We start from the raw sequence: 68940 nt of genomic DNA, 5'->3' as shown, positions 1-68940 counted from the left end.
TTGTTTAAAAAGAAATAAACATGTCACCTGACTTCTGCCACTATAACCCCTCTGTACATCACCTTTACAAGAAAAAAAAAAAACAAAAACAACAAACCTCTGGACAAAGCCGGGCACTGGCCGCTCACACCTCTAATCCTAGCTACTCAAGAGGCTGAGATCTGAGAATCAAGGTTTGAAGCCAGCCTGAGCAGGAAGGTCAGTGAGACTCTTAGCTCCAATTAACCACTTAACGCCCAGGAGCAGAGATGTGGCTCAAAGTGGTAGAGTGCTAGATAGCCTTGAGCAAAAAAGCTGAGGGACAGCACCTGGGCCATGAGTCCAAGACCCATGACATACACAAGCCAAAAACAACTGTGGACACTCAGAAAAAGACATAATGCATGTGCTTGTGAAGTTGTAAGAGTTGCGCATGCTTTAGGTTCTAGGCCTTTGTCAACCATATGGTTTGCAAATGTTTCTCCCGGCCTGCTGGAAGTCTTCTTATCTGTTCACCTAGCTTGCTTGCTCCTCCCACCCCCCCGCCCCTTCTCTCTTTTGTGGTACTGAGGATAGAACCCAGGGTCCTGTGCTTGCTAGGCAAGCATTCTATCACTTAAGCCATGCTTTTTTGTTTGCTTTTTTACAGTATCCAGACTTTGCCCAGGCTAGTCTTGGACTGTTATCTTCCTCTTAGCTGGCATTACAGCTATATGCTACCATACCTGGCCCTCATTCTTTTTAGAGTTCAATTGTAACTAGTTCTTTAGAGTTCAATTATAGCTAGTTATAATTAAAAATTGTAGTTTTTTTTTGCTAGGCACCTAGTGGCTCACTGTAACCCTAGCTACTCAGGAGGCTGAGATCTGAGGATCACAGTTTGAAGCCATCTGGGGCAGGAAAGTCCATGAGATTGTTATCTCCAATTAATCACAGAAAAAGCTGGAAGTGGCACTATGGCTGAAGTGCTAGAACACGAGCCTTGAGCAAAAAGGAGCTCAGGGACAGTGCTCAAGCTGAGTTCAAGCCCCAGGGCCAGCAAAAAAACACCACCGCCGCCAACATTTCATTTTTTCCAATCCATTTAAGTGTCCTTCATAGACACTTAGGTTGATTCTGGATCTGTTTTGAATGATGTCAAGGTGACCATGAGAGTGTGGGTGTATCTTCATTAAACTCATTGCATTTCCTTTCATTTATACCAGGAGTGAAATAGATGGGTCCTATGGTCGTTCTGTTTTTAATTTTTGAACATGTGGGTAAGCCTGTAAGAAATGACCTAGCAGAGCAGAAACAAACTTGATGTGGGAGGAAGGGGTGGGACAGGCGTACACCAAGACAGAGGTGGAAGAATCACAAAAGCCAGAGCAGAAAATCACTGGTGAGGGTTATCTCTAAAGCTGATTCGGTTTGCACTTTTTCTGGAATTCAGTTTATTTCTTGTGCTCAATAAACATATCACAGAGAGCAGCCCCATGCCAGCATGTGCGAGGGATACACAAGCAAGCCAAGCCCTGTGGAGAGCCTTAAGTGGGCTGGCCGTTTGGAGCTGGGATAGCGACCCAGAGCCAGTCAGGCTTTTGCTCCACCTCCTACCTTAGGAAAGCCAGTGATGATGTCCTGCGCAGCATTGGAATAGCAGCATTGGAATAGATCACTGTCCTTCCAGATCTCCAGTCTACCCTGTCCCCACCCCTTGGTCTGTATTTTCATTTTCACTAACTTATTTGTCCACATTCACTTCCAGGTTTAGATTTTAAAAAAGAATTGAAATGAATTTCACATGACACATGGTGAACCATATGAAAGTTAATAATTCATGGCATTTAGCACATTTGCAGTATTGTGTAACTATCATTTCTGGCTAGTTCCACTGCAAGAGAAAAATCTTGTACCTGCTACTTCCCCCCCTCTTCCAGCTCTGAACAATAATTAATCTGTTTTGTCTCTGAATTGGCCTATTCTGGGCACTCCATATATCATATGTAATTTAGGGTCTGGTTCACTTCACTTAGTATTATGGTTCACTTAACACTGTACAATGAAACAGCATTTCATTGATTTAGAAAACACAATTTAAAAGTCAATTACCAGTTGATGAGTATCTGGGTTGCACACACATCTAGGAGTGGATTGGCTGGGTTATGAGCCGCTTTGTTCCCTATCCAGAAATCCAATAACCATTGGCTTATAGAGGTGGCTGTACTTCACCCCATTCCTGACAAAGGCAACCCAACCAATGACAAGCTTTACACCAGCGTTCCACGAGTGGAACTTTCTGGAATGGAAACATTCGGAATCTACGTTCTCTAACATCCACTGGCTATGCATCGCCAGCGCATCTTCACATTTCTTAATTTAAAAAGCAAATGTCCCCAGTGGGTTGTGGCTGTGTGTTGACAGCTTGGCCTTGGAGGTGGAAACTGAAAGGTTCTCCTCAGTCCTCTCACACCACCTCTCCTCCACACTGCATTGGATGTTTCTTCATAGATGCGATAACCTGAAACATCGACACCCAGCCCAAGGAAAGCGCCTCAAGTCACCGAAGGGCTCGGCGATGGGGTGACCTGCCCGGGCGGGATCTGCACGCGCTTCACCGGGGCCCGCGCTCGCAGTTGTGTTTCGGTGAAGTGGCGCCACTTGTGCGCCGCACACCGTGTGCGTGCGCGCGCATGGGTGTGCGCCGCACAGGGACTCCTCCGGGTCAGTACCGCGTGGTCGGGGCACCGGGACGTTCTCCACCGCAGCAGCGTCGCTGGCTCCCGATGGCGTCTGCGGAGCTCGGGCTCGAGCATGACGTGCACCGCACAGGCCGTTGTGTAACGTGTTATGTAAGTCCCGCAGCGCCCTGCGGCCGGCCGCGCGCCCCGGCGGAGGGCTCCGGGGGCCGCAGGCGCCCGCCCGCCCCGGGGACCCGCCCGCCCGCGCAGTGTCGCTCTTTCTCGGAGGCGGTGGGTGGCTCTGAAAAGAGCCGTTGGGGGCCGCGCAGGGCCGGCGCGGGGACTCACTTGCCCTTGGCCTTGTGGTGGCTCTCGGTCTTCTTGGGCAGCAGCACGGCCTGGATGTTGGGCAGCACGCCGCCCTGCGCGATGGTCACGCGGCCCAGCAGCTTGTTGAGCTCCTCGTCGTTGCGGATGGCCAGCTGCAGGTGGCGCGGGATGATGCGCGTCTTCTTGTTGTCGCGCGCCGCGTTGCCTGCCAGCTCCAGGATCTCGGCGGTCAGGTACTCGAGCACCGCCGCCAGGTACACCGGCGCGCCGGCGCCCACGCGCTCCGAGTAGTTGCCCTTGCGGAGCAGCCGGTGCACGCGGCCCACGGGGAACTGCAGGCCCGCGCGCGACGAGCGCGACTTGGCCTTGGCGCGCGCCTTCCCTCCCTGCTTGCCGCGGCCAGACATCCTCAACGCCCAGGCACCGGACTCGGAGCAAAGGAACAGCCGCGCGGAGAAGAGCGGCGCGTACGGCCCCGGCCAGTCCTTATATGTCGTCCGGAGGTAGGCTGGACGGCGCCTTCGGATTGGATAGTACCAGGAACCAATCACAAAACGAACCCGGCAGCTCCTAATTTGCATATGCCTTTCCCGCAGGTGACGTAACGCGACATTTCATCCAATACTAGAGGCTCGCTGTGCGATCCTTCATTTGAATACGGAGCACATAAGTAGAGTTAGTGCGACCGCATCGCATAAATCTCCCTCGACCTACCACCATGCCAGATCCCTCCAAGTCAGCTCCGGCCCCCAAGAAGGGGTCCAAGAAGGCCGTCACCAAGGCGCAGAAGAAGGATGGCAAGAAGCGCAAGCGCGGCCGCAAGGAGAGCTACTCCATCTACGTGTACAAGGTGCTGAAGCAGGTGCACCCCGACACCGGCATCTCGTCCAAAGCCATGGGCATCATGAACTCGTTCGTGAACGACATCTTCGAGCGCATCGCTGGCGAGGCCTCGCGCCTGGCGCACTACAACAAGCGCTCGACCATCACGTCGCGCGAGATGCAGACGGCCGTGCGCCTGCTGCTGCCCGGGGAGCTGGCCAAGCATGCCGTGTCCGAGGGCACCAAGGCCGTCACCAAGTACACCAGCTCCAAGTGAGGCGGCGCCGCCCCAACGGCTCTTTTCAGAGCCACCTCCAAGCTCAGAAAGGAGCATGCAGCCGGGCCTGCGCGCCGCCGCACCGCGACCCGCACGGGCCGGGAACCCCGCGTCCCGTGCGGGCGCCAGAGGCGGGGTCGGCTCCCGTGCATGGAAGGGCGGCCTGGGGGCCGGGGAGCCCGCGGCTGTGCTCCGCCCCGGGGCCCCGTGCCACCCGCCCCGTCCTCGAGGGCGCCCTGGAGGCCCCGCCCCGTCCTCCCCGCGTCCGCACTCACGGTTCTGAACGCCCAGTGGCGGCGGCGTGGCTCGGGCGGCAGAGCACCAGCCCAGACATCGCCGGTGCCCGGGGGCGCCCGTCCCGGTCAACGGGGCTCCTTTGCTTTTCCCCGGCTGGGTGGGGGTTTGGGCCTCACGGCCGCGCCGCACCTGACGGCTTCGCTGAGGTCGGCGGGGCGCAGCCAGCCCGGAACAAAGCGAGCCAGGCCCCGTCTGTGACGGCTGCGCCTCGTTTGCAAACCATCTTCCAGGGCTCCATTCTCACTTTGTTCTAAACATTCTGGCAGGGGTTTGTTTTTCTTGTGCTGGTTCTGGGACTGGAGCTCAGGGCCTGAGCACCGTCCCTGACCACTGTTGAAGGCTCCTTGGTGTTGGGGGTGTGGACGCAGGTCCTGGGCTGGCTGTGGACGGAAGTCCTCAGCTCGCAGGTCCTGATTGCAGGCCCAGCGGGGCCTCCGGCGCCGGCTCTCTGTTTCTTGAAATGGTTTCCTCCGTGTGATTAGCAGTGGCCTTGAGTGACGGCGGCTGGGTGCAGCAAATCTCGCTTCTGGTGGCTTAAACCGTAGACAGCAACGTTTTCAAAACGCTGCAGGTGAGCACAGGAGTCCTGCTGGGTCCCTCCCCCTTTCCATCTGGGAACGCGCAGGTCATTAAGAAGCCATTTTGTATTGATTATTTTTGGCACACAGAAAGGGTTTTTAGAACGGAAATGTTTCGATATTTGTGTGCATGAAGACGACGACAGACAAACCTAGGTTTATGTGAATTCCACACATAGATGCATTTTTTTTTTTTGGTTGGTCGTGGGGCCTGAACTCTGGGCCTGGGCGCTGTCCCTCAGCTCTTCAGCTCAAGGCGAGCGCTCTACCACTTGAGCCACAGCGCCACCTCCGGCTTTTTTCTTTTTGCTTATGTGGTGCTGAGGAATCGAACCCAGGGCCTCATGCATGCAAGGCAAGCGCTCTACCACTGAGCCACCTTCCCAGCCCCACACAGATGCATTTTTGAAACTAGCTTCTTATATAGACGGTGCCACCAAAAAACCAGAAGTGGCTCAACGTGGTAGCGCTAGCCTTGAGCAAAAGAGCTCGGGGACAGCGCCCAGGTCCTGAGTTCAAGTCCACCACTGACCGAAAGAGACAGACAGACAGGATAAAAGCTGTCTATTTCTGTTCAAACTTTCATCTCTTAAGGTTTCTCCCGGGAAGGCTTGGTATTTTCAGGCATCAAGTAGAATCAGCATTCAGAAGCAAGGGTTCTAGAGGGTTCCTGTCTTCTCAGTAGGAGGAACGCCGGGTCAATTTCCAGTGCTCTTGAGTCAAATTTAAGTGAATCATTGAAAAAGGAAATTTTATAATTCGGTTATTCTCTTTTGCTTCGTTCCTGTCTAGAAATTAATTCCGGAGACGGCGGTCCCGCCGGCCAGCCAGCGGGCTGTGGCGATCGTCTGCTCCACGTAGTATGTTTGGAGATGGACTCAGGCGCGAACTACAGCCGCACTTGTCCAGAGGGGGAGCAGGAGATCGGATTGAGCTCAGCTCGGCCCAGGCGCGGCGCGGCCCCGCGGGGCGCAGCGGAAAGCGCACCCGTGTGAACTCCGCGGCCGGCCGGCCGTGCGCGCCTGCGCCGTGCGCGCAGCCCTGGCGGCGGCGCCCAGACGTTGCGGGGAGGGGGGGTGAGATAGCGGCTTTAGTTAGCGAGGGGCCGAGGGCCCCGGGCCCCCGCTGCCGTCTCACCGTGGACGGCTCTGGACGGTGCACAGCCCGCTGGCTTCTGGGCCATGACCCGGAGGCCACGGCTGAAGGAACAGCTGCGTCCCGGCTCCTATTACAGTGTACGGGACGGACGGACGGACGCGGGAGCCGCCGGCCGTGGCCCGCGCCACCGAGGCCCGGGGCGGGGGCGGAGCCGCTCGGCTCCCTGACTCCGTTTCCCGGGTTGGTGCGAGGCCCGACCGCGCCGTCCGTGGGTGATCGGTGAGAACGCCGCCCCGCGCCCACCCCGCCCCGCGCGGACCGAGCGGCACCCAGGCCGCGGGCCCGGCGTCGCCGCTCACACGCACGTGCGCACACACACTGTGGGGAGAGAGGCCGCGGGTGTGGGGAGGGGCGGCGCCGCTTGCTCACGCACGCATTGGACAGAGACGCGGGTGGGGGGACCGGGGAGGAAAGGTGGAGACGCCGCCGGGCATCGGGGCGGCGCGACCCCGCCCCGCCGGACGCGGGATCCGGTGCTGCTCCTCCAAACGCACCGCACCAGCGACCCGGGCCGCGCGCTCGAGCGCCTGCGTGGCCGTGGAGCTGGGGTACGTGGTGCCGGCCTTGGTGCCCTCGGACACGGCGCGCTTGGCCAGCTCCCCGGGCAGCAGCAGGCGCCCGGCCGTCTGCACCTCGCGATGTGATGGCGCAGCGCTTGCTGTAGCGCCAGGCGCGACCCGTGTCGGGGTGCACCTGCTTCAGCACCGTGCACACGTAGATGGAGTAGCTCTCCTTGCAGCCGCGCTGGCGCTTGTTGCTGTCCTTCTGCGCCTTGGTGACGGCCTTCTTGGACCCCTTCTTGGGGCCGGGCCGGAGCGGGAGGGCTCCGGATCCGGAGACAGCGCCCGCACGAACCGCGGCACTGCCAAGGACGGGCTGCTTCTCAGCTCTATATTCAAATGAGGGCTTGAAATCCGTAGTCTTTGATTGGACGCCCTGGGACTAGGTATGTAAATAGGAGATGCGGGCGTCCTCTTGCGATTGGACCGCCGTCCGGCCAATCCGAGCGCGCCTCGCCGGACCGGCGCCTGGACCCGGCGTGCTGGCGGAAACCCTTTGTTTGAAGGCGGAGGCGCCCGGCCGGGGCCGCCAGCCGGGACGCGGCGCGGAGGGAGGGGCGCCCGGTGCCACCTCGGACCGCGGGCTTCGGTTCTGAGGCGGATTCGCGGACTCGTTCGCTCGTTAGGCGGGGAGAGGCGCTTGATGCCCGCTTAGCGGAGAGGCCGAATTGGCCGAGGCATTTACCCCGCCCCCGCCCCCGGCCACGCACTTGTGGCGGATTCAGAGCGCGTCGCCCGGCTCGCACGGAAATAGGATGCGGGCGTGTTACGGTTCACTCACGACCAAAGGGGCCGGAGGCCGGGGCGGGGCGGCCGTGGTGCGGCCTCCGGGGCGGCAGCTGCCCGCGTCCCGCCGTGACCGCCCGGGGACCGGCCCCCTTTCCTCCCCGGAGCAGCGTCCCCGGCCGAGGCCACAGCCCGGGTCAGAAGCGTCCGGAAGGGAAGCGGAGGACGTCCCAGGCTCGGGCCGCTGCCCAGCGCGTCTCGCTGCGGGAGTCTGCCCTTCCTCCCCGTGGCGCTCCGCGGGCGGACGCGACTCCCGCGGGCTCCTCGCCGCCCGGCCGCCTCCGGCCCGGGCCTCCCCACCGCGCCGCCCCTGTCTGCGGGCATCGCCCCCCCCCCCCGGCCCGACCCTCCCCGTCCGCACCGCCCCTGTCTGGGGGCATCACCGCCCCCCCCCCCCCCAGCCCGGGCCCGGCAGGTGCGCGCGCAGTGCTTGGGAAGCGAGCACGCCCGGCGTCAGTCGCTGTCCTCCGGTCCAGCTCGGCCCGCTGCGGCCTGGTGAAGCTTAAAATCGGTGAAGGGCGGGCGGGGACTCGGCCCTCAGAAAGAGGAGGGAGCCTCAAAGTGTCCTCCAACAAATACACAGAAAAAGTACTTCCAAAAGATACAGACACAAAGGGAAGCAACGGGGAGCAGAGGGGCGTCGTGTGAGGAGAGCAAAGGACCCGCGTTGTTAACACGCAGCCCTCGCACGTCAGTGGGAGGAGGTTTCCAGAGTGGCCTAAGAGTATGGCAGAGAGACGTGCGCCACGCGGAGGTCACCAACGCTTTAAATGCAGGTTAACACGGACACTAAAGGAGATGCGGACGCAGCCACGCGTGCCGGGAAGCGCATCGCCGCCTCTGACTGCGGGAAGCAGCGAGCCCGCGGTGCGCACCGGGGCTTTGCGCATCACCTTTGCGCATCGCCGCCTCTGACTGCGGGGGCGCAGCGAGCCCACAGTGCGCATCGCCTTTGCGCATCGCCGCCTCTGACCGCGGGAAGCAGGAGCCCGCAGTGAGCACGGGGCTTTGCGCATCGCTGCCTCTGACTGCGGGAAGCAGGAGCCCGCGGTGCGCACGGGGCTTTGCGCATCGCCACCTGACTGCGGGAAGCAGCGAGCCCGCAGTGCGTACCGGGGCTTTGCGGTGTCTTCTTTGATCCAGAAATCTCTGCCATGTGTCCATCTACAAAGGAAATAACCAGGCTGCAAACAAAGCTCGTGCTTCATCCACAGAGCTGGTAATAAACAATGAGAAATGAGAGGCCTGACCAGCCGGTACTGGAGTATTGTAAGATAGGCCACGGCTCACCGTCACGGTGGAACATAATGAAATCACTAAGCATTTTTAAGCTATTTAACAAGAGACCCTTAAGTGAAACTATTAAGTACAAGGCTCTGAACGCATCTCCCTGGGCGCCACAGCGTTACCACTCACCCCTGCAAGCCAGCCTTCCAGCTCCCAGGACAAAAGGCTTCCCAACAAGCCCTCCTGCCTCTCCCGAGCTCCCCACCCTGGACCCCTGCCCTTCTGTTACGGGCCTTCGTCAATGCAAACACTTCTCTGAACATCTGTGCAAAGACAGAAGAGGTTTTTCATATTTTCTTAACTTTCTCAAAAGATAACTCTCCATCGACATCAACACCTAGCTGTACCTCCTCTGCTGATTCAACCAGCTCTGAAGACGTTTCGCTGTTTTTCCAACCCCTACCTTTATGTCTGAAAGCCTCTTTTCTTTACAGCATGTAATGGATACTCAGCTATTCCTTGAATGAATAAATGCGTAAATTAGCAGTATAAATCCAATTCTGACAAAATCAAATTAGTGAATTCTGTTCTAGATAGATTATAACATGCCTTCATTTCTTGTATGTATTCTGTTTTCTCATATTTTGTAGAACAAATTTATGACAAGCTTACTTTTATGATGAGGGGATATTAAACAGAACTATATTGTTCTTCCAGTTTAACTGACTCCCAGATCTGGATTAGAGATGCACCTGCTTGCCCTGGGATAATAAATGAAATTCAGCTGTATGATTTCCATATATTTTAGAAACTATTTAGGACCTGTGGTGAATCTGCTTATTCCTCCTCTGCATCAGTGGCATCTGGTGTACAGCACACTGAGCTAAGAACCGCTGTGCTGACCATCGCACCGAAATGGCTCACCAGTAGACCCGGCCTGCTGGCCCTGAGGTCTCTCTAGGGGGTGGCTCAGAGTTCATTTTAGATGTAATCTGTAGAAAAACCTGAATTTCCAAGGCCAACGCTTCTCAAACCTCCCTCAAAATATTCTTGTAAATTCACCATCTTGCAGGATGTTTTTTCCTCTTCAAATTGGATCTTTTTCCAGAAAAAAAAGGACATAAATGGCTTTTCTGTAAACTTTTAAGCATGCCTCTGCTGCATAGCCAGCAGTTCAGCAATCCCAGTTTAATAACCCCAATCATATCCCTTAGAACAGCCCCTCCACAATATAGTTCCTCCTGAAATATGCGGTTAACTTAACAAATATTTTAGGGTGCTCACTTAGGCCAGGTAACCCAGTTCCCAAATGTTTAAGTCAATTTAACTCTCATAACAGAGTTCAGGGCATATGAAGGTTTCTGCTTGTTCAAACCGTCCAGACTCCTGAACCACCTTCTAGGCCCACTTGTGTGGGTCCATGGCAAAATCTAGTCTTCACAAGAAATCCTGGTAAGTCAGCGGAACCCTGTAAGATGTCACCAGTTTCCTCCTCAATTTTCCACTCGTGCCCAGGTGATGTCCGGCTGTGCCGGCAGTGGATTCCCACCTGTCCACGCTGTGTTCCCAGTGGAGCCCCAGCTGTCCCCACTGCAAGACCACACTGACGTGGTCTACACCTACGGTAATGATCCTGAGTAAAACCTTACTGTTTTATGTTTTAGTCTGTAGTGTGTTAATGCCATAAACCTTGATATTTTATAAAGTATAAAAGTAAATTGAGTTATTTGTGTCAACACTAACAACAAACTGAGAAGTTGTTAAGGAAGTGTTCTTATGCATGCTTGATTGATAGAATCAGTCATGAACGACTATCAGAAGTGCAAGCTCACAGTTCACCACAATCTTACACAAAAGTGATAGAGGGGTTGTGCTTAACTTTCAGGAAACCCTCGTTCAATCCCAAGCATTCTGCCCCCCTTTCCCCATCCTCCACAAAGACATCTGCCCAGTTGCTGCCCAATCAGCTTCAAAAATCATGGTCATCACTGTTTAAAAAGTTCATATATTCTTCCTCATTGGAGTGTCTCAAAACTTTTGCTCACCTCGGTCTCTCTGAACGTTCTATAGCTTGCAGTCATACACAATTTCTGTCATTACCAAGTACTTTTTGCAGTCCCTCTGACAGGTACTTGTTTCCTCGTGGTGCTGAGGAAGAAACTTAGGGCCTTCACATGTCAGGTACGTGCTGAGCCATCCAACTCAGCCATCCATTTGTTACTCAGCTCAGCATTTGTTACTTGGAATAACAAAGCCTGTATGTTGGATGGACTGATGAAATGCTATAGGGCAAAGAAAGTTTTCCTTATGAGAAAGAAGAGAGAATGGGAGAGAAGGAAGGGAGGGAGGGAGTGGAAGGAGAGGGGTAAAAGCAAGCCCAGAAGCCATGGCCTTAGATACAGAGGGTAGATGGTTGTGTTTAGGAGTCACTTAAAAAAGGTTCAAGTAACTGGGCGCTGGTGGCTCACGCCTGTCATCCTAGCGACTCTGGAGGCTGAGATCTGAGGATCATGGTTTGAAGCCAGCCTGGGTAGAAAAGTTCGTGAGACTCCAATAAACTCAGAAAAAGCAGCAAGTGGCACTGTGGCTCAAGAGGTAGAGCGCTCGCCTTGAGCACAAAGCAGCCCAGGGCAGCGCCAGGACAGACAGAAAAAAAAGAGGTTCAAGTGATTAAATTCCTTAAAAAACACAAAACAGTAACAACAACAAAAACAAGCCGCAAGCCGTCCCCCTGCTGTCCCTCGCGGCCCCGGGGACAGGGCGGGTGCAGGGCCATGCCCGGGCCTGCGGGCTGGGTGAGCAGGACTCGCTCCTTTCTAGGAAGGGTGGGCCAAGAAGCCAAGTTCTTCCAAAACTCACTCAGGCTGTCCATACTGACCAAACACCACCACGGTGGAGAACACGAGTGTCCACCCTGCAGCCCCGGCCAGGGGCCTGTCCCCAGCCCCAACTCCAGCCCCGCCCCCAGCCCCGCCCCCAGCCCCAACTCCAGCCCCGCCCCCAGCCCCAACTCCAGCCCCGCCCCCAGCCCCAACTCCAGCCCCGCCCCCAGCCCCAACTCCAGCCCTGTCCCCAGCCCCAACTCCAGCCCCGCCCCCAGCCCCAACTCCAGCCCTGTCCCCAGCCCCAACTCCAGCTCTGCCCCCAGCCCCAACTCCAGCTCTGCCCCCAGCCCCAACTCCAGCTCTGCCCCCAGCCCCAGCCCCTGCCCCAGGACTGTGGACTCCAGAGCCAGGTAAGCCGGCTCTCCCCACAGGACACTGCCGTGCCCTGGAACTCTGTTGCAAGAAAGCCGTGGCCAGATGCAGCCCCTTCTCCTTGGAAGCCATGAGCCCAAATGAGTCCCTCTCCCTTGAGGTTGCCAGGTCTTTGGCACTGTGGTATCAGCATGGAGATGGACCATGCAGGCTTCTGACCGTCGCGGGGATCTCTGCAAGTGAACCCGGGGAGCCCAGGCGGGTGCTGACCTCAGACACAGGCAGGCGTTGGGCCACTGAATCATCAGGCTCTTCTGCTTGGCCTTATTTATCTTCCAGCAGTCGTTGGCAACGCCTGCGGTGGCCGCCTGACACTCGATCTGATTGAGCCCAGACATCTAGAAGAGGGGGCTGTTTTCCAGTGGAGAAGGCGAGTGGGCCTCTGGAGACAACTGCCTGAGTGTGAGCCAACCCTGAAGATCTGGGGCTGGGAAGGCTCAGGAGGGGCCACGGCCTGCCTCGAGCCGCCAGCAGCCACATGATTCCCACCTCTGCAGACACCATTCCCAAGGCAGAGGTGCCACCCACCACCGAATGGTCCCACACATCCCACACATTGGGTTTCCTAGAAATCTTATTTGTGCTTTTTTATTTCGGTACGACACAGATGTGAATGGGAATAGATGCAAATCAATCCATTTGTGTTTTATACTTGACTTTTAAACCAAGGGAAAATCTGAACAAACCCTCTAGTATCATTTGCTTGTACAGAACTTAAAGGTCACTGATTTTGAGCTGGGTTCTGGTAGTTCATGCCTGTAATGCTAGCTACTCAGGAGACTGAGATCTGAGGATCAAGGTTTGAAACTAGCCTAGGCAGGAAACTCTAAGACTTATCTCCAATTAATCTCCAAAAAGCTGGAACTGGAGCTATGGCTCAGATGGTTGGAGTGCTAGCTTTGGGGAGTGGAGAGTCGCTCAGCACCCAGGCCCTGAGTTCAACCCCAGGACTGGTGCACACACCCACTCACCCCACTTGTTTTGGAGTCCATGCAGCTGAGTGATATATTCTTAACTTCCCACTGGCTTTGCTGTGGATGACATCTGTGATGTATGGGTTATGATAGGAACACTTGACTAGGTTATTTCTCAGGGACTTGGAGACCAGTTCTGTAGAAAGTACTGACTCTTCATTTGGGCCTGCAAGTATCCAATCAGTAATTGTTTGCCATTCGGAGGCTGAAATTTCTACCTCAGGATGCTAACACTGCTATTTCTGTACACACAGTCTATGAAGAGTCATGAAGACTGACTGCATGTGTGTAGATCACTGATTACTCCAAAAACCTTTACCCTGCCCCAGACGCCCCTATAACTCAAAGACCCTAAGCTTGGAGAGGTGGACCCAAGACTTGTTCTGTCTCCACATCTTAGCCCCATAGTAGACAAACCTTTCCCTTCTGCACACATTGTGCTATTTATGAGGATAAGGGAAAAAGAATGATAGTGTGAACAATCAGAAAAGGCATCACACCTATCTATGGAACCAGAATAAAGAATCTCAGTGAAAGCTGCTGACGACAGGAGGTTGGGAAGAGAAAAGACGTACCTTGGAAGGTGGGTGCCAGTGGGCGAGGCTGTGTAAGAGGAGGGGGCCGGAGGAGGAGCATGGTCATCGTAATTTATGAGAAGGCCTGGAACACATCGCACGCAGGGGTGGAAATGGCAGAACCCCCTGTGTGAGCACCAACGCATGAATGCATGGCGATGAAAGGGAGGCGTGTTGCAGACAGACAGACGCTGGTCTTGGCCTGGGGAAGGCTTGCCTGGCTCACTCAGGGCTCGAAGGCCGCAGGCTCTGGGCGCTTCTCCCCAGGCGGCTCCGTCTCAGGACCCGGGATTACAGCGCGCGCTCGCGGGACGCGCACCTTCCATCGCAGCTGGAGCTCAGGACCCTGAGCCGTGTCCGCGCGTGCGCACGCGTGTGCTCGGGTCACGGAGCACCCGACTCAAGCCGATAATTCTCCTTCCTCAGGAGGCTGAGATCTGGGGGGTTGAGATTTGACGCCAGCCTGGGCGGGAAAGTCAAGACGCTGGCCGGACGGCGCACGTCCCCGGGGGAGGGGAGGGGGGTGCGCGTCCCCGGGGGAGGGGGGGGGTGCGTGTCCCGGGGGGGGTGCGCGTCCCCGGGGGAGGGGAGGGGGGTGGGCGTCCCCGGGGGAGGGGGGGTCCGGCCGGCGCGCGCGTCCCCGGGGGAGGGTGCGTGTCCCCGGGGGAGGGGGGGGGGTCCGGGCTGCGCGCGCGTCCCCGGGGGAGGGGAGGGGGAGGTCCGGCCGCGCGCGCGCAGCCGCGTGCACCTGGCGGTGCCCACCCCGGGAGCGCGGGTCTGCTCTCACAAAGCTCGCCCGCAAGGAGCCGGGCACGCGAGGTGGATCTGCGCGGAACAGGGACTCGCGAGGAGGCCGCAGGCGGGAAAGGCCCGACGGGGACGCGGGCTGCAGGGGCGGCGCAGGAGCCGGGCGCGGCTGTGGAGGGGACTCTCCCGCGAGGTCCCGCCGGCCCCGCCCCGCGCGGACGCGGCCCCACGGAGACGACGCTCAGGTCCTAGCAGCTCACAAAGAACGACCCTCAGACGGTGGCTCTCCAAATGACTAGAATGCTGCGTCCCCCGGTGTGAGATCCGTGCGCGTAAAGCGATCTCCGGTAGGATCTCCCCGTGAGGAAGAGACGCCCGCCGGCAGAGCCGCCAGCGCGCGCGGCTCTCGGCTTCCAGGACCCCGGAGGGGAGGCGCGCCGCCGGCAGGGCTGGACCGGAAGCGCGCTCGGAGGCCGGGACCCCGCCCTGCCCACACGCTTCCGGCGTTGGCGTAGGCGACGTCGCCGACGTCGTCCCGGTCCCGGCCCCGGCCCCGGCGCGCCGCGAGCCGTCCCGAGCGCTCGCCCCGGCCCGCCGGCTCCCCGGCGTCCTTCCCGCGCCGCCGCCGCCGCCCCGCCGCCCGCAGCCCTGGCGCTCCCCGCCGGCCCCGCCGAGGCCGCCTGCGCCCTGTGCCAGCGCGCGCCCCGCGAGCCCGTGCGCGCCGACTGCGGCCACCGCTTCTGCCGGTCGTGCGTGGTGCGCTTCTGGGCGGAGGAGGACGGGCCCTTCCCGTGCCCCGAGTGCGCCGACGACTGCTGGCAGCGCGCCGTGGAGCCGGGCCGCCCGCCGCTCAGCCGCCGCCTGCTGGCCCTGGAGGAGGCGGCCGCCGCCCCGGCGCGCGATGGCCCGGCCAGCGAGGCGGCGCTGCAGCTGCTGTGCCGCGCCGACGGGGACCCGCTGTGCGCCGCCTGCCGCATGGCCTCGGGCCCGGAGCCGCCGGAGTGGGAGCCGCGCTGGAGGAAGGCGCTGCGCGGCAAGGTAGGCCCGGGCCCCGCGGCCCCCGCCTCCCCGCGGCCCCCGCCGGCCTCCGCCTCCCCGCGGCCCCCGCCGGCCTCCGCCTCCCCGCGGCCCCCGCCTCCCCGCGGCCCCCGCCGGCCCCCGCCTCCCCGCGGCCCCGCCGGCCCCCGCCTCCCCGCGGCCCCCGCCTCCCCGCGGCCCCCGCCTCCCCGCGGCCCCGCCGGCCCCCGCCTCCCCGCGGCCCCCGCCTCCCCGCCGGCCTCCGCCTCCCCGCGGCCCCCGCCTCCCCGCGGCCCCCGCCGGCCCCCGCCTCCCCGCGGCCCCCGCCTCCCCGCGGCCCCCGCCGGCCCCCGCCTCCCCGCGGCCCCCGCCTCCCCGCGGCCCCCGCCTCCCCGCGGCCCCGCCGGCCCCCGCCTCCCCGCGGCCCCCGCCGGCCTCCGCCTCCCCGCGGCCCCCGCCTCCCCGCGGCCCCCGCCGGCCCCCGCCTCCCCGCGGCCCCCGCCTCCCCGCGGCCCCCGCCTCCCCGCGGCCCCGCCGGCCCCCGCCTCCCCGCGGCCCCGCCGGCCCCCGCCTCCCCGCGGCCCCCGCCTCCCCGCGGCCCCCGCCTCCCCGCGGCCCCCCTGGCCCCCGCCGGCCCCCGCCTCCCCGCGGCCCCCCTGGCCCCCGCCGGCCCCCGCCTCCCCGCGGCCCCCCCTGGCCCCCGCCGGCCCCCGCCTCCCCGCGGCCCCCCTGGCCCCCGCCGGCCCCCGCCTCCCCGCGGCCCCCCTGGCCCCCGCCGGCCCCCGCCTCCCCGCGGCCCCCGCGCCCGGTCCCCACCTCCCCGCGGCCTCCGCGCCCGGCCCCCGCCTCCCGGCCCCAGCCCTTCCCCACCGAGCTCCCCAGGCCCTCCCCTGTGGCACCTGCTGTTGGGCAGAAACAACCCCGAGTCCGGCCGAGGCTCGGGGTGGGGGGAGGCCAGGTCCACGGTGACAGGACAGAGGCTCCCGCGTCTGCCCGCGGGAGGGAGGGAGGGAGTGGCCGCCCGGCTCGGGGCCTGGCCTGGCCCCGGCACGGGACCTCGGGCGCCGCGTCTGGGCTGCCTCCCGCCGGATGTGGTCGGCGGGCAGCCTCGCGGGGCTCCTCCCTGGGGCGCAGGGACCCACGGGCTGGGGAGTGGGAGCGGACCGGGCACGGCGGGCAGAGTTGATGCGGAAGGGGCCAGTGTGGGAAGAGCTGCCTTGCTTTGTCCTGAGACCGGGACCCTCCAGGGCACCGTGCTGCTTGGGCCACCCGGAGCCCCGTTTTTGACAGTGGCAGTGGGAAGCAGAGACTGTTCACTTTGGGGTTGTTTATGGATTGACAGGTGAGAGGCCACGCAGCCGGCCAGCTAGGGGCATCGGGGCTTCCGCTGGCCTTTGTGCTCCGATCTTCCCCCTCGGTAACCAGCTTTTCTTCCAGGAGAACAAAGGGTCGGTGGAGATCATGAGGAAGGACCTGAATGACGCGCGGGACCTGCACGGCCAGGCCGAGTCAGCCGCCGCTGTGTGGAAGGCAAGTGGAGGCGGGGGTGGGGGGGTGGGGGTTGTGTCACCTGGATGCAGCAAACAGACCAGGCAGCAAAACAGGGTACCCACCATCCTGGTTGACTGGAATAGGAGCTTTTGGACGCCAGGGTATTTTTCTAGTGTGTTTATGGGCTTTTCCCCAAATAGAATCTAACCAAAAGTGGGCAGGGATCTTCACATTTTATATTGGGGGATTTGCAATGTTAAATCTTTTATACGTAGTGCTTTGTAGTACCTTTTTTTGGGGGGGAAGCAACAGTACTGGGGTTTGAATTTGCCAACCTTATTAGGCAAGTGCTCTACCACTTGAATTATTCCTACCATATACTGTTTGGCTTTTTTTTTGACATTCTAAGGGAAACAAGACAAAATTTCTTCTAGGGCCCTTGACTGGGTTGAGAATTGAGTTGGTATAAAGTAGATTAACAAGAAAACAGTACTTGCTCATTAGCTCTAGTTTGCGTGGCACACTAGTCCTTCGAAAATAGACCCAAAGATGCAGTTAAATTCCAATCATTGTATACTGAATTGGGCAAAGAATTGTGTGTTGAGCTGACTGCTGGTGTCTCGTGCTATAATCCCAGCTGCTCAGAAGGCTGAGATATGAAGGTCTGATTCAAAGCCAACCTAGGCAGCAAAGTCAGAGACATCTCCAATTACCCAACCAAAAACCCAGCCTGGTGTAGCTCCAGCGGTAGAATGCTAGCTGAGAGCAAAACAGCTGAGTTAGAGGTCGGCCCTAAGTTCACACCCTGATGCTGGAAGTAAAGAGGCAAATATATTTGAAAAACAACTAAGTTATGTCGGGAGGCACAAAAGACAGTTATTTCGACAAGGTCTGTGCAGAATCAGCCTTACTTCTCTCCTCAGTGATAAGAACATCAACTCTTTTGGTACAAGCAGGAATACATTGATTTGTGTTGCTGTAACAAAAGCACACGAGACTGAATACTGTATAAAGGAAGTGGGTTTCTTACCTTGTGGAGTCTGGAAGTCCAAGGTCCAGTGTCTCCATCTGTCTAGCTTCTGGTAGCATATGTGGACTACGCTGGGGGACCAGCCTTACTCTCTCTGACAGTTTATCTTCTTGGGAATCAGCCAGGATCTTGTGGCATTCATTCTTCTAGAGGATCTTCCCGATGACCTAACTCTTTCCAGAGGTAGTTCAGGCTCTTAAAGGCCACACAACCTTAGCCTTGCCACGCTAGGGCTAAGCTCTAGCCCAGAAACCTTGAGGGACCATAAAAGAGGGCACCTTTCACATAGGAGTTTCATTCTTGCTTTAAGAAATAGCAAGGATCAGACCTTCTTAAGCCTACTATTTTTGTTTTAATGGCCTTTGTTTTAGAATACTCAGGCCGTGTTTTGGGGCTATCAAACTCATAACTTTATGTTTCTTTTTTCCTTTATAAATTTTATGTTATCGTAAAGATGCTGTACAGAGGGGTTACAGTTACATGAGTAAGTGATGAGTACGTTTCTTGCGGAACATTGCTTATAACTCTCTTGAAAGCAGACGGCGTTCTCTTCCCAACTAACAGCAGTGGTAGTAGGGACTGTGGTTCAGGGTGTCCGCAAGGCCCAAGGATACGGTTTTTTGTTTCCTCCCCCGCAGGGACATGTGATGGACCGCAGGAAGAAGGCCCTGACTGATTATAAGAAGCTGCGGGCTTTCTTTGCTGAGGAGGAAGAGCACTTTCTGCAAGAGGCTGAGAAGGATGAGGGCATCCCGGACGAAGAGCATGCCGACCCTGCTGAGCGGTTCCGGTGCCTGCTTCAGGCTGTGTCAGAGCTGGAGAAGAAACACCGAAACCTGGGCCTCAGCATGCTGCTGCAGGTACCGGGCCACGGGCAGGGTGCACTCCACACCGCCGGGAAGCAAACGTCTGGGGTAGGGAGTCATGTCGGCGAGGCCTATAGCATGGCCGGCCTTCTGCCTGCGTGCCTCTGGGGCTGGATTTCGAAATGGGTGAGTGGTTGAGGCAGACATTGCAAGCGGATTCTGAGGTGAGGAAGTTACAGAGTATTCCCGGTCTTCACCTGGGATGGGATACGTAACCCCGAGCGAGGGCACTCGCGGGGCCCAGCGCCGCCTGGCTTCTCAGGACAGGAGACACCAGACCCCTCCTGGGGTCAGCTCTCCCCACCCTTTGCCCAAGACGCGCATCAGCTTGTTAGGGCTCTGTGCACGCCACACACACCAGCACCTCCCTGTCTGCAAGGCGCCCCTCCACCCCCACACGCATCAGCCAGCTCAGCCATCCACAGTAGTCGTGTGGTGGGGCCCTGAGCATGGAGCACCGGCCTGGGCTCACGTCCGAGGTGCCCGGTCGCCTGCATTCTGGGTTGGTTACGCCGAGGGCCGTAGCTAGCTCTGCCTCTCTCTCCCTCTTTCTCACTGTCTCTTTTCTGCTGTCTGTCTCTATCTCTTCTCACTGTCTTTATGTCCCTCTCACACCATGTCTGTGTGTCTGTCTCTGCCTCTGCTTCTGTGTGTCTGTTTCCCTTTCTCCCCTATTTCTGTATGTCTCTGTGTCTGATGTGTCTCCTTCTGCCTTTGTCTCTGTCTTCCTGTCTCTTCTCCCCTGCAGTGATGATGCTGAGCAGCAGGCGGGTCCCCAGTGGAGCACAGCTGGCCTGCAGCGGCCCCGCCGCACCCCTCGGGCCTCTGCCCAGCATCGCCCTCCACACTGGACAGATGCTCATTTCCGTCAGCACCAACAGCGCGTAGGCCGGAGGAAGTGTCGCAGGTGCCCCGCCTTTGATCATCCATGTAGCTCTCCGTCTCAGCAAAGTGTTGTTTTCCATGTTCCCTGAGGTGTGAATGTATTCCAGGCTAGTCCTAGGACTCCCTCCCCAGTGTGCCCAGCCTTCCTCGAACCCGTGCACCGAGGTCCCGGCATTGTCTTTGTTGAGGGCCTAGTAGTCACCGGTGTCAAAAGAACCAAACTGCATGCCTTTCCATGGTGCCCAGGCCAAGGCTTGCTTGTGGGACCTCCCTCCATGGGTAGGAAATCTGGGGCACACCAGCCAAGGTCACATTAGGCTCTGGGATGCAGTTTTAACCTGGCCTTTTGGGGAAGAGAAAGTGAAACATTCTCCACCGTCCTGAGTGGCGTCCCGTCCTTTGGAGATTTGCTCAGAGCTCGTCCGCCGGCCGCCCCGCCCCCTTTCTTCCTGGCTTGTGCCTGGGTAGTCTCTGCTCCTTCTTGCCTCGTGGGAGAGGGGCTCTCTTTCCCAGCACCGGAGGGAGGGGTGTCCCCCCCCCCCCCCCCCCAGCTCTCACCGCCCTGGTGCTTCACCTTGCTGTATCTTTGGCTTTTCCTCGCTTCATGTTTTCTCCAGTAAGTGAATTTCACAAAATTTGTGATGTAGCCGTAGTGTGGTTGCCTGCAGCATCGTTGTGTGTAGATTATCTAGTCCAAGGGATGAAAGTCCAGCACAGGTGGTCAGAAACGAGTTCAGGGATCACAGACGCAGGCACGTTTAGACTCACTGTTTCAGGGATGACACCTCAGTGGGTGACTGTTTTCTCCAGGACCCCCCTGGCCTTGAGTGAGGACTGAGTCTGACCTGCCCCCACCCCGTGGTCCGGGGTCTTAGTGCTGAATAAAGTGGGCTTGCGCCAGCCTGTGTGCTTCATGCCCTTCCTTTGGTGTCTCTGTCCTCGTCTTTTACCCTGCCTCTGGCCCATTTCCAGTGTTAATGTTCAAAAGTTCTCAGTGATGCCTTGTTAAAGTATGGTAAAGAGTCTTTGCTCGGGACCACTGAGACAGGTGTGGTGGCCACTTGCCCGTGGCCCCGTGGTCAGCGGACGGTGTGGGCTCACCTCCAAACACAGCCAGAGATTAAGATGATTGACCCGTCAGAAGTCGGGTCTCTAGATGACCCACCAGTAGACTCTCTACTGCAGGCAAGACGGGGTGGCAAGGCATCTTTTGGGGACAGCGGGAGAGGAGGGACCCCGGCAGATGTATTAAGAGGATGAGAAGTTCCCTATGCCTGGCAAGGGTGAGCTGCAGCCATCAGACCAGGAGCGGCATGAACAGAGACGCAGCTGGCAGGAAGCGGAGCAGCTCTGGCTTCCCACTGAGTGTTTCTGACAAAATACGACCTCCGAAATCAGAAAGGCTTAGGTGGGCTGGAGATCAAAGTTAGAAGTCTGTGTCAGTTCTAAGTCGGCTCTATGCCATTCTACACGTGGCAGACCTAAGGGATGTACATCAGACTCTGAGAGGCTGTTTTCTTGGAACCTGTGATTGGCATGCCCTGTGGATCTCAATAGTGGCTAAGGAAAGCCCTCGTAAATACCTCTGTAGCTCCTGAGGTGTGTTGAGCACTCAGGAGCCCTGTCCCTGTGACTCCAGCCAGGTCCAGGAGGCCCTGCGTGTATCCCAGGCCTCTGCCTGCTGGCTGCTGGAGTGATCTCCACTTCAACCCAGGTAGTGAGTGGTAGCAGCCTCTACTGTGCTGTTTCCAGGATTCAAATGTATAGCCTGATGAAGTGTGGCGAGGCCTTAGTATTTTCCTATGCTGGCAGCCGGCATTGACCTCCCCTTGGATCTGGTTCCAGTGGAAGAGCACTGGCCCTTTCCCGTGCTCAGAGCCCTCTTGGTCCTCCCCTTCCTCACTGCAGGGCAGTCAGCCCTCCCCCGGGAACTGGCCAGCCTTGTCCTCACCCATTGCACCATGGGAAGAACTGACATTCTCCGCTAAATCACGTTAGCGGCAGATTCTAGTGTCTCTGAGGCCTGCTTGCCGGCTCATGGGTGACCCTCTCATTGCGTCCTCACATGGGAGGAGGGTTGAGGGGCCTCCCTGGGGTCCCTTTGGTAAAGATGCTCATCTTACTTGTGAGTCCTTGTCCTTGTGATGGCATCGTTTTCTTCCTAATACCATCACAGGGACAGGAGGAAGAAGTCAGACATTCAATTAAAGCAGAAGCCAAAAGGCCGAGAATCCCAGAGAGAGATGCTCCAATTTATTAGATCTTTGAGAAACAAAAAATGACGTGCTCCTAGGAGTGAGTGGCATCGGGAAGGTAGAGATAAAAAACGCCTTCTCCCAGCCTTACTGCCGAGTGCGCTACACCTGGCAGGTTTTGCCAGATTTTAAAGTCAGTGACTCAAGAACCCAGCAATTCCATTGTGGTGTTTTCTGAAGAAATCCTCTTCAGTGCACAAGGTTACGGTACATCCTGTGTAGTTCCACTATTGGAAGTGGTGGTACACAGGAGCAGACATCTACACCCTGTTCTGGAGAGGAGGAAGGTAAATGGGAGGAGACCATGGGGTAGGTCACACCTCTGGGAGGGATAAACTGACACAGCTGCATAGCGGGACTGCAGGGCGCCATGTAATGGAGACACAGGGCTACCGTTACACCTGCATACACAGCAGTCCATGTTTCAAAAAGACACTATAGGCTGATCGCCAAATGGCAAGAGAAATTTGGAAGAAGACTAAGACTGAGGGCATGAGTTGGCTCAGAACAAGAAGGAAACAGGCCCGCGGTGGAAGCGCCCTACCTTGGGCCTTCCTTTGCTTGTCTGTAGGAAGCCAAGTTCTAGGTCAATTTAAGTCTGACCTAGTTTGGAGTTTTTGCAGTAGCACCTTACCAAATCTCCGGGAGTAGAGCTAGTGAAAAGAGCCTTCAACGTTTTGTTTTGGGAACAGTAAAATGGTGAGCATACTGGAACAGGTTTGCGCCCAGTCCAGTAGATTAACAATGAATGCAGTGACCTCTTAGCATCCACAGGAACTGGTTTTAAGAGCAAACTCTGTGCCCTCAAGTACGTATTTAAAATGTCATTATTATTTGCATGTAACCTGTACACATCTTTAGTTTTGATCATCTCTAGAATACTAATATCTAATGCAATGTAACTGCTGTTTAAATCGCTTTATATTGTTTAAAGAACAATGACGAGAAAAGCCTGTATGTGTTCATTACAGATGAATTTTTCTCCAAATATTTTTGACTTATGCTTGGTTGAATCCACAGATGAAGAAGACCCTATAGACACAAAGTGAATGGTGAATATGACTTTAGTTATTCTAACATGCAAAGCCAGTAGGTCCTTGAAAAATCCAGTAGGGCTCTGTGGGAGTTCCCCTCAACCTGCAAGCTGCAGGTAAACTTGTTCTCAGCTCCTTTGGGGACTTGGTTAGGCTCTGCTCACTATACCGCATTCCCTTCTATTCTTTAAAGCAAGCGGCTATGCTTGAGACCCATGAAACAGCTCTGAAACCCTCTGCCTCCTCCTGAAGTGTGCGAATGGCAAAGCAGCTTCGTAGATAGGTCAGTCCAAAGACCAGCTCTGGCACCTGGCTAGAGCATTCTCAAAGGAAGGTTAGTGCCTGGAAGAGGCGCTGCCTCTCATGTGGAAGGTCATAAAACAACCAAGGAGCACCTAGAATGACTTCCTCAAGTGTACTTGAACAAAGGATGCTTGTTGCACCTTTGTTTTACATAGTAGTTAATGGGGATGCTAGGGGAGGTAATTTCTTAAGAGATTGTGACTGTAGAGATGGGTAATTGAAAAGACACAGAAGCTCTGTTGTTTCTGTGTTTCTGAAAAGATAGTGTTTTGTCCTTTGAACTGGTGTCTCTCTGATAGTAGATGGATTACACCGATCATCCTAGCTACTTAGGATTCTGAGCCAGCCCAGGCCAAAAATGTGCGAGATTCCTACTCTAAATAACCAGAAAACGAAAGAGCAGGACCCTGGTTGCTCACGCCTGTAATCCTAGCCACTCAGGGGGGCGAGTTAGGAAACCAGTCTGTGCAGGTAAGTCTTTGAGACTTTTATCTCCAATTAACCACCAAAAAAAGCCAGAAGTTGAGCTGTGGCTCAAGTGGTAGAGTGCTATCCTTGAGAAGCTCCGTCAGGGACAGCACCCAGGGCCTGAGTGTCCTGGTGGCCGCTTTGCCTCTGCCCCGTGGCCGTTGGAGGTGTGTACACCCCAGGGTGAATCCCTGGCCAGGCCTGGGCTCAGCTCCCGTGCATCCCATCTGGAGGGCTGTGTTGAAGGGGTTCAGCGTGGGCCTGGCTGGCCCTCTTTGCGCTTGTGCTGCTCTCTGGCCACGGGCAGGGCAGGCGCCTGCCTGTGGTCCAGACCAGCCCGAGTGTTGGAGGAGGCCTGGTGGAGGGACTCAGCACAGAGATGGACTTTCTGGTTCATTCGGCATCTTACAAATTAGAAATGGTGGTCGCCGCAGGATGAACGCCTGTCCTGGACGCGTCTCCTGGTGATTTTGCCACCAGCAGCATTCCAGAGGTAGAGAGTCAGGGACAGAGCCCAGGCCTTGAGTTCAGGCCCCAGGACCAGCGCCAAAACCAAAACAATAATAATAAAACCAAAAAACAAACTCTCTTGGCAACTTTTTTTTTTTGCCAGTCCTAGGGCTTGAACTCAGGCCTGGGCACTGTCCCTGAGCTTCGTTGGCTCAAGGCTAGCACTCTACCACTTGAGCCACAGGGCCACTCACTTCTGGCCTTTTCTGTGTATGTGGTACTGAGGAATCGAACCCAGGGCTTCATGCATGCAAGGTGAGCACTCTACCGCTGAGCCACATTCCCAGCCCTCTTGGCAACTCTTGAAAATGTAATAACTTACTATTGGCGAGAGCCGCCATGCAGTACATGAGGCCTCTGGAGCCTTTTCATTTTATAAACAAGTTTCTGTTCCCTTCACCCTGACCCCAACTTTCCACATATAATTAAAACAAAGGCTTGACAGAACTTGGTGAAGATACATACTTAATAAAAGATTTGCATCCAGAACACATCAGAAATTCTTTATAATCCAGTCACACAGAACTCCAGCCACCAGAGAAACGGGCGTGTGCAGAGGGTGGCTTGAGCATCCCGTGAGCACAGTCAGGCATCTATGAAGTAAGCCAGGATAGAAAGGTAGCTCTAAATGCAGGCTTGACCGTGTATCCCTGAAGTTAAATGGACTTATTCCAAATTAAGAACAAGGAGTGAAAAGCAAAAGAAAATTCTGAGGGTGGGGGTTGGGGGACAGGCCTCAAATTCCAACAGATTTTGAGGAAACATTTAGCGAGGAAACAACCTGGTTTGTTGATGGTGTTGCTACAATATGCCATGACCCCCACTTGGCTGGGTGCCAGTAGCTCATGCCCACAATCCCAGCTGCTCAGGAGGCTGAGATCTGAGGGTTGCAGTTTGACACCAGCCCCAGCAGGAATGTCTGTGAGACTCATTGCCATTAAACTATCTCCCCCTACCCCCCCCCCCCCCACAAAAAAATGCTGGAAGTGGCAGGGTGGCTCGAGTGGTAGAGCATGAGCCAAAGCAGCTCAGGGACAGCGCCCAGGCCCTGAGTTCAAGCACCAGGACCAGCACACACATGAAACGTTGTAGATAACTATCACACTTAATAAAAGGGAGAAAGAAAATTAAGTATCCATCCATCTCTACCTACCTTTACAATACTATGGGGATGACAAGGCTGGCCGATTCTGTCTAATCTCCCTCTAGTACTTTAAAGTCCTAGTCTTTCTCCAAAGTGCGACGCAAGGGTCCCTGGCACCCTACTAACTAACCACATTGGTCATGTGGAGCATGAGCTGGGAATGCTAGAAGCTCCTCTGATGTGTTTGAGGAAGTTATACTCCAGCACAGGCCAGGTTTGCTATCCAAGAAGGGTTTCTCATTCAGCCAGCGCTGGTGCCTGCCCCACAAGGACTCTACCTCAGACGGCATCCTACTGGAAGGTAAAAAACTTCAAATGCAATGTGGGAATAACTCCTAGGACAGGATCACCTGCTGGAAAGGATAAAGTCATCTCTTTAAGAGAGAAGTTAGGGGGATTCTAAATGGAGAGACAGAGCAGATGGCAGCCGGTGCTGGAGGCTGGTGTGGAGTGACTTCTGCAGGCCAAAGAGGAGCGCGGAGAGGAGCCCAGGACGCACCTGCTTCACAGCCTTCAGGACGGGAAGTGTGGGGTTGGTACGGCAGGGTTGTTTTTTCTGGGGCGGGGGGCGGGGGGGAGGCTCCTTGGCTGGGAGACAGCGCCTTGGAACCCTCGCAAGGTCTTTCCTCTGTGTCCTGACCTCTGCGGTGAGAGTCCACCTCAAATTCATTTACCTTGTTTTCCTCCTTAAAGGACCCATCTCAATATACAGCCACATTCAGAACTCCTGGGGGTTAGGACTTTAGTGTATGCATTTTGGGTCAGGGCACAATTCAGCCCGATGTATGGACAGGATTTGTTTTTAATTTTTATTTTTTGAACTTGGCGTCTGAGCCCTGTCCCTTATCTTTTTTGCTCAAGGCTGGCATTCTGCCACTTGAACCACACCTTCACTTCCAGCTTTTTGCTGGTGAATTGGAGATAGGAGTTTCCTATCTCCTATGAAAGCCAGCCTGGGCTGGCTTTGAACTTTGATCATCATATTGCTCCTCCCCAGTAGCTAGGATTATAGGCATGAGCCACCAGCCTGGCCCGCGGCCACGATTTTACATAGGTAGTGAGTGTGAGCGGGAGGCAGAAGTGAGAAGGTGCTGCTCCCTGCTAGGCACCCCGGGAGACCCCGGGGGGCCCCAGGGGCAGTGAGGGCCCAGCCCGCGGGGAGCCTGAGTCTTCCTGGGTCTCTCTGGCCACGGGGCAGAGTGTCAGGGGGCTAGGATCGTGGGTCCAGAGGCAGAAAAATGGCCGTAGGGGGCCAGAAAAGGACAGTCCGGAGAATTTATAAATGAGGGAAGCCTGGGTGGCGTTGTAGAAGGCAACCTCGCCCGCGCCACAGTCCAGGAGAACCCCGACCTGTAGGAAGGGCTCAGGAGGACAGAGGCGGGTCCTGGGGTAGGAGAGAGCCCGGAATCTCTTCCTGTAAAACTCTACTGCCCAGAGACCGTGCTGGGGAGACTTGGGGATTCTCCCTTCCCGGCCCAAACTCTCCAGACACACCCCCAGAATCCAGGCCCTCCTGCTCCCCACCTCAATTTCCCAGTAGTATCTTCCTGCCCAGAATCTCTCCTGGGCCAGGACGCAGGGGTCCTGGTCAAACCTGCGGGGGTTAGGAGGCAGGTCCTGTTCAAAGAGCAGCCGCGCCACACTCTTCTGATCCTCAGACACCATGAGTTTGGGGTTCGCAGTGTCAGGGTCCAGGGATGGGCTCACTGTGGAAAGATTGGAACATCAGGCCCTGGTGCGGCCACACGGGTGGCAGAACCCAAAGCCTGACAGGTGCTTAGCCTCAAGATCTGAGGATTGAAGTTCAAAGCCAGCCCAGGCAGACAAATCGACTCTTCTTTCTAATAAGCCAGCAAAATTCTGGAATAGGAGTTGTGGCTTAAGTAGTAGCATGCCAGTCTTGAGCAAAATAAGCCATGCAATGACATATGTTACTGAGTGCAAGCCCCAATTACTGCGCGTGCGTGCGTGCACGCGCATGCGCGCACAGACACACACACACACACACACACACACACACACACACACACACGAAAATAGGTATTCTCATTTAAAAACATCTTCTGAAGTTTCCCAACACATGGAAAACGATAGGCATTTGAGGAGATGGGAATTCAATTACGCTATAGACATGAATCATCATACTATATGATACGTACATATCACGTACAATTATGGTAAGTACCATGTATATGTAGTTATTTTTTGTTGTTGTTGCTGTTGTTGGTTGTGGGGCTTGAACGCTGGGCTTGAACGCTGTCCCTCGGCTCATCAGCTCAAGGCTAGCACTCTACCACTTGAGCTACAGCACCACTTCTAGTTTTCTAGTGGTCAATTGGAGATAAGAGTTTCATGGACTTTCCTGCCTAGGTTGGCTTCGAACTACAATCCTCAGATCTCAGCCTCCTGAGTAGCTAGGGTTATAGGTATGAGCCACCAATGCCCGGCTCATGTATATATAGTTGCATATTCACTGAAAATCATTTAACTTACCAAAAGTTGCCAAAAAGGGGCTGGGAAGGTGGCTCAGTGATAGAGCGCTTGCCTTGCATGCACGAGGCCCTGGGTTTGATTTCTCAGCACCACATAAGCAAAAAGAAAAAAGCCGGAAGTGGCGCTGTGGCTCAAGTGGTAGAGCGCTAGCCTTGAGCTGAAGAGCTGAGGGACAGCGCCCAGGCCCAGAGTTCAGGCCCATGACCGGACCAAAAAAAAAAAAAAAGTTGCCAAAAAATTGTGTTGAAAACACATACAGCATCTTCCATAAACATAGTGAAGTCATCGAACCCATAAGCTTACTATTGATACAATACTAGTTAGTGACTCTCGTACACCCACTGAGCTCACTCTGATTTGCCAAGTGTCCTTCCCAGTGCCCCCTGCCTTTCTCAAGCTTTGTCTTTCCTGCTCCCTTTCCAAGCAGCTTTTCTCTATGCTTCATGCCCACACGCTTGTGTCCACACTGGACAGCCCTGACATGTCTACCATGCGTAACAGTACCCTCTGGTCTCTCCACACCCCTGTGGTCTCTTCCACATGCAGGACGGTGTCTGTTATAGCCTCTCCCCGCTTTGCTTTCCAAGTCTTAGAATTACAGAAGGAACGAAAGTCTTCCAGAGAAGCTAAAACTTGGCTTTTACTAAGGTGTGGCATTTGATACCACATCAGTGCTGTCTGCAATAGACAACTACCTCATCCACCCACATGAGCACACGTGCGTGTGCTCTACATGAACACACACACAAAGAGGCATGCGCTCACATCTACCCCTGCACACATGTATGCACAAACACATCCAACTCATGAACTGCATGCACTTCAACACACACTTGAACACACTCAGATATATGCGCACATTCATGTGCACACATGCACATACAGATGGCAAAGATTTACACATGGGCCCAATGTATGGACAACTGTGTGCAGAAACACACCTGCATATAACTCATGTGTACACACATATATACATGCTCACACGTGCGTGCATGCAAGATGAGCATGGGAGGCCAGCGAGGGTCTCGATTCACCTCCTTGTGCCGCTAACCCATCTGTCTTCTGTCCCCTTGAGTCTCTCTGGGCTGTTCTTTTCCTCTTTCTCTTCCTTTTCTCTTTCACTCTGAGGTTTGAGTTCACATCTCTTCTTTTCTCTCCATCATACAACAGTACACGATGGGCCAAGGCCAGATCCGCATGCCATGCCCATCCTTTTCCCTTTCAGAGCCACTCTTGTTTCGCGGTCCCAGTGGAGGCCGCTGCCCGCTCAGCCTGTCTTTGAGGCCCCCAGTGGAGGCTGCTGCCTGCTCACCCTGCCAGATGCACAGCCCCGCGGAGCATGGTCAGGAGAGCGGGCCCCATCACAGCCCTGCCTGTGCACGAGGTTGCCTTTTCTGTAACTGGCAACGACACGTAAAGATGTGACGTGTAGAGTTCTGCCCAGACTTTGTAGCTGCACCCTCGAGGCTAGAGCTTTGCTCAGGTTTGAACCTAGGTTGAAGATGGTCCCAGTGTTCGTCATTGGAAGTCTGGTCCTCAGAATTGGGGGTGCTGCCAGTTGTTGGGACTTGTTGGCGATGGGGCCTCTTCAGTGTGTAGTTAATAAGGACATCAGCCCAGGGAGGTAGTGGACTCCCCCAGGTCCCTGGCTGGCTACAGGGCTTGTTATAAAGAGGGAGCCTCGTGTGATCTCTCATACGCATCCTGCCACACGCTGTGTGTCGTGATGAGACCCTCTCAGAGGCTGACCCAGCCAGGCCAGCTGGCCATGACCCTTTCCAACCGAGAGTTAAATCAACCTCTTAAAAAATACATCACCCAGCTTCAGAAATTTGGTTACAGTCATGGGAAAAGTACAAGCAAGGGGCTGGAACTGAGATGTGGGAAGCCAACCAGCCTGCCCAGAATTATCTAGTGAAGACTAACCAGCCAACAGATCTCTCGGAGGTGATAGGTTCTCACTGGATGGCTGGTAATGGGGTCATTCCCCCCCCCCCCCCGTCTTTAAGGGTAAAGGCAGTCTCTGTGTGCTGGCGGGGGGGTGGGGGTTGGCATCCAGGCCTGTTGTTTGAGGGGGCAGACCTGTCTCACAGCGGACCACACTCACCATGCAGTGGCTCAGCCTCAGCTTCGCTGGGGCTGGGTCCCTGCTGCTGATCCTTTGCTCCTTGCTCTGCCTCCTCCTCCAGCCATGTTCTGTGCTCTCTCTGGCGTTTTTTAAAGAGACAGACGATTCCAGCTATGACAAGTCCCAGTGAGATGCAGGTCAAGGGCAGCACTAATCTCCATTCCGTAAAGAGATGCCTGGAGAAGGGGGCTGAGGGCAGCAGGGGAGCAGGTGAGAGAGCGTCTTTCACACTGCAAGGCTGACAGCTTGGAAGACATGGTGTTTACAAACCAGTCTGAAAGGCCCATGAACGCACAGACATTTGAATAGGTATGGTACTTTGGTACCATACATATTCTGAATGTTTATGTCCCATCTCCACAAGTCACATACTGAAATCTTAACCATGAGACGGGGGATTGGGAAGTGGGCCTTTGAACATGATATAGTCATGTGGGGTGGAGCCTCAAGCCTAGCATTGGAGCCCTTATAAAATGGATCTCAGAGAGCTCCTTGTTAGGGTGTAGTGAAAAGTGCTATCTATGACCAGGAAGCAGACACAGTACCTGCTGCCCCTTTACCTAGACTCTGACCTGCATCCAGGGCTGCTGTTTGTGGTTTAATCGCCACCCAGACCCAAGTACGTGTTGCAGCATCAATCAGAATGGAAGAGGACAATTGTGCATATATACAGAGAGAATATAATGATTATATATCTACTAGATATCTACTTATAAAGAGAGACAATGAAATATTAAACTGTGATGATTCGGGTAAAGGATGCATGAACTTCTCTATTATTTCTACAAGTTATTTGTAAGGTTGACATCATTCTGAGTAACACTTCTAATAGGGCAGGGCACTGGGGCTCACTCCTGTAACCCTAGCTATTCAGGAGGCTGAGATCTGAGGACCACAGTTTAAAGCCAGCTTGGGCAGAAAAGTTGCTAAGACCCTTATCTCCAGTTAATCAGCAAAAAGCTGGAAGTGAAGATGTGGCTCAAGTGGTAGAGCATGAGCCTTGAGTGTAAACACCAGGGGAGAGAGCAGGCCCTGAGTTCAAGGCCCAGGACTGGCACAAACAACAACAGCAGTGGACGTTTAATGGAAATTTAGTCAATAAATGACTAAATAAACTGTGCTCCGTTTAGACAGTGAAATATTATTCAGCCATCAAAAGAATGATCTCTCAGGCCATCAAGGAGGGAGCTGAGTGCTGGTGGTTTGTGTCAGTCATCCTAGCTACTCAGGAGGCTGAGATCCGAGGATCACAGTTCAAAGCTAGTCCAGGCAGAAAAGTCCCTATGACATGTTTTTTTTTTGTGTGTGTCGGTTGTGAGGCCTGAACTCTGGGCCTGGGCGCTGTCCCTCAGCTCTCCAGCTCAAGGCTAGTGCTCTACCACTTGAGCCACAGCGCCACTTCTGGCTTTTTTTTTTCTGCTTATGTGGCGCTGAGGAATTGAACCCAGGGCCTCAGGCATGCAAGGCAAGTGCTCTACCACTGAGCCACTTTCCCAGCCTCCCCATGACATTCTTATCTCGAATGAACCACTCAAAAACTGGAAGTAGGGCTGTGGCTCACGTGTTAGAGCTCTAGCCTTGAGCAAAAGAGCCTAGGGACAGTGCCCAGACCCCGAGTTCAAAGCCACATGACTGACAAAAACAAACAACCTCCCCCCTAATCTATTGCATATTTTTAAGAGCAAAATCAGAAAAATGAATACTGAAGCATACCTTGTCTTGTTCCTACAGCACAAGAAAGGTCATGTCCCTGACCCTCATCTTTGACCCAGCTCAGCAATCAATATCCAGACTGTGTCACCGAGTCCCCAGCAGGGCTGTGGACGGGGCCAGCTGACCAGACCCGGCTGCCCCGGGCAGCACAAGCCCCTCCCGCGTCCCCGGGGTGCAGGGCCGTGGGCACGGCGCGCAGTGGGCACGGTGCGCAGTGATTGTGAAGACAGAATGGCACAGAATACTCACAGGGCAGGCGCCTCGCAGCTACTTTACTCTCAGAGAGGAGAGGGTTGGAGATGGAGCAGGTCAGACCGTCTGTAGCCCTGTCCTGGGGGGCTACACTGGACACCACGCCGAAGAGGCCTGTGGCGGCTGAGACCGAGACGCGGGTCACAGCAGGCAGCGTCTGTCCTCTGAGGTCCCTCCACTCCACCCGGGGCTCTGGGTACCAGCCTGCTGAGCTGCACGTTGCCCAGATGCCTTGGTCCTGTTTGTCAATCACTTGGATTTGAGGGGCTGCGCCCAGCCCTGTGGAAAGACATCAGTCAGCTCAAATCTTTGTAGCCACAGCCTCTTCCACTTAAAAGAAAGCTTAAAGAGTTTTAGTAGGTGCTAATAGTGTGTGTGTGTGTGTGTGTGTGTGTGTGTGTGTGTGTGTGTGCGCGCGTGTGCACTCATCAGTCCTGGAGCTTGAACTCAGGGACTGGGCACAGTCCTGAGCTTTTGTGCTCAGGGCTAGTGCTCTAGCCACAGCTCTGCTTCTGGCTTTTTGCTGGTTATTTTGAGATAAGAGTTTCACAGACTTTCCTGCCCAGGCAGGTTTTGAACTGTGACTTCAGATCTCAGCCTCCTGAGTAGCTAGGATGACAGGCGTGAGCCACTGGTGCCCAGTGTAGTACTAACAAATTTTCACCAACTGTGTATCATGACTACTGCAGGACCTTATTATCTAGATGAAAAGAAACAAAACAAACCAGAAAAGGACCAGGAAGACAGATTGAATTTCCTCTCCTATACTAATTGACCAGGATCTGTGTGACCAAAGACCAAGCTCTGAGTCGTTTAGGAAAACTTCTCTTTACACCCCTGGCTTTCTCTCTTTCCCCCATATTCTTTTCGTGTTTTCTTCTTTCCCTCTCTGGGTCTCTGCCCCTGCCTGTCTTTTTTGCTTTTTCTGCTTCTCTATCCTTCCATCTGTTTCATTTGTCTTTGTCTTCTTTCCATGTTTTGTCTCATTTATTATTCTTTGTCTTTCTTTCACTCTTTTTTTGCTTCTCTCTTTCTACCTCTGTCTTTCCAATCCTCTGATCTGTTTGTCTGTCTGTCTCTGTCTTGCTCTGTTTCTCTGTTTGTCTCTGTCTGTCTGTCTGTCTCTGTCTCTTCCTTTTCCTCCCCATAGTCTCTCTTTCCAGATGTAATGGAGGGAGGAAGATGAGCAGGCAGTGGTGCATTGGGAAGTGCATCTTGGGGAGACACGCAAGGTGCAGAGCTTGTGGGAAGTTGGGTCTCCAGCTTTAGAGCTGTGGGCCATGAGGCCCTGAGGTGCGGTGGTTGGTGTGGTGAGGGCCGAAGCCCTGGTGACAGCTCTGGGTGATGGGAGGGCTGCGCTCCTCACCTGCCACCTTCAGCCACAGGGTGGCATGGCTGTAGGATGTGTGCTCCTTGAAAAGGCAGTGGTAGGTCCCATTGTCAAACGTGGTGACGTTGTGTATCCTCACGGCGGCCACACCCCCGTCCAGGCTGTCGCTCACAAGCGCCGTCCTCCCCCGGTACTCCACCATCTGCTCTTCCTGGGCGTCCCTCCCGCTCACCCACACGTGCACGGCTGGCGTGGGCTGCTCCCGGTACCACCTCAGCTCCATGCCCTGGGCGCTGATGCTGGGGGCGAGGCTGCACGGAAGCTCTGTGTCCTCCCCCACAATCGCCAGGACGGGGTCTTGAGGTGCAAGGACACAGAAGTCCGCTTTCCCTGTGAGAGACGGAGCCAAAGGACCTGTGTCAGGCCACGCGTCTTTGTCTTGGGGGGGGGGGGGGTGAAGGTTCTCCAAGCCTGAGGGAGCCTCAGCTCAGCTCAGCTCTGGGCATGTCCCTTCTCGGCTGGGCACCGCCCCAGGGGCAGGGGTGGGGCTGACCTACCGTGGCCAGTGGGCAGCATCTGCAGGAAGAGGAGCATGACGAAGCCTGGCAGAGAGCAGTCTGCACGGGCTGGCTTTGCCATTCCTATTGGAAACACAAGCCACACGGAGGGACATGCCTCAGATGGGGGCGGGGGGCAGGGGGTAGAAGGCACCAGAGGAGTGAAGGAAAAATGACCTTGATAGAGAAAAGCCACTCACTCACGCTGCCATCACGTTACTGATCACAGTAAGAGGACAGCCGTCCACCGGGCGCCATCCTGCTCCCCGTACCCTTGGCTGGAATGGGGTTTGTTTTCTAGCCTGTCTCCAGACTTTACAGTTATGAAACACCAGTGTGCTAGGGAGACAAGCCAAGCTGTGGAAAACAGAACCACACCAACAGCGGCCCTTCGGGAGCACTGCTTTCCTGGAAGAATTGTTACAACACGGAGTGTGGAGGGGGCCAGTCCCGCCCGGACCGCACCCAGATGGGCGTGCGGAGACACTCAGCAAACACACTGGCAGTGTTGTCTGTTTTGTTTTTTTTTTAAGTCACTAACACCTTTTAGTCTTCACAATGATAATCATCAGTAGTTTTTTGTTTGTTTGTCGGTCGTGGGGCTTGAGCTCTGGGCCTGGCGCTGTCCCTCAGCTCTCCACCACCTGAGCCACAGCGCCCCTTCCAGTCACTAGTTTTTAATAGTTATCGTAAGCTCTGTCTGGGGAGAAGGTTTCTGGAAGCAGGGCTGTTAGCTGGGGGGCCTCCCGGACACAGCATCACGTGACTGGCATTGATGTCGGCAAAGGGTTTTGCCTTCATTGGATCTTCCCTCCTGGAGAGCCTGTGGGGTCTCCCTGCCTCGTGAGCGTGAAGGGAGAGGAGAGGGAGCTAAAACACCAGGGGTTTTCGTGAAAGCAGAACACACGCACCTCACTTGAGTCCAGAGGCCAGCTTCCGGGAGAACGTCGGTGGCTTCCGGTGGCTTCCGTCCGTGCACCTTCCCAGCAGGGCATCTCCAGGTGGCAATGTGGGAAGAGAAACTAGAAACCCAGCTCTCTGGGTTTACAGATGCCTTCTCGCTTGCAAAAATAACCAATTCTGACCTTCTGGCAGGTGCAACAGAAAAAAAGTCTCCTAAGAGGTGTGGCCCACATTGCTGGGGGCCGCAGATAACGCTGCTGGTAGGAGAGATAGGGGAGGAGAGTAGGTGCGGTGTCCAGGGCAGGCGGGTGGCAGCAGAGCTGGTTTGGGGCCTTGAGGTTCTAAGGAAGGTGGCAGGCTGAGCCCCGCCGAACACAGATGCGGAGGGAGTCAGACTGAGAACCCCTCCGTCAACCTGGGTCCAGTTCCTTTCAGAACGGCGTTAGGGTAGTGTGGACTTTGCCCTTTCCTTTCCCCTGCCACTCGGTCTGAGGAGTCTGTCCTCCTGGAAGCCTCTGTTGGTTCTTAGAACCAGGACTTGTTTCTCTGCATCCAGTGCCAGTCCTGGGGCTTGAACTCAGAGCCTGGGTGCTGTCCCTGAGCTCTTCTGCCCAAGGTTAGAGCGCTACCACTTGTGCTCCTCTTCCAGCTTTTTGGTACTTGGATGTAAGCATCTCATTTACTGTCTGGCGTGGGCTAGCTTCAAGCAGCCATCCTCGGGTCTCAGCCTCCTGAGGTGCTAGGCTGAGCAGTTGGTGGCTGGCCCATTTTTCTCTCTTACTGACTCAAAGCTTTGGGTATCTTCGGGACAGTGAAGTGTTTCATTTAATTTAGCAGAGAGTACAGGATTCCTCGGGTTCTATCTGCTCAGAGCTGTTGAGAAAATACAAGCTCCAAATCCTCCCTGCATTTCTCCTCATGAGAGGCTTTGATAAGCAAGAAATTCCCTCCCCCTCCATTTCTTTTTACATAACTAAGAATTATGGTGGCTTGTCTTCATCATCCTGTGAACTGCTTTAACTTGGCTCCACATAAAACTCAACTCACACATCCTTAGGTGTCGGGAAAGGAGGATTTAGGTTTTACCAATCTGGAGCCAGGACCTGTATAATCATGATAGGAATAAATAAAATGTAAATAAAAATAAAACTAGGTTGGACTCCAGTGGCTTATGCTTGTAATCTTAGCTATTCAAGAGCATGATAGGGGGCTGGGAAGGTGGCTCAGTGGTTGGTAGAGCGCTTGTCTTGCATGCCTGAGGCCCTGGGTTCGATTCCTCAGCACCACATAAGCAAAAAGAAAAAAAAGCCGGAAGTGGCGCTGTGGCTCAAGTGGTAGAGCGCTAGCCTTGAGCTGAAGAGCTGAGGGACAGCGCCCAGGCCCAGCGTTCAGGCCCCACGACCAGACCTCTCCCCTACACCCCCCCCCCCAAAAAAAGAGAATGATAGATCTGAGGATTGAGGTTTGAAGCCAGTCTGGACAAAAACCCCGTGAGTCTTTCACCTCGAGTTAGCTAGCAAAAAGCTTGAGTGGAGGTATGGTTCAAGTGATAGAAGGCCAGATTTAAGCAAATAAGCCAAGAGAGAGCTTGAGAGCTTGAGTTCAAGCCACAGCATTGGCACAACAAGAAAAATAAATACAACCTGAGCCAAGTACCAGTAGCTGCCTGTAATCCTAGCTACTCAGGAGGCTGAGATCTGAGGATTGTGGTTCAAAGCCAGCTCAGGCAGGAGCTGGAAATGGAGCTATGGCTCAAGCGGTAGAGTGCTAGCCTTAAACAGCAAAGCTCAGGGACAGCACCAGTTCCTGAGTTCAAGCCACAGGTCCAGTACAAAAACAAGGCAAAAGTAGAACCACCATAGGATCCAGCAATCCCACTCTTGGATATGTCTGTGTGTTCAAAGGAAGGGAAAGCTGGGTGCAGGTGGCTCACACCAGTAATCCTAGCTACTCAGGTGGCTGAGATCTGATTGTGGTTCAAAGCCAGCCTGGGCAGGAGACTCCATGAGCCTCTTATCTGCAATAAATTACTCAAAAAAGCCAGAAGTGGTGCTGTGGCTCAAGTGGTAGAACACTTGTCCTGAGCAGAAGCAGCTCAGGGACAGCCCCGGCTCCGAGATCAAGCTCTAGGACCAGCAGAAAAATGAAAAGGAAGTCAAGTGTCAGGGACATTTGCCTCCCACTCATTACAGCAGCACTCGCCGCTGCCTAGTTGTCCACCAGTGGGTGGGTGAATTGCTAGACTACATGGTGCATGTGGACAACGGGAGACTAATCTGCCTCAGAGAACAGTGCAATCCTGCAACAAAATAAATGAAGCCAGAGGACACTGTGTCAGGTAAGAAATCCGGCGCAGAAAGAAAAGTGCCCCATGTCTTGACACAGGTTGACGCTATGGAAGTGGGGAGTGAAATGGCTACCACGCTGTAGGAATAGAAGGGGGTGGGAGGTGGGAGGGGAGAGGGGAGATCGGAGAGGTTGATCAGGAGCAAGACATCCTGGTGCACAATGGTTTAGTGTATCACTACTGATTATAGTTAATGATTTTGTACTGCCTATCTCAAAAAAGAAAGGGTACTGAATGTTTTCACCATAAAAGTATGAAAAATGTTTGAGTATTTCACAACGTGTGTGTGAATGAAAGCATCCCATACGTGCGTACCCCATAAGTGTGCATATTTTTTATGTTCTGATCAAACTGTAAATTTACATAAAAACATAGACGGCTCATAAGATTAGTAAACTGGACAGCATAGGAAGGGGTGAGTGCTGTAAGTCCTATGCATTAGGAAGCCGTCTGAAGGAACCGAGAAGCTTCCAGTGGGTGGTCCTCACGAAGTAGTTGCTCATGCACGGCACAGCCGCTCTTGCTGGAAGCAAGATCCCCCAGAGACATAAACTGCCATTGTGTCTCAGGCATGATTTTAATATTCGAAGGTGGAGTCTTTAACTCCTGTTTCTTGCAGAAGAAGGAAATGCTTTTCTCTCTTTACTTTCTCCTGTTCCTCACACCAGCACCTGGCCTGTCTGGGAGTTTTATTGCAGGGCTCTGAGCTATTTTAAAATCAGCTAAAGGTGCTAACTGCCAAACCCTGGGACTGTCTTAAATGTTGCTGAATTGTGTACTCTAAAATGGTTAATGTATGCCTGGTTCCCGTGGCTCAGTCTATAAACCTAGCGACTCGGGAGGCTGAGATCTGAGGATTAGGGTTCAAAGCTGCCCACAATGAAAAGTCCATGAGATTCTTTTTTTTTTTTTTTCTTTGTCAGTTGTGGGGCTGAGCTCTGGCCCTGGGCGCTGAGTCACCTTCCCAGTCCACCCATGAGATTCTTGTCGTCAATTAACTACCAAAAAAAAAAAAAAAAGAACAAGGAAGCCGTAAATGGAGCTGTGGATCAAATGATAGAACACCAGAAAAAGCCAAGGGAAAACCCCCAGGCCTTGAGTTTAACACACATGCATGCAGTCACACAGATAAATACATGCACTGATTTTATGCTAGTGAATTTCACTGCAATTTAATAAAGTAAAAATGGAAAATAAGAAAAAAAAGTGAAGAAGTAAGACACAAATACCCTTTTACAGCTAAAGTAAGTTTAAAATGTCTTCAAGTGGAGTGTTGGCGCCCTCTGCCGAAATACTCAGGTAAGCGCACGTGGTGCTCCGGGCCTTGGGACCCCAAGCTAAGCTCCCTGTCCTCCTCCTCCCCATTCATCCACCCGTCTCTGCTACCAGGCCCCAAGAAGGTTCTCTTCTTTCCAAGTTTCTTCAAGAGCCTCTGTAAACAGCTCATCAGTTTCCCGTATTCCTCTTTCTGTCCTACTCGTGGGCAGGACCTGGGGACAGATGGAAGAACAAACCACTGTCCTCCGCTTCTCCCCTATCACTGCGTGGACTTATTTTCCGTGGGCTTGGGGTGGTGTGCACAGAGCTCCTGGGTTCTTCGGGCATGTGAGATGACATGTACACAGATGAACAGTAGCCTGTCTGTGTCTCTCTAGGCTTTCCCCACCTGTGCGCATGGCCAGGCTAACAGTAGCTTGTAGCACCGGTCACTGGGTGTTTTGAGTTCCTGGGTATGTAAAATCGCTGTACCTTTCTCAGCAACTCGTGAGGCGTTCTGTGCACATGGCCAGAGGAGCCCTGGCGGGCCGAGCTGCCCACAGGCGCCGCCTGCTTACCTCTCCAGACTTCTCGGCTGGGTCACCTGTTCCCTGCTTGGGAAAGGCTTTCATGGCCCGCACAGTGATGCGAGCCACTGAAGACTCTGGGCTGGCCCGACCGGCTCCTGGGAGGAGTGAGGACCACAGCAGCTGGAGACAGAAGGGCTTTATGACAAGATGGGAGGAGGAAAAGGAAAGACGGAACAGAACTACACTGGACAGAAAGAGGATAAATCACACGGGTTGAGCCATTCTGAGTCCACTGAGAGAAATCGTTGGTAGGCCTTCAGGCTTTTGGAAATCCACTCAAAATTTTAAAGCTACTTCCAGAGGGGGACCCACAAGCCCATAATCCTAGCTATTCAAAAAGTTTAAAAAACAATTCCATTCACAAAAGCCTAACAAAATTAAGCCCTAACAAGGTGCCAGTGGCTTACATCTGTAATCCTAGCTACTCAGGAGGCTGAGATCTGAGGTCGGAGATTGGAAGCCAGCTGTGTAGGACAGTCTGAGATTCTTATCTCAAATTAACCACAAAACAACAACAGGAAAAACTGGAATTGGAAGTCAGGGCCTGTGGCTCAAGCCTGTAATCCCTAGTTATTCAGGAGGCTGAGGATGGCTGTTCGAAGCCAGTTGGGGTAGGAAAGTCTGTGAAACTCTTATTTCAAATTAATCATAGAGAAAACTGGAAGTGGAGCTATGGGCTCAAGGTGGTACTAGTTTTGAACAAAAGGAGCTCAATGAGAGTGTCCAGGATCTGAGTTCAAGCCCCAGGATGGCAAACAACAACAACAACAAACAGAAATAAACAAAACTTTAAGTGGAGCTGTGGTTCTAGTAGTAGAGCATTAGCCTTAGGCACAAAAGTGCAGGAACTGAGCCTAGAGATCAAGCCCCAGGACTGGCACAAAAAATAAAAATAAAAACCTAGGAATGAATCTAACTAAAGAAGTAAAAAACATCTATAATGAACTCTACTGAACACTGAAGGAAATCCTAGAAATTGGAAGGATTGGAGAGAACTTTCATGTTCACAGACTGACCTTTCATTGCTAGACTACATACATCAAGCTACAGATTTAATGCAATCCCTATCAAAATCCCAATGTCATTCTTCACAGAAATAGAAAAATCAACCCTAAACTTTTTTTTTTTGGGTCCGGTCGTGGAGCCTGAACTCTGGGCCTGGGCGCTGTCCCTCAGCTCTTCAGCTCAAGGCTAGCGCTCTACCACTTGAGCCACAGCGCCACTTCCGGCTTTTTCTGCTTCAGTGGTGCTGAGGAATCGAACCCAGGGCCTCAGGCGCGCGAGGCGAGCGCTCTACCACTGAGCCACTTCCCAGCCCCGGCCGTTTGGTTTTTGACGGAGGTGCCAGAGCCCTGCACTGGCGGCGCGGACGGCGCTGGGAGACGGGACGCCCAAGGCGGAGGCCCGGCGCTGGCTGCTCATCCCTCCCCTCTAGGAACGCGGGCCGGAGCTCCGTGCAGCTTCAGGCCGCAGACCCGCGGCCGTCGGGGCGCGCGGGGCCCTGCAGGCGGCCCGGCGAGGCTTTCCGGCGGGGCCTGGGGGGGCGCGTGCACGGCGGGCCGCGCGAGGACTCGGGGCCGGGGGGCTCCGCCGGGGCGGGCCCGGACGCGGGACCCCGGGCGGCCTCACCGAGCCGCGTCCGCAGGGGTGCGAGCCCGGGCGGCGCAAGTGGGGGACTCCCGCCTGGGCTTCTAGATGCTTCCACGCCGGGACCTGAGATCCACGGGGAAGTCCTCGACACCTGCGCACGCATGCGCACACAGAGCCGGGCGCTCCGCCTCTTCAGGAGGCCGACTTTCCCAGGCTCGCCGCCAGTGACCCGAGCCTGGCCTCTGACCTCTGACCGAGTCGGCTCTTCCACCGGCCACGCGGCGAGCTGCAGGGGCATGCAAAGGCTCTGGGGAAGGGCTAGCTGCCGGCCGCGTCCCGGAGCAGCTCCCCGCTTCCCGCCGTCGCGGCTCCGTGTCAGGGCTGCAGCGCGAGCGCGGCCAGGCAGGCAGGCGCGAGGCTGGCAGCCCCGCGGGGGCCCGGGCCGCCGGCGTCCGCGCGCGGCAGTCAGGGCGCCACGGGGCGGGGCCTGGCGTCCCGCCCAATCAGGCGCGGCCCCGGGCGGAGGCGGGCTCCGGCGGTCTCGCGGGTCTTTGTGTCGGAAGCTCGCCATCTTGAGGCGCGGCGCCGGGCGCACGTGAGTGACGGCGGCTCGGCCGGTGGCCGCGGCTCCCGCAGCCCGGGCGGAGCGGGCCGGGACGCCGGAGCCGGGGATGGTGAGTGCCGCCCGGCCCCGGGGCGCTGGCTGGCAACGGGCGGGAGCCGGCCCTCCCCGCGGCCGGACCCGGAGCCCCGAGCCGAGCGCCGGCACCGCGGGGTCCCCGGCCGGGGGCGAGGGGATCGGGGGGCCGGGGCCGGCACCGCGGGGTCCCCGGCCGGGGGCGAGGGGATCGGGGGGCGAGGGGACCGGGGCCGGCACCGCGGGGTCCCCGGCCGGGGGCGAGGGGATCGAGGGACGAAGGGGCCGGCACCGCGGGGTCCCCGGCCGGGGGCGAGGGGATCGGGGGGGCGAGGGGACCGGCACTGCGGGGTCCCCGGCCGGAGGCGAGGGGATCGGGGGGGGGGGCGAGGGGACCGGCACCGCGGGGTCCCCGCCGGCGGCCCGCCTCCCGCGTCCGCGACCGGAGGCCAGCACGGCCCGACACCGCCGTTAGCAGAAAAGCAGTCTCCGGCCGAGGGGACCCCGGCCGCCCCTCCCAGCCACCCAGCCAGCCAGCCACGGAACTTGAGCGCTGGGTGGCAGGGTGCGCGTGCGAGCGTGCGTGCGTGCGTGCGTGCGAGCGTGCGCCCCCCCCCCTCCCCGCCGGGGTTTGAACTCAGGCCCCGCGCCCGCCCGCAGCCAGCCCCAGGCCGGCCTTCGCGTCCGTCACGGAGGCGTGTCTGCCTGCGCCACCCTTACCTTGTGCTGCCTTTGGGGACGCTTGTGATGGCTGAAGATTTTCTTTTTGGGGTGCTCACTAGACTGGCCCGCGCTGCTCGGCCTCCTGCAAGCCCTGATTTCCGTGGCTTGTTCTTAGGGTAGAGCCTCATTCCTGTCCAGGGGCGCATCTGCCCGGGCGGCACCTGCTTGGCAGGCCGCTGTCCCCAGGCCCCTTCGTCTCGCTCCGCCTCTCTGTCCGGGGGGCTTGGCAGCTCCTCTCCTGTCAGCTTCCCATGAACAGGACTGTAAGAAGGAGGGTGAGTGAATGTTCTGCCCAGGCCTGCTTGAACCTCCCAAATAGCTAGAATTACAGACATGGGCTATAAAGATGGTTGTGCTCAGGTTGCAGGAGCTTGGCCTTTTGCTTCATTAAATGTGCGTTAGGTTTTTTTTTTTTTGCCAGTCCTAGGACTTGAACTCAGGGCCTGGGCGCTGTCTCTGAGCTCCTTTTGCTCAAGGCCAGCACTCTATCACTTGAGCCACAGCACCACTTCCAGTTTTTTCTGAGTCCTGTGAACCCAGGGTTTCATGCAGGCTAGGCAAGCACTCGACCACTGAGCCACCTTCCCCGCCTGTGCATTAGTTTTAAAAGTCAGGTTGTCAAGTAGCTGCAAGCATGTTCTAAATCTGTCTTGTAATCAAAGGGATCTGTGTTTTTTTACTTTGTCTAGATTGCTCTGGAGTTTATAAAAGTCTATGGTTTGTACACCCATTTTAACCATTCACAAGTGTCATATTCAATGACATTAAGTATCTTCAAATTTTCAGCTATCTCTGTCACTAAGTCTGTAAGAAGACTTATGAAATTACAAATGAAATTACACATGAAGTAGTAAATCTGATTCTTTGCATTACTGTTTTTCTTCTTCAGTACTGGTGTTTGAATCTAGAGCCCCCTGTTTGCTACACAGACTCTTTACCTGTGAGTCTTGCCTCCAGCTCTCAACTTTGTCTCTATGGTATTTGTCTTCTGTAAGGATGTTACAAAAATGTCATTAGGCAATACTTGTTCTCTTGTGATTAACTCATTTTATGTAGCATACTAGCTCCGTTTAACTGTTTAAAATGTTCAAACACAAAATTTGCTCAATTCTTTGATAAAAAGTAGCCATGGTGAATAATGGCATTACATACTATGTACAAAAATCTGTTTTAGTCTTTCAACTTATTTTGTGTAGTGCAGCTGGTGGATTTAGGACAGTTCTTCGTAGTCATGTTTTCAGAAATCTCCATACATCATCTCCACTCCTGTTTCCACCATTTCACATTCCCATCATCAGTGCATTGGTGAACCATTTACTGCCAGTGCTGGGTTTGCTATTTTTTTTCTTAAGTCCTTTGTAATGTATAAATGTATTTTATTGGGTTTATATCTTGAGAAGTGTTAGTAATTTCAATAGTTAATAATTTTGTAGTCAAAATTATGGTTTATTTCTATGAAAAAGCATCTAAAGTCAACCATGGAAACAGGACCATATAGCAGTGTCTGGGGTTGTACATGTTAATTGTGGTGTAACCCCACACACATCTCAGAATCTCAGTGCTTTCAACAAAGATCTCATAGTAATGAAATTTGTTTTTTTCCTCATTTTTTGATTGACTTTGAAACTTTGAACTTTATATGCTGCAGATATTAAAAGGATGCTGGATTTGGGAGAACAGAAATATGACCTATCACATACTGTTTAATTTTCATTAGAAATTTTAAATCAGCTGTCCATATGTAAGAATGTGATGTTTCTATTCATATGTAGTATTTACTGACTAAAGAGAATTGATGTCTTTATGATGTAGAATTTTATTGCTCATGAATATGGTACTCTTCATTAGTTCTTTTTGCATCCTTAACTTTTTTCCACCTTAAACTGCATAAATTATTAGGTAGTTTTTCGTTTGTTTGGTATTGCATGAAAGTTCTAATCTACAAGAAGAATTTAATGTTTTTCCTCCCTTTTTATTAATTGTATTTAGTATTTGTGTGGTACTGAGAAATTGAACCCAGAGCCTCACGTGTGCTAGGCAAGCACTCTACCACTAAGCCACATTCCCTGCCTTCCTCCCACCTTTTTTTGGTCACAGGGCTTGAACTCGGCCGAGGTGCTATTCCTGAGCTCTTTTGCCCAAGGCTAGTGCTCAGCCACTTTTGAGCCACAGCTCTACTTCCTAATACATTTCATAGTCTGTTAATTTATCATGTTTTCCAATTGGAAATAGGTTTCAGGAGAATTTTTAGATATAAATTATTAATCAAATCACAATTTTGGTTTTGACTTTATTTTAGTTTGAGTTAAATCCTTTTAGTAATAAATCTATAAGCATCATTTGTGCGTTTGTGGATTTTTGTTTTTTTGAGGCAGGGTCTTGCTCAGTAATGAGTCCAGGTTAGTATTGAACTTGCCATCCTCCCACTTACCCTTCTCCTGTGCTGGTTTCTATTGCCACGCCTGGAAAAACGGAGCTTTTTTTATCCTTCCAATTTCTTTTGGTTCGTGTGACTTGAGCTCAGGTCCTGGATGCTGTCCCTCAGCTTTTGCTCTCAGGGCTAGTGCTGTACCACTCTTAGCTCTACTTCCATTTTTCTGGTAGTTAACTGGAGAACAGATGAGAACCATCAGCACAGTGCCAGGCTCTGAATTCTCTTCCAGGTTTTTTGTTTTTTTTTTTTGACAAAAGGCTCGTATTTTTAAAAATGCCTTCTAAATGTCTTAAGTGGATGATCCCATTTTTTTCTTCATAGAGCTATGGATACAAAGAAATACTTTTTAAAAAACTTAAATGGAGACTTAATGTACCTTAAACATTTTTTAAAATAAAGGTGATGTACAGAGGATTACAATTATATAAGTCAGGTAAACATTGGACAATATTACCCCTTCCCTTGCTCTCCCAAAAATTCCCTCCTCATTGTTTTTTTTAAATACTGAACTTTTATTCATTCCTAGACTATTAAAGGCCTTTCTCAGGTCCATAGTCTGTTTCTCTTTCTCAATTATTGAACAAATTTTGTACTTTTCTATTTTTTATAGCTTCAGCTATCCAATCATGTTCTGTTGCTTTCTAAAATCTTCATCTTCCCATTAAATTTTTCTTCTGAGATCTAGATCATGTATTCAGGGGCCAGTTCAGCATTTCCACTTACTTGAACACATTGTTTGTTTTCCCCAGATTTTAGTTTACAACATTAGCTGTCATTCAAACAGCTTAGAAATAACTTCAATTTTTGCTCTAGTGACAGCAAACGAATATTAAATTCTAATTATTACTATTTTTCCTTCTGTGTCTAGGTTGAGATCTCTGTTTTGTATTTGTGTGTTATCCTGGTTCTTTTGTTCTCCCTTAAGTTTTATTCCATTCTTTTATAGGATGACTTACATAATGCAGATCTGGCTGGTGGTGTGGCTCAGTGGAAAGATGCATTCTAGGCCCAAGGCCTTGATTTCAAATCTCAGTACTGTCAAAAAAAATGAAGGTCTGTTCGAGTAACTAGTTTTTATTACTCTCCCCCTCATTGTTTATATCCTGTTTCAGGAAGTTATTGACCACCTTTTGTGGATAATGGAAATTTTGGATTTCAGAGGGAAATACAAATTGCTTATAAATATAGTTTACTAGTACCAGTAAGCAAATGGCATTTCTTAGAATTGGATTAAGCTTTTAAGTGGAAAAAAATCAATTGTTACTTAAACATATTATCTTCATCACTCATCACAGTATATAGGACCCTCCTCTAGGTGGATTCAACCTATTTCTGGCTCCACTAATCTAGTCTGTGCTTTAGTGCTTTTGCACTTTGAAATCTCATATTCAGGAAGACACATTCATGTGGAATGTCTGAACCTCTTCATTTCAGTGAAGGATACACCTGATGATACAGTGTAGTCTTGTTTTCTTCCTTATTTTACTATGTTCTACACTGAACACGAAACCTTGTGTGTATCTCGTTTGTTCTTAAGGCTTCACAGTAGATCATAGTTCTTTTCATTCATATTTTCTGCTAGGAACAATAACAGTTAAGGAAACTTCTTTATTATTTTATAATTACTAAATAAATGCAGAAGCAAGTTCATTTTATTCTTTCCCCCTTGCACCCCTCTGGTGGTGCAAATCAAGCTGCATCTTAGGTAAGACATGTTCACACAGAATGAAAAGGTTCCTGGGTTAGGTTTTTGTTTTTTGTTTTAACCAGAACTGAAGGATTTGGATGAGGAGAAATGTTTCGTTACAGGGGTTCGTGTCATTTGAGGATGTGTCTGTGGATTTCACCTGGGAGGAGTGGCAGAACCTAGATGATGCTCAGAGACGGCTCTACAGGGATGTGATGCTGGAGACATACAGCAGCCTGGCGTCCTTGGGTGAGCACAAGAAACACTGTCTTTGTTGATAAATACAGAAACCACTTCTATGATCTAATATACCTCTTTATTATACTGAAGTGACACCTATTTACTCGCACCTATTTATGGAATTCAGGTTGTTTCAGTGTACAATACATGGAAAATGTATGAACTGAGACATGGCACTTCTTTGTATTGGGATCTTTTAAAAATCCTTGTTAGCTAATCTGAAATGTTGAAGTCCATTGTAGCTAACTATAGTTGTGCTTCTGTAGTATAGAATGTTGGAATTTATTCCTCCGCTCTAGTAGCTATCATCTCTCCATGCCCTTCTTCCACGCACCTTTCCTTGCTCTGGTAATCATTATCATGTTATTTGAGATCAGTTTTATTTTCCATGTATAAGTGAGAATATTCAGCAGTCTTCACTTAACACAATTGCTCTCCAGTTCCATTCATGTTATTGCAAATGAGAAAATTACGTTTTTAAACAAATATAAGATGGTTAATAACTTCTTGTCTACATATGCCATATTTTCTTCACCTGTGTTGTCTTGTAGTGTGAGTAGTACTATAATAAAATTGTAAGTGCAGATAATTTTATTTATTAGTTTATTTTTGCTAGTCCTGGGGCGTGAACTCAGGGCAGAGGCACTGTGCTTGGGCTTCTTTTGCTCAAGGCTAGCGCTTTACCACTTGAGCCACAGCACCACTTTGGGCTTTTTCTGTGTATGTGTTACTGAGGAATCAAACCCAGGGCTTCATGCATGCTAGGCCAGCACTCTACCATTAAGCCACCTTCCCAGCCCTGTTTAATAATGGAGTTTGAACTCAGGTCCCTGTGTCTGCTAAGCAGGTGCCTGGCTTTAAGGTTTCTTAAAATCATTCATTCTTTTGTTTTTCAACCAATTTAAGTCTGTTTAATTGCAAGATTACAGTCCATGATGCCTGTGAAGTATAGACTCTTTCACAAAATATTTCAGTTGGTATTTCCTAAAGTGGAGAGTATATCAGTCTTCAGTACACCTGATGGGGCAGTTTGGCACAAATTTGACATCATTTCCTGTTATTAGGTCATTGTATTGTCAAACCTGAGGTGATCTTCAGGTTGGAGCGAGGTTCTGGGCCATGGATGGTAGAAGCAGCTACAAGCTGGAGCTACACAGGTTAGTAAATGCAGCAAGCAAGGAGAGGCCATCAAATATCGGTCATGCTGAACGTTTTTCATCAGTAGCCACCTCCAGCTCCCCATCCTCACCTCCGGTTCCTGTCCAGAGGAGAGCGATCTTACATATTGTATGTTTTAGTGTTTTATATGTATATGTATGTACGTGTCTGTGTGTGTGTGTGTGTGTGTGTGTGTGTGTAATGTATTGCAAAAGCCTAATCAGCTTACATTTACAAAAATTTGAAGTTGTATCCATTTTACACTTTTTTTTTCTTGGTCCTGAGACTTGAACTCTGGGCCTGAGCGCTGTCCCTCAGCTCTTCAGCTCAAGGCAAGTGCTCTACCACTTGAGCTACAGTGCCACTTCCAGTTTTCTGGTGGTTTATTGGAGACAAGAGTCTCACAGACCTTCTGCCTGGGCTGGCTTTGAACTGCATTCCTCCGATCTTAGCCTCCTCTTTTTTTTTTCTCCCTATTTTTATAGCTTATTTTTCCCCATGAAGAGTTTTTGATTTTTGGTTCTTTCTGTTGTTGGCATTTGATTGCCTTCTATAAACTAGTCATTTTAAATTACGTCACACACCTTAAAGCACTCACATTTTGTTGAGATTAAAAATGAAACAAATACATACTTTTTTGTTTTTTTTTTTTGCCGGTCCTGGAGTATGAACTCAGAGCCTGGGCAATGTCTCTGAGCTTCTTTTGCTCAAGGTAGCACTCTACCCATTGAGCCACAGTGCCTCTTTTGGCTTTTTCTGTTTATGTGGCACTGAGGAATTGAACCCAGGGCTTCATGCGTGCTACACAAGCACTCTGCCACTAAGCCACATTCCCAGTCTACATATAATATTTGATAGTAAGGTAAGAATTATGAAGAATGTTTTACCAAGGTGAAAGGAAAAAAAAGGCAGTTTTATTATTTAAAAAAAAAGTCTAAAGGGAAGCAGTTTTAGTAAGTTTAATAAGATTATTATTCACTTAAGATGACTATTTTAAAAATTATTGGCTGGGAAGGTTGCTTAGTGATAGAGCGCTTGCCATGCATGCATGAGGCCCTGTGTTCCATTCCTCAGCAACACATAAGCAGAAAAAGCTGGAAGTGGTGCTGTGGCTCAGTGGTGGAGTGCTAACATTGAGCTGAAGAGCTGAGGGACAGTGCCCAGGTCCAGAGTTCATGACCAACAAAAAAATAAGAATTATTTTTACTTTTGCCTGTCTTGAGGCTTGAACTCAGGGCCTAAGTGCTGTTCTTGAGTCCCTGGGACTCAAGGCTAGCATTCTACCACTTGAGCCACTTCCCATTTTTTCTCAGTAATTTATTGGAGATAAAAGTCTCATGGACTTTTCTGCTCGGGCTGGCTTTAAACTGCAATCCTCAGAACTTAGCTTCCTGAGTAGCTAGGATTACACGTGTTAGACACCAGTGCCCAGCTAAGATTACTGTTGTCCAAATTTGATATACAATATGTATGTGAATATAAAATTTAGTCACAAGTGAACATGATTGTAATGAATTAAATGCCAGTATTTATAGTTTCTTCAGGCAGTTACCTAGGAAATTGATAAGACCATGGCAAAACAGGTCTAGAATTTTGGTTTATGGAACACAGCATCATAGATTGAGAAAGTGACAAGTACACAACATGGGAGCATCTTGGATTGTGAAGGACAAGTGAAATAAAGGTTTGATGTTGAAGCGTTCTGATTTACGTATAGGAATGGGATTAGAGTTTTCATTTCCTCTTCTCTATGGAAGTTATTGAAAGAACAAAGAAAATAAATTTATATAGTTGACTATCCAGGAACAGAACAGCTAACCATGTTAACTTTGCTAAAGCAGGTTACTATGAGAATAGCCTTTTTTTTTTTTTTTTTAAATCAAAGTGTGTTACTTAAAATGTCCTGTTTTGGCCTGGTGGCTTGCCTCTTGTTAAGGAAAAGAGGGACTTCTTTGGGATAAGAAACAGTTTTTGAAATGTAAGGTCTTGTCAAACTTGTTTCTTCAATTTATTTTTTATTAGTTGTGGGGCTTGAGCTTGACTGGGCACTGTCTTTCAGCTCAAGGCTAGCACTCTACCACTTGAGCCACAATGCCACTTCAGTTTTCTGAGTGGTTTATTGGAGATAAGAACTCATGGACTTTCCAGTCCGGGCTGGGTGAACCAAGATCCTCACATCTCAGCCTCCTGAGTAGCTAGGATGACAAGCCACTGGCTCCTGGCTTCAATTTTTGTTTTAAGAACACTTTTTTTTTTTCTTTCATTTTTTTTTTTGGCAGTCCTGGGGCTTGATCAGTGCTTGGGCACTGTCTCTAATAAGCTTCTTTTGCTCATCACTTCTGTCTTTCTGAGTAGTTTATTGGAGATAAGAGTCTCCGTGCCTTTCTTCTAAGGACTGGCTCCAAATACAATCTTCACGTCTTAGCCTCCTCAGTAGCTGGGATTATAGGCATGAGCCACCTATATCCTTATAATTGGAGCCTATATCCTTGTAATTGGAAGCTAACTTGTGTTTGAAAAACCTTATGTTTCTACTGCAGTTCTTCAGGGAAGAGTGTCAGCCCTTTTTCTAAATTGTGTTCCTGCTCAGTGAGATACAAACCTTACATCTTAGATAGTGAATCTAGGAAAACAGAGTAACAGCAACCAAAAAAAGCGAAATAGAGGTTTACCCAGAGATTTACCATTGTAGTGAAACCTATTTTAATTAAATATCTTAACCATTTTTCAAAATAATATAACCACCCAAAGTAACAGTAATATGATTTGATACTATAAAATCAATGAATGTAATTTCTAATATTCATTATTGACAAAATCCACACATATTTTGAATTGTCTTTGGAAATCTTAGGTCATTAGTGTAGGAACCTTCTTCATTTTTATATTTGAATTTCTTAAAAAATGTTCATCTGTTGATCATGAATACAGCTCTTTGTATTTCATTTTAGATGTCCAGAAAGAGAATGGCCTGAGTGAGACCAGCCATGAAAATCAAGAGAGAGGTTTATGGCAACTTACAGTTACCAGCAACAGCACATCAAAAGAGAAGGATGAATTCAGAAAAATATTTAATGGGAACTCAAACCATGTTTCAAGTCTGACTGTAAAGAATAAAAAGCTTTCAGGAGTGACGCCCAAGACACTTGATATATGGCAAAAGGTGCATCTTTCTAGTAAGTCTGGTGAGGTGCAGGCTGGGGAGGAACCTGATGGCCTTCATCAGCCTTGGAAGGCCCTCAGACATTCTGAGCATCTTCGTGTGCCTAACACAAGTCAAGGTATGCAAAAGAACTTACAAAGAAAAGCTTGCAGCATGAAGGCACTGTGGAGACATAAGAGGCTATATACAGGACATACCTCTACTAAGGGTGCTGAATGTGGAAGGTCCTTTAATAAGGTAGCACATACTACCCAAGAGGTGATTCAGGCAAGAGAGGAAACTTTTAGATATAATATATATGGGAAAACACTATATGAAAAGTCTAAACATACTAAACGTGAGAAAAGATGCAAGGGTCAAAAATATGAATGTAGTGATTGTGAGAAACTTTTTATTAAGAAATCAAACCTTATAAAACATCAGAGAACACATACAGGGGAAAAGCCCTATAGATGTAATGAATGTGGGAAATTCTTCTGTCAGAAGATACAACTAACTGTACATCGAAGAAACCACAGAGGAGCAAAAGCCTATGAAGGTTATGAGTGTGAAGAAAACTTTAACCAAAAGCAAAACCTCACCAGACATCAGAAACCTCAGACACGTGAAAAACCCTATGGATGCAATTTATGTGGAAAATCCTTTTATCGGAAGTCACACCTTTATAGGCATCAGAGAGTCCACACAGGGGTGAAACCCTACAAATGTATTTTTAAGGAATGTAGAAAAAGTTTCTTCCATAACTCATCTCTTATTATACATCAGAGAACTCACACAGGGGAGAAGCCCTATGAATGTAAAAAATGTAGGAAAACTTTCTACTCTAAGTCTGACTTGAATGTACATCAGAGAACTCACACGGGTAATAAACCATATGCATGTGAACAATGTAGGAAAACTTTTTACTCTAAGTCACACCTCAGTATACATCAGAAAATCCACACAGGTGACAGACCGTATGCTTGTGAAGAATGTAGGAAAACTTTCAACCGTAAGTCGAATTTCACTGTACATAAGAGAACTCATGCAGGTGATAAGCCCCATGAATGTAATACGTGTGGAAAAACCTTTCATCGGAAGTCACATCTCCACATGCATCAGCGAACTCACACTGGTGAGAAGCCACATGCATGTAAAGAATGTAGGAAAACCTTCTACCAGAAGTCTAGCCTTATCAGGCATCAGATAATTCACACAGGTAGCAAACCATATTCCTGTGAGGAATGTAGGAAAACTTTCCTACATAAGTCGTCCCTGACTGTACATCAGAGAAGTCACACAGGTAATAAACCATATACATGTGAAGAATGCAGAAAAGCTTTCTACTCCAAGTCACATCTCACTGTACATCAGAGAATTCACACAGGTGAAAAGCCCTATGAATGTAAGCAATGTACAAAAGCCTTTTACCAGAAATCACACCTCAGCAGGCACCAGGTAACTCATGGAAATGAGAAACAATTTGAATGTAAAGAATGCTTGAAAACTTTCTATCATAAGTCAACTCTCAAGACACATCAGAGAATTCATATGCGAGAGAATCCTGTAATAACGTTGTTTGAATGTGAAGAATGTTTGAAAACCTTCCACCATAAGTCATCTCTCAAGCTACATCAGAGAATTCATATGCGGAACAATTCTGTAAAAAATACGGGAAACACTTTTGCACAAGCCATCTTTACCAGCAAGTTCACGTAGGGGAAACATCCTAAAATGACGGGAAAATTTGTGAGAAGGCATATCAGCAGGTGTCAAGGGACTGGCACGGGTGGTCGTGCACAGCATAGAGCTGCTCATTTCACTGGGACACAGCTCTGCTTTTTTTTGGTTTGTTTGAAGGACCATGTACAGTGGAAATAGGTGCATGTAGTGATCATTCATATGGCCCATATAAATGCTTCATTAAGTTCTTTCTGATGAGCCCTGGCCTGAAGTCAGCAAGACCCCTAGACTGGGCCAAATGGAAGGTTGTGATTTAAGATGAACGTAACTAAAGAGCAAAGATCTTCCATCTCTGTCTGCTTAGTTTACACATGAGAAGTGCCCTGTTGAGCCATTGTATTGTTTGCATTGCAATGTAAACCCAGTGTCGCTCACGTTGCAAAATTGTCACAAGGGAGAAACTGCTTTTACCTTTTATTCTGAAGTCACTTTATGAAAAACCATTATGTGAAGAAGTACCAATAACGAGTATGCCTTATAATGCAATTTTAATACATTGAGTAAATGAAGTCTTCATGAGTCACTCTAATATGTGAGAATTTTCCACAAATCTTTCTCGACTTCTTATGTTTCAGTAATTTGTATTGAAGCAAAACTACGTGTCAGTAATTTTGATGGTAATTTTTAAGTGGAAGTGTTATAGTATTGGAAATTATTTTAAAAAGTATCCAATTGTATACCAATAAATGAATATATTGCCACTCAGTATATTGGGTTGTATCTTGGAACATTTGTGGAAGTCATGAATGCAGGGTGGAGTCACTGTTGGCATCTAGTGGGTAGCAGCCAGCCATGCTTTTAAACAACTTCCAGTGTACAGAATATTAATTCAAATTACATGATTTGTGTATGTGAACATTTTGTATAAAGAGAAATAACTTTCAAGAGTATGTGCACTTTGTAGTTGGAATTACATAGTGACTGAGCCTGAGATTGTATCTCTGCAATAGAATACAAGTTTGTCATGCATGAGGCTCTACTGTTTCCAGCATAAATACATGTATATATTATATATAAATATATGTAATGTGTATTATACATGGGAGATGTGTAGTGTGACATTGATTTTTCACTGGCCACCCAGTGGTACATGCCTGTAATCTTAGCTACTCAGGAATCTTAGTCCATGCAGTTGGCTAACAGTTCTTCACTCAGAGCATCTGAGGCACAACAATCAATTAGGACACCAAATTTCCCTAGCCAGCTTAGTTTACATAAAGACCAAAAGGCATGTTTGTCATTAACAGTTAACAGTGCTTGAAAGTTCTCTAATCTTCTGCCTAATTGTCCAGGGAGAAGCAGGTCCCTCAATCTGTCTCTCAGGGAAAGCAAATACCATGTGAGGTTATGGAATCACAGATAAATAGACACAAGAGAAGGACAGAAAAGGTAGTGGAAGGTGAGCTCCAGGAGAGGATTCCTTAGTGGAGAACGATCATGGGAAACGGAAGCAGAGACTCCACTAGCACAAACGTCAGGAGCTTCCATGGTGCCATTTGTGCCACCTTCCGCACAAGAACTGCCTGCTCTGGCACACTCAAGGGTACACTTTACTCAAGTGTTTGGACCAGAAACTTCAGTGGGCAGTTGGATACAGAAGTAGGCTGCATTGAGACCATGAGGTTTCTCTCCAGCCTGAACAGTTGTGGAGATGGGTAAGGATGTCAGTTAAATCATAACATGAATGTACTAAATGCCACTGTAGTGTACATGCAGTGAGTTTCATGAAATGCACGTAGGCATGTATAGATAGATAGACAGATAGATAGATAGATAGGCATTTTAATGAGTATGGTTACTTTTATTCCATTTTAGGTGTCCAGAAGGGTAACTTGAATGAAAATTAGGAGAGTAATTAGGAAAGTATTTTGTAATTACGGCAGCATATTAACTGAAGAGAGGGTTAAATTAGGAAAAAAATAAACGGGAATTCAAGCCACAGATAATACAAAATCTTAAGGAATGAGTCCCCAGGGGTTTAATGAATGGCAGAATGTGCTTCTCCTTTGTGAGCTTGAGGTGCAGGCTGGAGGGAAGCCTCATGGTCTCTAACTGGAAGGCCCACACTCGGAGGAACGTCGTAGAGCAAAGTGCGCAGCAACACTTGCAGTGTAGTCTTCAACCTGAAGGCGTTGCGGAACCATGAGAGACTACCTCCAGTAAGCTCAGTGAATATGAGAAAGGGAGGGAGGAAGTTTTTGCAAATGTGTTCTGTACAGCAAGGAGAGGTGTATTACAATAGTGACTGGGAGTTGGCCTTCTTTAAGAAATTACATTTTAGCTGGGTGATGGACGCTCATGCCTATTATCTCAGGATTGTGGCTCAAAGCTAGCCCAGGCAGGAAAGTTCATGAGACTCATCTCCAACTAACCACCAGGAAACTGGAAGTGGGACTGTGGCTCAGTGGGAGAACACTAGCCTTGAGCAAAAAATCTCAGGAACAGAACACAGGCCTTGAGTTCAAGCCCCACTTTCGACCAAAAAAAGAAAAAAAAAATTACATCAGAGAATATCACATGTAGAGGAAAAGCCTTATTGATGTAATGAACTTGTGAAATCATTTGTTCAGAAGTCAAAACTAAATTCATCAGAGAATCCATGGATGGGAGAAACTATATGAAGATACTATCGATAATGTGTGTGTTTACAGTTTTTTTTTTAAAAGAAATTGCACCATGCATCAAAATTTACACAAGTGGGAAACTGAATACAGTATTTCTTGAAATATCTTTAACATGAAGTTAAACCTCCATATACTCAACTCTCACAAAGAGAAGTCCTATGAAAGCAGAGAGTATGAGAGAAACTTTTAAGAATATTTCCTCTCTCCTAGGACATCAGAGAATTCACACAAATGAGCAACCTTATAAATGTAAAGAAGGTAGGAAAACTCAAACAAGTCACACTTCATTTACGTCAGAGAACTCACAGAGGTGGGAAACCCTATAGTGTAATGGATATAGAAAAACCTACTGGAAGATAAACCTCCGTGAACCTCAGAGAACTCATTCAAGTGAGAAACTATGAATGGAAAAAAACGAAGAAAAACTTTCAACCACAAGTTGCCTATCACTGTACTTCAAAGGTAAGAAACTACAAAAATGTAAGATATAGCTGGGCGCTGATGACTCATGCCTGTAATCCTAGCTACTCAGGAGGCTGAGATCTGAGGATTGCTGTTTGAAGCCAGCTGGGCAGTGAGACTCTTACCAGAAAAAGCTGGAAGTGGTGCTGTGGTTCAACATGCATTTTTTGAACACAATGAGATAAAATTAGATGAAAACAAGATAAACAATAGAAATTATACAAATAGGTGGAAATTAAACAAGAAGCTCTTGACCAGAGGGTCAATGAACAAACTAAAAGGTAATTTAAAAAATTGTGGCCAGGCGCTGGTGGCTCATGCCTGTAATCCTAGCTATTCAGGAGGCTGAGATCTGAGGATCACAGTTCAAAGCCAGCCCAGGCAGGAAAGGCCATGAGACTCTTATCTCCAATAAACCACTAGAAAACCAGAAGTGGCTCTGTAGCTCACGCAGTAGAGTGCTCACCTTAAGCTGAAGAGCGCAGGGACAGTGCCCAAGCCCATAGTTCAAGCCCCACAACTGACCCCCCCCCAAAATAAAATTGTGGCCACAACTAAGAAATGGAAACAGCATGCTAAACCCTAGGATACAGCAAAAACAGTGCTAAGGATGAAATGACAGTTGTGAACTTTTATATCAAAAGTACAGGACCAGGAGTGCAGCTCAGTGGTAGAGTGCGTGCCTGGCATTTGTGAGGTCCTGAGTTTAATTCCCAACAGTGCAAACAAACAAGCAGCATTTCAACAACGCAATGCAGTGAGTTACCGGATGACGATCGAGGCAGGCATGGTGGTGTACATTTGTAATCCCAGCAGTTGGGAGGCCGCAATAGGAGGAGCATGAGTTTAAGGTGCTTCAGGAAGAAGAAGCCAAAACCTAACAGAAAACAGACAAAGGATCGGAGTAGAAATAAATGAAATTGAATCTAAAGAATCCACATGGTTAGGGGCTGGGAAGGTGCCTTGCATGCATGAGGCCCTGGATTCGATTCCTCAGCACCACATAAGCAGAAAAAGCTGGAAGTGGCACTGTGGCTCAAGTGGTAGAGCGCTAGCCTTGAGCTGAAGAGCTGAGGGACAGCACCCAGGCCGAGTTCAGGCCCCACAATCGACCGAAACCCCCTCCCCCCAAAAAAGAATACATATGATTAGAAATGGTGGGTTTAAAAAAAATAGAGTAAGACCTAAATGAATAAAATCAGAGTTAAAAAACATTCTACTTTATATCACCGAAGTTCAGAAGTCAGGGATATTAAGAACAAGTACATGCTAACAAACTGATAACCTAGAAGGAACTGATAAATTCTTGAAAGTTTGAACTATAAAAAGTACAAAATCTAAACACACATATAGTGAGCAATAAAATAAAATCTGTAATAAATCAGTCTCAAGATTAGCCTAAGATTGGATGGCTGTACTGTAGTCTCTTAAACTTCTGAGAAAAAAGATCACAAAATTGGAGCTGAGAGAGTACATTTATACAAGTTTTCTAGAGCCAAATCCATACTTGTATAGTGAGCCATTTTATTTTTTTAAACAACACAAGTTATCTTCCCATCAATTATGTATAAGTGCATCTCTACCTGTGTGGACAGGAGTGAACACTCACACACATTTTCTTGTGTACTCAACTAAGAGAGACTAGCTGTGGAGACAGCTTCTGCCTTGATATTGCTGACAGATTGAAAGCCATTGACAGCATACACCTTTTCTTTTTTTTTTGGTCTGGTCGTGGGGCCTGAACTCTGGCCTGGGCGCTGTCCCTCAGCTCTTCAGCTCAAGGCTAGCGCTCTACCACTTGAGCCACAGCGCCACTTCCGGCTTTTTTCTTTTTGCCTATGTGGTGCTGAGGAATCGAGCCCAGGGCCTCATGCATGCAAGGCAAGCGCTCTACCACTGAGCCACCTTCCCAGCCCCACAGCATACACATTTTCTTCCCCGACTCTTAAGCATCCTTATGAATGCACCCTTAGCCAAGAAAGAAACACTGTGAGCATACCCTGGCTCAGCCCGTGTCTTCACGGTGGAGGGGGCATTGGAGCTGGAGGTATGCACAGCACTGCATCTAGCAGGTTGGGCTAGAGGTGTGGGAAGGGCCAGGCGGCTCCTTGCCGTTCCCTGCCCTGCTCCGTTTTCTTTCTTCCTGACCATCAAATGGAGTGAGTGTCGACGTATCAAATCCGCATGATACACCCAGACTTAGAAAGCTTGTGATTTATACAGAACTCTATCACTCTCTTCTTTTTTTCTCCGAACGAAATCAGAAGTTGTGGTCTCTACTGCTACTAATATAATTGTTCTCCACGCTATTGTAGCAAGTATCTAGCTTCTGACAAGATGTATTTTGTTATAGAAAGGCGTTTTAAGAGGCCGCATCATCATAACCTACATTGTCTTTAAGGTAAAGCATGAGATGGACCCATATTTCGAGATTAGGTGGTATTTCTCCCTTTTTCTCTCATGCCACACATGTGAGATAACATTTATCCTCTCTTCCTTTGGCCCCTAAACACCTCTTGTTGCTTAGGTTACACACGCAGATTTCTAGGCTAGTCCATGTGTGACTACTGATTTAATGTTAACCAGTTGGGTTTTAGGAAAATTGGGAGTATAAGGGATACTTTCTTAGAACAATGTTTTATTTTTTGTTGGCCCTGGGGCTTAAACTCTGTTCCTGAGCTGCTTTTCCTCAAGGCTAAAACACTACCACTTGAGCCACAGCCCCACGTCTGGCTTTTTTGAGTAGTTTATTGGAGATGAGTCTTACCTTTCCTGCCCAGGATGACTTTGAACTGCAATCTTCAGATCTCAGCTCCTGATTTTGCATTTTTATTTTGCAAAGCAATGGACCCACAGGTCCGTTCAAACTGCAGAGAGAAGGTGAAATTGGCAGTAAAACTCACCATTTGTAGCTTTCTGGGCTTAGTGCTCTTGCTGGCAGTAGAGTCTCTGTAGAGCAGCCTTCATGTCTCTGTTCCTCAGACAATAGATAACTGGATTCGAAGCAGGTGTGAGGATGGAGTAGAAAATCGATGCCATATGACCTTGGCCTGGGGAATACTGACAAGCTGACCTCGGGTATGTGAAGCTTCCAGTTCCATAACCCAAAAGGACTGTGGCCAGGTGAGAAGAGCAGGTAGAAAGGCTTTCCTCCTCCCATCCGCGGAGGGCATCCGGAGGATCGTAGAGATGATGAAGACATCGGAGAGCAGCGTGAGGCCGAAGGCACTCCTGAGTGTGCAGCTGGCCACGGCAAAGCCCACCTGCTCATTGTGGTGGAAGTCAGTGCAGGAAAGTCTCACGACAGGAGGGATATCACAGAAGAAATGCTCAACCACATTGGGTCCACAGAAAGGAAGGGAGAGGGTGCTGACAGTCTGGAAGACTGAGTAAATGCCCCACAGAGCCAGGCCACGACTACCAGTTCAGAGCAGAGTCTCTGGTTCATGGTGGTCCCATAGAACAGAGGCCTGAGGATGGCCAGGCACCGGTCAGGAGCCATGGCGGTGAGCAGAAAGCTCTCAGTGGCAGCAAAGCTGAGTCACACATTCAAAATAGGAGATGACCCCAGAGCCTGTGAAGGAGGTAGCCCGTGCTCTGGGGATGGTGGCCGAGGCATAGCACATATCCAGAAATGACACGTTCTTCAGGAAGAAGTACATGGGGGAGTGGAGCCTGCTGTCTCTAGTCACAGCCAGCATAATGGAGAAGTTCCCCAGGAGGCAGAATGTATAAACAATCAAGAAAAATAGGATGATCACAAATCTCAATTCTGGAACATCTGAACAGCGCGTGGGATGAATTGAGTCACTCTAGTCAGATTGGACATGTCTCCTCTTGGAAGTGTGTTCAGATTCCGTGGCCACCACAGCTAAGTGAGGAACAGGAAAGGGAGAACAGGATGAAGTGTTTACTTTGTCCACAGAAATTCATCTTCTGGGGGCTGGGAAGGTGACTCAGTGGTAGAGCACTTGCCTTGCATGCATGAGGCCCTGGGTTTGATTCCTCAGCACCACATAAGCAGAAAAAGCTGGAAGTGGCGCTGTGGCTCAAGAGGTAGAGCGCTAGCCTTGAGCAAAAGAAGCTCAGGGACAGCGCCCAGGCCCTGAGTTCAAGCCCCAGGACTGGAAAAAAAATTATCTTCTGACAGTGGAGCAGTCAGCCCTAGGCATTGGCTTGTTTGAGTGATCTCACCCCCATGTGCCGCACGAGTATTTTGATGAATCACTTTGACACATTTGCTTCAAGTCAACTGATCAAATCACAGTGATGGATGAGTTATGCCACTGTAGATGAGAAAGGGATTCAGTTGAGAGGGAGGAGAGAGGGAAGGGGACAGTTAGAACTGAGGAGGAAAAGGGAAGGGAATACTTGCCAAAATCTTCCTCTTAAATTTTACATGGCTTGGGGTAAGGGACAGTCTCCCATATTTCCTCTTCTATATGTTGAGACAATTAGACCCATCATTAATGCCGAATTCCTTCCCAACACTAATTTCCCATAGCCTTCACGAGTCTGTAATTTTATTTCTCCTGATTAGAACTTTCTTCTCCTGCTTCCTTGACTAGGGTTAGTTTCTTTGTTTTTCTCTAAACCACTGATTTTCTTGAAAATTATTTTCATTGTTCTTGCTGACTAGTTTAAAAATAACTTCAATAGCCCCCATGGAAATGATATGATTAAAGTACATTTGATGCCTATACCTGTCCAATATAGGATGTTCAAATATTTAATATTGGAAATACAAGAAATATGTGTATTTAATATATAGTTATACATTACATGATATATATTTATATATAACCACACACTAAAATATATAAGAAAAATAGTAGCCAGGTATTAGTGGCTCACATCTATAATCTTAGCTACTCAGGAGACCAAAATTCAAGGATCACTGTTCAGAGCTGGTCTGTGCAGACAAATCCATGCTATAGTATTATTAAAATGTCACTGTCCCAAGCCAGGCACCGGTGGCTCACGCCTGAAATCCTAGCTACTCAGGAAGCTGAGATCTGAGGATCGTGGTTCAAAGCCAGCCCAGGCAGGAAAGGCTGTGAGACTCTTATGTCCAATAAAACCCACTAGAAAACGGGAAGTGGTGCTGTGGCTCAAGTGGTAGAGCACTAGCCTTGAGCTGAAGAGCTGAGGGACAGCGCCCAGGCCCAGAGTTCAAGCCCCATGACCGACCTCCCCCCCCCCAAAAAAAAAAGTTACTGTCCCAATTTGATTTTAAATAAAAGACTCAAGTTCTCCTTGTGACTCGCTTTCTTTTATTAAATAATAAAGTATAAAATAAATAATGAAAACATGGGATTGTGCTTCTGGGCCTATCTCAGTTGACTTAGGATGGTGTCCTCTAGATTCATACATGGTGTTGCCAATGACAGGATTTCTTTCTTTTTAAAATTCTGTATAAGGGCTGGGAAGGTGGATCAGTGGTAGAGCACTTGCCTTGCATGCATGAGGCCCTGAGTTCAATTCCTCAGCACCACATAAGCAAAAAAAAGAAAAAGAAAAAAATTCTGTATAATATTCCATTGTGTGTCTGTGCTGTACCTTTCCCCTCTGTGCTGATATTGGGGCTTGAACTCAAGGCTTGTGTATTGTCCCTTAGCTTTTCTGCTCAAGATGGTTCTCTGCTACTTGAGCCACAGCTCTCCTTTCAGCTTTTTGCAGGTTAATTGGAAATATCAGCCACATGGATTTATCTGCCCAGGCTGGCTTTGAACTTTGAGTAGCTAGGATTACAAGTTTGAGCCACTGGCTCTTGGCTTTATGCCCTACTGTCCATAATGAGCACTTGGATTATTTCTGCAACTTTTCTGTTCTTTGATGAAAACGGCAGTTCAGCATAATGATTTAAATTACTTTGGAGTTGCTGGATCATATGATAGTTCTATTTTAGGATGATGAATATATTTATCTTCATTTGACCATTCCACAAATGCATGCATGCATTGAACTATCATTTTGTACTTATTTTTAATTAAAATTTAAATTAAGCCAAACAACACTAAGAGCTAGTACCAGTGGCTTATATCTGTCATCTTAGCTACTCAGGAAAGAGAGGTCTAAGGACCTCCATTCAAAGCCAGACCAGGCAGACGAATCTGAGAGACTCTTATGTCCAATTATTCAGCAAGACAGGCCAAAAGTAGTGCTGTGGTTCAAGTTGTAGAGCACCAGCTTTGGGTGAAAAAACTAAGTGAGAGTATGAAGCCTTGAGTTCAGCCTGATGCTAGCACACAGACAAGACAGACAGCCAAAAATCAATAAAAAATATGGTAAATACTTAATCCAGATCTGAATGAACGATAGGTCACATATATCAGAAGAAGATATTAGGTTAGGTGTGGTAGCACATGCCTGTAATCACAGCACTCAGTCAGCTGAGGTGTCTGTGACACCCTGCCTGAAAACCAACGCCACACATATATACATGCATAGATGTGTTTATACACTTATTTCATTCATTCTTTCTCGGCTCTGTGTACTCTGCTACAGTTTTTGAATTTTGCTAAGGAAATATTTCTTGTGCAAATATACATACATGCATTCAAGTCAGAAGTCTAAAAGTCTGACATTTTGCTATTTGAAGAATTTCCTCTATCTGTGGTGAAAAATTCAACTTTACTTGAATCCCTAGACTGCTAGTCAACATGTCTACCCCAAACGCCTCTCCCACAACCCTTCCAGCCAGGGAGACCCTCATCTGCCCATTTTAGAGAGAATGCAAGTGGCTCTCTTAGGAAAAGAGACGAGGCGAGATGTAAAAAGTCAGCCTTTTCCTGAGTCTTTTATTGTCTTCAGCCCACTTTCCTCACATACCTACTTTCCTAGAAGATGCTAACCGGTGACAGAAATGCTCCACCAAGGCTCATGCTGCTTTCCTTGGTTTGTGGATGCACGCATTCCAAAAGGTTGGTAGCACATTTATTTTCATTTGTGTAAGGATGTGCATGTAATTTCAAAACAGTGTGTTACTTTATGAATCATAAAACATATCAAGATGTAACTTAGTTTTCAGAATTTGAAGGTGAAGCCAGAGGTGTAGGGCTCAAGTTGTCATACCGTCGAGTGGCTTTTTGCTTTCTTTTGAGGTATTGTTGGGTAAAGAAGAGTCAGTCAGTCAACCAGTGTGACCTGAGTAGAGGTGTATTTTTCTCCTGAAGGCTCTTTTTAGAGCTTTTCTTGGAATTCCACCTACTCTCTTGCCTGAGCTATTCCATCCAGTGCATTTCCTTTGAGGTCTTGTTTCTCTCTCCTCAGACTACTGGTCTGTTTCCCAACCTTGGTTCTTACTTCAGTTTACAAGAAAAGATACACCTAATTTTTGCATCATTTAGTTTTGCAAAATTTCCACAAAGACTCTGCCCTAACCACAGACTTCACAGGAAGGCAATCTCTCCATGGCCACAGACGGTTATTTAACAGTTCTAACCTCAGCTCTCTAATGTTGAGCCTGCATATAAAAGCGTTCCATGTAAACAGTATTCTGTGAGGATTTAATGGGGCGGTAGTGTGGTATACATACTCAATGCATTTGCACAGCTGATTTTTCTCTCTCCATTTGGGATTTTTGAAGACAATTCCATGTTTACACCGTTGGCATCTGTCTTGACTGAATTCTTTTTTTTTTTTTTTTGGGTCCGGTTGTGGGGCCTGAACTCTGGGCCTGGGCGCTGTCCCTCAGCTCTTCAGCTCATGGCTAGCGCTCTACCACTTGAGCCACAGCGCCACTTCCGGCTTTTTTCTTTTTGCTTATGTGGTGCTGAGGAATCTAACCCAGGGCCTCAGGCATGCAAGGCAAGCGCTCTACCACTGAGCCACCTTCCCAGCCCCTTGACTGAATTCTTATGAATAAAGCCTGGTCCCTACTTCTAAATGTATTTATAAAAGAAAATATACATTAAATTCAAAGGCCAATATCATTTGTGAACGTAGTTGAGGAGAACATGATAGTAAGATACCCAATTCTCCATTTTCATCCTTACTAGGAAAAATAAAGATGGATCAACTCAGTTAAATGAACCATTTCAAGTTGTCAGTAATCTGGAATAAACTTGAAGATGGCAGAACAGCTTTAGAAAGAATTAGCCATGATGTTTATTCCTGTCTTATGAAGGAGCAGAAATGTTGCTGTACATAAACTGAAAATACACAAAGGGGCAGTGGTGAATTGAGCTGAGTAGCGGTGATGTAGGCAACCCACACGGCCATAGTCTGTGTCTGATTTCTTGCCCTGCAACTCTCCTAAAAGGTATGGAGGTCAAGACAGCAGGGCCTGCTCACACTGAAGAACGGGTAGGTCTATTCTGGTCTCACCTGGAGGGCCGAGGCTCGCTTTCCTTTCTGGCTGTCCAGGTGGAGGGAGGGAGGGCAGGGCTGCTTCAGTCATTAGGGTCAGCGCGTGCCAGCGAGGAACCGCTGGAGATGCGGGCGGAGCGGGCGGACTTCCTGTTGTTTGTCAAGTAGACACTGGGATTAAGTTCCCTTCTGGCTCACCTGGAAAACAAGGGACTCACTCTGAAGTCTCTAGGGAGCTTACTTGGAAATATTTTTTGTTAGGTGTCACTGGAGAGCTTCAGTCCAGTACCATTGTCTGAGAGTTCTGAGCATCTCCTTTGGGTAATTTGTGGAAATTTGGAGGAAAAAAAATCCTGTGGAGTCATGAAAATGCCAGTTAATGAAAAACTGAAAATACATCCAGAAAAGGCTGATGATGTGGAAGTATTTGGGAGATCATGCAGAATATTTTGAGGTGTACTAGGTTGGGTAGGGGACCACATGTCTGTAATCACAGCACTCAGTCAGTGAAGCTAGTCTGGGATATACGGCAAGACCTTGTTTCAAAACAAACACCATATATAGATGCATATCTGTATATATATATACCCATTTCATTCATTCTTTCTCAGCTATACAGTTTGTTTTTTGAGTTTTACTAAGGAAATGTTTCTTGTGCAAATATACATACATGCATACAAATCAGAAGTCTAAAAGACAGTGATATTTTGCTATTTGAAATTCAAATTTCATGTACCTATGATGAAAAATTCAACTTTACTTGAATCCCTAGACTACTAGCCAACATGCCACCCCAAATGCCACTCCCACACTTCCAGCCAGGGAGACCCTCACTGCACATTTTGGAGAGAATGCAAGGGGCTGGGCCAGCCAGCAGCATCTCTTCTTGGATAAGAAGCTCCCTGTGTCTACTCACAAGGAGAAACTGCCTTTGCACCTTTCAGGGAAGTGTGGTAGCTCTTCATGTACACAAGTGCAACGTATTGTTAAAATATTTAATTAGCACATGGGAGCTGTGACTTTTCAGTGCTTGTATACAATGACCCAGTCAACTTTTCCTTCTCCATTCCTCCCCCTCCCCCTCGCCACTCTTCTTAACACAGTTTCAGCAGGTTTCAGGTTCTATTTTCATACGGACATATAATGTACTCACCTGTGTTCACCCTCCTTCACCCTCTCCATTAGCTCTCCAAGTCCCTGATGGTGTCTGCCCTCAAGGGAGCAGGGATTATTTTTCTTTCATTCTCTTTTTTCATTTTAGTATAGACACATGAATAAGAAACACATGAAAAATAGTTAGCATTCTTAGCCATAAGTGCAAATCAAAGCCACGTTAAGATTCCATCCTATCCGTCAGAATGGTCATCATAAGGAGACACGGTGAGGCTGTAGGTAAAAGGAACTATTATGGGCTGGGATGTGGTTTAGTAGTAGAGTGCTTGCCTACTATGCCTGAAGCCCCGGTTCAATTCTTCAATACCACATAAACTGAAAAAGCTAGAAGTACTGCTGTGGCTCAAGTGGTAAAGCACTAGCCTTGAGCAAAAGAAGGTCAGGGACAGTGCCCAGGCCCTGAGTTCAAGCCCCAGGACTGGCAAAAAAGGGACTATTATGTGCTTTTGGTGGGAATGTAAATTAGTGCAGCTACTGTGGAGGTTCCTAACACAAAATAGAACTACCCTATGACTCTTCTATGCTGCTCTAGGCATATATCCAAAGGAGTGTAAGTCAGTAAACAAGAAACATACTCACACTCCCATGGTTATTGAAGCTGTTCACAATAGCTGAAGTGTGGAATCGCTGGTCATTTTGGACATGTGGATTCAAGCAGAGGCTCTGACGAGCCAAGTCAACCCAAAGCAGCACCCTGCTGAACTGCCACGCATCAGCAGAGACTTCCACACGCATATAATGTTTCAGAGAAGCTTAGCGGTATCAATGCTTGACCCAAGAAATCCAACAGCTTTTTTTTTGGCAGAGAACAGGTCTGCATAGCAGCCACACAGAGAGACTACTTCTGCACGGCTCAGATGGACTTCACCCAGAAGGCAGGAAGTGGCTCCGTCTAACTCAAAACACCCAACAACCCCAGCTAGGCAGAAGTCTTCTACCTCTCCCCGCACTTCAGAGACGCTTCACACTAGACTTGCTTCCTGTGGGAGGGCAAATGGGCACGCGTTTCAGCCAAAGCTTCCCTCCATAGGTCTATCTCGAGAGACAGACCATCATCAATTGGCAATTAGAAGCCAGCTTGCAGCCCTGTAGAACCACAGATCACAAATAGCTGCATCGATGGACCAGACAGCATAGTTTGTGAGAAACTTGGCCAGAAGAGCTCTAGTACGTAGAAAGTAGCGCTTCCAAATAGTAAAGCCCAGCTTATGGTCACTGGACAGTGGGGTCCAGCAAGCACCGACAGGCTACCTCGATGCCAGGGCGCCACAGACTTTCAGTGTGCAACAGTTCAAGATCTGTGAAGCACGGTAACATGAAACATAGACGGTGAGGGGAGTCTGTGATAAAAGCAACACATACCACAGCTGAGAGATACAAAGTAAAGCATTAGAAAGTACTGTTTTATTACTGAAATAAAACAGACTTTATCAGTGAGCTGGTAACTTGCCTGAGGCCAAGAACTGATTCACCACGTACACCACAGCCTCACTGGTCACTGCCTTCATTAATTCACGTCCCTCGGCGCTAGCCTCCCTCGGCCTTTTAGAACCCAAGCTCTGTGAAGGCTGCATTTCCCCAAGGGCATGCCTAAGAATGAATCTAGAAATCACGGGCCAGGCACTGTGGCCACCACTTATTAACGACACAAGAGACTCATCACTATGTGTTGACTCTGCCCGACATCTCTGGGCGGAGAACACCCACAGGACACCCACGCGGGGTCAGTGACAACCAAGCCGGTGGCTCGGTGGCTGCGTCACTGGGTGGAGGAGCCGAGGGGAAGTGCCACTCTAATGTCCACCTACGAAGGACAGGGGCCTGCGGTGCCCGGCCTCCTGGCATCTCTGGGAGAACAAGGATGGTTTCAAGAAGCGGAGTCTTAGAAGAACTGACTGGCAGAATCCTGGCAACCGGAATGGACAGTCATCAGCATGGGGACTGGTTGTGGGCGACGCTGGGCTTCCGTCTCTCCGTTGCTAGGGAGGAATCTGGAGTTACACAGCATTGGAAGTGGCGGCAGCAGCGGAGAGTGGTTTCATGGGTCCTCCCAGCTCTTGGGAGGTAAGGCAGGAGGATTCAGAGCTCCAAGCTAGCACACAGAGTGAGCTCTTGTCTTGAAAAAGGAAAGTCCCACCACCATCACCACCCCCCACCCAGACAAAGTTTTTGAAATGTATTTACCTTCGACTTTTAAAAAGCTGATGCTTGTGAAGTAGATATCTACCCTGCAGAAGGCTTAGATTGGGCCTACCTCACATACCGATCTGTTACACACTTCCAACGTTTACAATACTCCCTTGGGTGAGTTGAGGTGCATATGGTCAAAGCACTTTTGTATGTGTGCACGAAGATAAAAGAATGGACTGGAATTGTTTTCAGATGGGGCAGGGGACGAGGGAGTGGTAGGCAGGTGAATTCATCAAGGCATATTGTACATATGAATCGCAGTATCACAATAAACTCTCTTGTACAACTAACACAGGCTAGTGAGAATCTTTTCAGTGAGTTTTAGGTATGAGCACACTGTTACTGACTTTGACATGTGATGCAGTGGGTCTCTTGTACGTCCCCCTCTTATCTGGTAGAATATGCCTAACAGCTCCCCCGCCACCTCTGGCCTCTGCTAACCACCGTTTTCTCTGCTTATATGCATTCAATTCTCCCCCACCCCCCTTTTTTTGGGGTCTGGTCATGGGGCCTGAACTCTGGGCCTGGGCGCTGTCCCTCAGCTCTTCAGCTCAAGGCTAGCGCTCTACCTCTTGAGCCACAGTGCCACTTCCGGCTTTTTCTGCATATGTGGTGCTGAGGAATTGAACCCAGAGCCTCATGCATGCGAGGCAAGCGCTCTACCACTGAGCCACCTTCCCAGCCCTGGGCATTTAGTTTTTAAAGTTTACTTCATTTTACCTTTTTATCAGTTGTGGGGTTTGAATTCAAGGCCTGGGCGCTGTCCTGAGCTTTTTTGCTCTGCCACTTTGAGCCACAGCACCAGTTCCATTTTTTTGGTGGTTGATTAGAGAAAAGAATCTCATGGACTTCCCTTTGACCCTCAGATCTCAGCCTCTTAAGTAGCTAGGATTACAGGTGTGTGAGCCACCGGCGGGCACCCGGCTTTCCTTATGAGTTAACAACTATCTACCTCAATGAGCATCAGCTGACGATAAACATTTCATCTAGGGAATTTCAACTCCTCAGAGCAAACAAATGAGGTGAATGTAAAGAGCAAAGCTTTTAGTAGGAGGGTGGAGCCTGAGAGCGTTGTGGATGTGCGTGGGGACAGAAGTCAGATAGTGTGAGGTTACACATCTGAGTAGCAGTAACTAGTCATGCTGGTGACTCACAGAAAATTAAAATGACCTGTGAGGACGTCTTCAGCAGAAAAAATATCAAATTAAAGAATGAAGTAGACAAAAGAAAAAATATGAAATAGCTAAATAATAAAGGTTTATTTGTGTACTTCTGTATGTATGTGTGTATGTATGTATGTATGATCTGTGTGTCTTTTTTGTTCAAGCCTAGCACTCTACCACATCAACCATAGCTCCACTTCTAGCTTTTTTTGGTGCTTAATTGGAGTTATGAGTCTCATGGACCTTCATGTCTGGGCTGGTTTCCAATCCGGAAACTCAGATCTCAGCCTTCTGAGTGGCCAGGATTACAGGCATGAGCTACTGGTGCCTGGCTTGTTGCTCATTTTTTGTGAATCCTTAACCTGGTGTGTTAATATTACACTGATGACAATGTAAATTGTTGGTTTCCTAGTGGGGACACAGCCTAGGAACTAGGAAGTCTCACTAGAGTGTTTGGATAGAGCATTTGGAATAAAATTGAATTCCAGTCTCCAGCTTTCCTCAAAAGGTATACCAAATCATTTTTAAAGAAGCAAGAAAGATATGGAAATACAGTCATTTGCAGTGTGACTTATCTTGTGTATGGCGTTCCAACAGACCGCTAAACCAGACATCGGAAGTCAAGATCATTGCTCTATTTTCTATTTATTACGATTTGAATCTAATTCTACTTCAGGCCTCTGCTTAAATTCCTAGCACTAAAAAAAAGATTTATGTATATTATATGAGACTCTTCACAATTAGAACTGGAAACTTCCAAGATGAACCGCATGCATATGCTTTCACTAATCAATTTAGGTGACTACAAACTGTAATGATAACTGAAATTTCTTTTCTTCAGAGCTGTGTGTGCGTAGCAGTGGC

The 68940-nt window shown here is 50.1% G+C and overlaps 5 protein-coding genes and 1 pseudogene across 8 annotated transcripts; 3 read left to right on the top strand and 3 right to left on the bottom strand.

Moving 5' to 3' along the window:
- Positions 1 to 2903: 2903 nt before the first annotated feature.
- On the bottom strand, positions 2904 to 3403 carry LOC122098950 (histone H2A type 3). The gene has a single exon (XM_042669520.1). The coding sequence runs from the start codon at positions 3374 to 3376 to the stop codon at positions 2984 to 2986; it is 393 nt and encodes a 130-aa protein (XP_042525454.1). The 5' UTR covers positions 3377 to 3403; the 3' UTR covers positions 2904 to 2983.
- A 261-nt stretch (positions 3404 to 3664) lies between these two features.
- On the top strand, positions 3665 to 4127 carry LOC122098951 (histone H2B type 3-B). Its single transcript, XM_042669521.1, has one exon. It carries the CDS (start codon positions 3688 to 3690, stop codon positions 4066 to 4068), a length of 381 nt encoding a protein of 126 aa, XP_042525455.1. The 5' UTR covers positions 3665 to 3687; the 3' UTR covers positions 4069 to 4127.
- A 4090-nt stretch (positions 4128 to 8217) lies between these two features.
- Rnf187 (ring finger protein 187) lies at positions 8218 to 22761 on the top strand. The gene is made up of 8 exons (XM_042669530.1): positions 8218 to 8314; positions 8433 to 8572; positions 10190 to 10298; positions 10803 to 10855; positions 14579 to 15265; positions 16682 to 16774; positions 18404 to 18625; positions 21693 to 22761. The coding sequence occupies exons 1-8, from the start codon at positions 8218 to 8220 to the stop codon at positions 21774 to 21776; spliced, it is 1485 nt and encodes a 494-aa protein (XP_042525464.1). The 3' UTR covers positions 21777 to 22761.
- A 3570-nt stretch (positions 22762 to 26331) lies between these two features.
- On the bottom strand, positions 26332 to 33809 carry Btnl10 (butyrophilin like 10). The gene is made up of 5 exons (XM_042669529.1): positions 33704 to 33809; positions 33183 to 33536; positions 31814 to 32095; positions 29831 to 30040; positions 26332 to 26936 (listed from the first exon to the last, which is right to left on the bottom strand). Exons 1-5 carry the CDS (start codon positions 33783 to 33785, stop codon positions 26332 to 26334), a joined length of 1533 nt encoding a protein of 510 aa, XP_042525463.1. The 5' UTR covers positions 33786 to 33809.
- Positions 33810 to 40975: 7166 nt separating this feature from the next.
- LOC122098946 (zinc finger protein 39-like) lies at positions 40976 to 54206 on the top strand. Of its 4 annotated transcripts, none has more exons than XM_042669515.1 (5): positions 40976 to 41064; positions 45131 to 45237; positions 45994 to 46120; positions 47176 to 47268; positions 53970 to 54206. In XM_042669515.1, the coding sequence occupies exons 2-5, from the start codon at positions 45232 to 45234 to the stop codon at positions 53999 to 54001; spliced, it is 258 nt and encodes an 85-aa protein (XP_042525449.1). In that variant the 5' UTR covers positions 40976 to 41064; positions 45131 to 45231; the 3' UTR covers positions 54002 to 54206. The 4 variants fall into 4 exon arrangements, with proteins under 4 accessions (XP_042525449.1, XP_042525446.1, XP_042525448.1 ...); XM_042669512.1 differs by lacking the exon at positions 53970 to 54206 and adding an exon at positions 50221 to 52860; XM_042669513.1 differs by lacking the exons at positions 40976 to 41064; positions 53970 to 54206 and adding exons at positions 42640 to 42690; positions 50221 to 52860.
- Positions 54207 to 58162: 3956 nt separating this feature from the next.
- On the bottom strand, positions 58163 to 59069 carry LOC122098965 (annotated as a pseudogene).
- Positions 59070 to 68940: the final 9871 nt, after the last annotated feature.

This window comes from Dipodomys spectabilis, unplaced genomic scaffold, assembly GCF_019054845.1.
Source record: "Dipodomys spectabilis isolate Male_0828 unplaced genomic scaffold, ASM1905484v1 ptg000496l, whole genome shotgun sequence".
NCBI lineage: Eukaryota > Metazoa > Chordata > Mammalia > Rodentia > Heteromyidae > Dipodomys > Dipodomys spectabilis.
The sequence above is the reverse complement of the archived record's forward strand: the minus strand, read 5'-3'. Positions and strand labels throughout refer to the sequence as shown.

Bases quoted from the DNA above. Each gene is read 5' to 3' on its own strand.
- LOC122098950 (XM_042669520.1), bottom strand. From the start codon at position 3,376: ATGTCTGGCCGCGGCAAGCAGGGAGGGAAGGCGCGCGCCAAGGCCAAG.
- LOC122098951 (XM_042669521.1), top strand. From the start codon at position 3,688: ATGCCAGATCCCTCCAAGTCAGCTCCGGCCCCCAAGAAGGGGTCCAAG.
- Rnf187 (XM_042669530.1), top strand. From the start codon at position 8,218: ATGCAGGTTAACACGGACACTAAAGGAGATGCGGACGCAGCCACGCGT. The intron at 8,315-8,432 runs GTGCGCACCGGG...CGCGGGAAGCAG, and splicing joins CGGGAAGCAGCGAGCCCGCG to GAGCCCGCAGTGAGCACGGG. The intron at 8,573-10,189 runs GTGTCTTCTTTG...ACTCGTGCCCAG, and splicing joins GTGCGTACCGGGGCTTTGCG to GTGATGTCCGGCTGTGCCGG.
- Btnl10 (XM_042669529.1), bottom strand. From the start codon at position 33,785: ATGGCAAAGCCAGCCCGTGCAGACTGCTCTCTGCCAGGCTTCGTCATG. The intron at 32,096-33,182 runs GTGAGGAGCGCA...GTCTTTCCACAG, and splicing joins CCTGTGGCTGAAGGTGGCAG to GGCTGGGCGCAGCCCCTCAA. The intron at 26,937-29,830 runs GTGAGTGTGGTC...ATCTTTCCACAG, and splicing joins TGAGGCTGAGCCACTGCATG to TGAGCCCATCCCTGGACCCT.
- LOC122098946 (XM_042669512.1), top strand. The intron at 46,121-47,175 runs GTGAGCACAAGA...TCCTGTTATTAG, and splicing joins CAGCAGCCTGGCGTCCTTGG to GTCATTGTATTGTCAAACCT. The intron at 47,269-50,220 runs GTTAGTAAATGC...ATTTCATTTTAG, and splicing joins TACAAGCTGGAGCTACACAG to ATGTCCAGAAAGAGAATGGC.